Source organism: Danio rerio, chromosome 10, assembly GCF_052040795.2.
Source record: "Danio rerio strain M-AB ecotype USA chromosome 10, GRCz13ab, whole genome shotgun sequence".
Taxonomy (NCBI): Eukaryota; Metazoa; Chordata; class Actinopteri; order Cypriniformes; family Danionidae; genus Danio; species Danio rerio.
The window spans coordinates 16,020,201-16,092,289 of record NC_141030.1 but is presented as its reverse complement, the minus strand read 5'-3'; the positions used below and the strand labels follow the sequence as shown (position 1 = coordinate 16,092,289).

Here is a 72,089-nt window from a genome sequence, read left to right as displayed (position 1 = left end):
AACACACGACTCATGTAACGTGATGAAGAAACACAAAATTTATTAAAATGCAGTTAACGCCGTGATCTCATCACAAAAAGAGGGGAAAAGCCCTTACTTACTTGATTCAATGTCGATGCTCATCAGGTGAACTGGCGTTGAACCGAGTCTCGTTGATGACGTCATCGCCGTTAAAGTTGGTGCGTGGCATATGGACGCATCTGTTCTCCAAAGAAATGAATGGGAAGGACTGGCGTATCATATGCACGCAAAAACGGATTTTGGCGTATGCATTGCACGCAAAGGGAAGGTGGAAAGTCGTGTTATTTGTACGCAAAGTTATGAGATCGGGTTGAGTAACCAGAGCATTCCCCTTCGGATGGGAATTTCAATTCTATAAGTGTATTTAATCCACGTATGGGGAACTGTCTGGAAAATGCCATGATGACTGCACCTTACCTTCGTCGCCGATGAGAGGATAGCAAGGCATAGCGTGCGCACACCTGCATCATAGAGAGGTGCGGTCTTCCAACGTGATCCCTGGTCCTTACTTATCCCACTTCAAAGAAGATTTACAGATTTAGATATATTTTTCGGGAGCCGCAAGCATCTAGATAATTTCTAGGAATTTAAATACAACTGTACACTGGGAAAGCATGCAGTCTCGAAGGGGAGGATGCTGCGAAGGCCAGCTCCTACCCAAATGGGGAGATGGTAGAATAAATGGACTAGCCCTGATAAGGGGGAGTATGCATATAATAAGATGGTTAGTGGAGAGGGAAGTCACGGGTCCGCTTGTGAGGGGAGACTGCACCGTGGCTGAATACGCATATGGGATCGCCTAGTTGGGATCATGCATAGCGGACACCTATACCCAAAACGCGGGCTGACCAGAGGGCAGACCTACAGCGTAATGGGTGAGCAAGTGACTCCTCCGCTGTGTCAGTGCTGGGGGCCTCGGAGGAATCTGCAGGGCTCACCTAAGAAGGGAACTTTACTGACAGAGTGAATAAGCGTACATATTGCCGTTAGAGAGAATAGGGAAGCAAGCGTGTTTCAACACCTTAACTGAGTTCTTTCCTCATTTACCAAGGGTTACCTAATATCCTTGGGGAAACCGGCTCTACTCGCAGATTGTAAAACCTTGCAATTGTATTAGGGGTCGCCCAGCCCGCAGCTCTACAGATGTCTGTTATAGAGGCACCGCATGCACGCGCTCAAGAGGTTGCGATGTTCCGAGTGGAGTGTGCACACACTCCTGGGGGACACGGCTCGTCCTGGCGCTGGTGAGCGAGGGAGATGGCAACCACTGTCCAGTGGGCCAACCTCTGTTTTGATAACGGCACTTCCCTGCTGCCGACCACCATAACAGACGAAGAGCTGCTCAGATGATCTAAAGCAGTACGGTCCAGATAAATTTGCAAAGTGTGAACTAGACAAAGTAATAAAAGGGCTGGGACTGCCTCCTCCAGGGGCAGCGCTTGCAGGCTCACTACCTGGTCTTATAACAGTGTGGTAGCAACCTTGGGCATATATCCTGGGCGAGGTCTCAGGACAATGTGAGAGAAAGCCGGCCTGAATTCCAGGCACGAGTCCCAACAGGTGGAGGTGCCGGAGAAACTGACGGTGGCGTGGTAGAGTGGAGACATGGAAGTACATATCCTTTAGGTCTGTCACTGCAAAACCAATCCTGGGAACGAACGCACCAGAGGATGCGCTTATACGTAAGCATTCTGAACGGCAGCTTGTGCAGACAGTTGTTCAAAGCGCGCAGATTTAGGATTGGCCATGATCCACCGCTCTTTTTGGGCACGATGAAGTACGGGCTGTAAAACCCGCTCTACATCACGGCTGGAGAGACCAGCTTGATTGCATCCTTCGCCAAGAGAACAGCAATCTCCTCTTGCAAGACAGGGATGGACAGGGAGCTGACCCTGGTGAAATACACACCCGTGTACTTGGGGGGCCATTTTGTGAACTGAATCGTGTAGCCGAGTCTGATTGTGCGTATGAGCAACCGCGAAGGGCTGGCCCGTGCCAACCAGGCAGGCAGAGCTCTCGCTAATGGACTCATCGCTACCACAGTACATCGCTACAATTGCTGCAATTTCCTATTCTCCCGATGACCTGTCCCAGGGACGCATCGTGGTCCGTTTACCGGACTTAATGGCGCTCTGGGCAGGGGGGTGGATCCTTTCGAGGTGCTCGACGCACCCGATTTGCTGGAGGTGTGGGCAGCGGCGGGGCAGCTCTCGTAGGCGTGCGCCTTAGGCGAATAGCAGCAGATTTGGATGGCTTGGTGGGCGGAGCGGGCTAACAGTCCCGCGGATAGATGACATTACCCATTGCATCAGACTTTCTCACTGCCTTGAATTCCTGGGTGAATTCACTGAAGGTGTCGCCAAACAGGCCAGCCCGGGATATGGGGTAGTCAAGAAAGCGGGCTTTGTCGACTTTGCGCATATCAGCCAGTTTTAGCCAGAGATGGCGCTCCTGGACCACTAATGTGGACATCGTCCTCCCCAGCGCACATGCAGTGGACTTAGTAGTCCGAAGAGCAAAGTCAATTGCGGTGCGGGGTTCGTGTAGCAAGCTGGGTCAGCGCCTGCGCTTGGTAGCACTGGTAGGTGGCCATAGCATGCAAGGCGGAAGCAGCCTGGTCCGCAGCCTTGTAAGCTCTGGCTCTGAGTCCAGATAGTCCTGGCTCCATCTAGTCGGTCCGGCCGCGGAGCTGGGGAATAAACCATCTCCAACCCTATGGCCGAAGCCGCCTGTGAAAGCACGGCTAACATTTCCTTTTCAGGATCCGTTTTGGCAGTGTTCACCTGCCCGGAGGAGGCGAGCGGGTCTGGATCCTTGTTGGACAATGAAAGCCCACCCTCCAATGCAGCAGTCGACATCTGGTCCCCGGTGTCATCGAATGTAAGGGCTACCTTCTGGTTAGACGGACCACTTCCTCTGTTTGAAGCTTGGATGGAGCGCTTGGAGAAGCAGGAGGTCGTGAGCCCGGAGGTGACGGATAATCTCCCACTGGAACCCTCAGATCTGCCCGAGTGCTCGCTGCAGTGCAGGGACAGCTGGGGTGGTTCGCCCCTTTTGCAAGGATTAGCCGCGATCTTAACTGCGCAACAGACATGGCATTACAATGACGACATGAACTGCCCGCGAGCACTGCATTAACATGCTGGACCCCCAGACATACAACGCAGGGCTCGTGCCCATCATCTGGGGACAGGAAACCACCGCATCCAGAAACGCATGATCGGAGCGCCATGCTAAAAAGGACGTGCTGCACAACTGTGTTGCTCTTTCAGTGAAATTTGCAACTTTATATGCACTGTTCTGGAGATAAGCCAAAGAACGCCAGGCAAGGGAGAAGCCCAGCTCGATCGCCTGCCGCTGCGTATACACACTCTGGACCGGGAGACTGCTCTCGTTTGTTCAAAATTGCTGGATATCAGCAGAAGAAACCCTCGTCGACTCTCACAGAAGGCTGTAGAAGTCTCTGAAGCAAAAAAGCTGCATCTTCTTGCTTTCTCTGTACTTTTATGCTAAATTAGAAATTAGAATTAGAAATCCACTAACTAACCCCTGTTAATGGTGAAAATGCCTTACACCCCCACCCCCTGAGAAATGACTACAGTCTGAATAGGGCTTTTATGTTTAAGTTGGAAGTTTATCTTCATTTCTGCTTTGTCTGTTTTTTTTTTTTGGTTTTTTTGCCTTCATATTTGATACATTTTTCTTGACACATTTCTTAGTTGTCTTCTTTGTTGTCATCTTGATAATCTACTTAATTTATTTCAATTAATACTTTAATGATTTAGCTGTAAAAATGATACAATCAAGGCTGCTAAAGAAGTTGGTCATCACTTTGTCAAATTGATATTTTAATTATATAATTGCAGTGGTAAAATGAATACAAAAACAGAATAAAGAATACATAGCGGTTACTAGAACTTTTTAAATTTTTTTTAAGGCAAACCTTTAGCTGACAATGATGCCAAAAAAGAGAAGATATTAGATGCCAAAACATTACAATTTTATAAACCTCTTCAAAACCCCCTGTGCCCATTTTGATTCAGTGATGTTCTCGAAGAATGAAATTAACATAAAAATAGAATATAAAACTATCTCTGAGTTGTGAACTGGCGACATGTAATGGGAATCTGCAGGGACCCTGAACATATTCACTATCTGAATGGAGATTAGCTGAAATAAATTAAGTGCTATCTGGACTACTACTTCCACTATGATAATAGTGCTGGTATTTTTTTTTTACATACAATATAGGTTAGATTAAAACCAAAACAAATTAAACCAAGTAAACTTTGTATTCTGATAAACATGGCAGACATCTAACATTGATGAGAAAAAACTAAACTGATTTCACATTTACAACCCATTTATATCTGCATTTTTAATCTAAATCAAATACTGATTTAAGATTAAAAAACAATTTACAAGTTGTAATATGTTTTCTAGAGATAAAACTACCATGACTTTGTAAAAAAAAATTATGCAAATGTCAATTACTTTTTTATACACAACATATTAGAGGATTGCAGAACACAGTGCTTAACTAAAGCTAATTAAGTTTCAGATAAAAAAATATATATATTTAAAAAAAATGTTTCAAAAAATAAATAAATAAATAAATATATTTTGAATATTTGTTTTAAAATAATACTGTTATGATGACCAGCGTTCTAACATTTGCAGCTCGCTGAAGAACTACACATATGCCACAGTAATAAACTACATATCCCATCAGGCACCACACACACACACCAGTTCCGGATCACAACTGATTACTTAGACACAGCTGTAGCTTATAAAGACTGATTACATGAACTATATATGCACCTCACATTCCCACACACAGGGTTGAGTCTTGCTTTTCTGTGAACATTTCTAAGTGTTATCCTTGTCTTTCCTTCCTGTGTTTTTGGCCTGTTCTTTGTTTGTCATTCATGTTGTTTTGCATCCTGTCCTGACTATTTACTGGTTTCTGACTATGGTCTTTGGATTACGCTTAAGACAAGTTTAACTTCATGCGTCGAGTGATTGGCGTGATCCTTGGCACATGCCTTGCATGATGCCATGCATTTTTACTTCTGCACGCTGTTTGTGTTGCTCTGCAATAACATTTTTGAAATGCTATCCAGCAGTGAGGTTTTTATGTTCCTTTTAGTCGAGTTTCTTCGCTAGTGTTTTATTTTTTCTGAAGACTACCTTAATGTACAATAATTAAAACTCATCCAAACCACACTCGAAACCAAGGGGTACAAAATTTCCCAGAATACACAATATACTGTACAACAGCAGCATGACTGCAAACAGAAGTAAGGAGATGCACAAATTAGTATTTTTTTGTCACCATTATGAATTTTTACAACAAACAAGCATGTTTTAATACATTCATAAGGACGTTTGTGTTTTACCATGCTTTAGAATAAAAAAAAAAAAAAACACAAAATTTCACTATCTATAAATAAGATAAGATAAATACCAAAAAATAGCAGAACTGGAATAACTGCAGCAGTTGCGATCATTGATCTCATTTGAAGCAAGAGATCGAAATGACATATAATGACATGTGCTGGTGTAGTGCTGTCCCATTTCCTAGGGGTAAATTCTGAAGCCCGTCACACTCTTTTTCAATGGCCAAGGGGAAGAGAAAAAGGTAGGAGTACAAAAAAAGAATTGGGATTGGACCTAAAAATGAAAAGTTTTGGCAACATTTCTCTTATTTCAAAGTCTCATTAAAACTGACAGCTGCACCAGAATAAAGCATCAATGAAGGTAAGACATTTCACCTTTTAACTGCTTGAAAGTGAGCTGTGTTTCATTATTTCAATATATGCAAATGTATTCGTCATCCTGCTGTCATTCGCCAAACATTCATGCGCTCTTCAGTAAATGACCTGTGGTTCAGTCTCTTGGTCGTGTCCCATGCCGAAAATACAGCTTTAATGCTGTCAAATCACAGTCAAATCATCCAGTCTTGCGTGAGCTTATAAACCCATAGAGAAAAACCTTAGAAGTATTCATTTATTAAATGTAGGAATACAATAGATGTTCAGCTGAAACGACCTGTGTTACTCATTTTGTTTAAGTGGTAAAATATGAAAAAAGTAGACGTGCGTTGATTAAATGTGATATTTATAATGTTGGACTTCATAGTACACCGGTTTCATTTGAATTCATGATTTCCATTGCCAGCTGTGTTACAGCTATTTTCAATTAGGCTAATGGTCCTGTTTCAAAAGCTGTAAATCTGGGCAATGTTTATTTTGGTTGAAATGGTCCGTGAATGTTAGATGCTTGCATTAGATAATAATGCTGTATTTTTTTTCTGCAGGATGTACTAAAGTTTATGTGATCTTTCACTTTCAGTTTATAAGAAAAGTAATTTAACTGTATATTAAAGCTCACACATGCACAGAATATAAACAATGCTGGTCCATTCATAGTAATTAGAATGGGTATTTTATTTTTATTTTTTTTACTATGGTGATTTTTAAACAGTACAGATGGCAGCAGAAAATAATCTGACATTAGGAGGAAATTATCCAGTTTTACGATTCACTTTGAGTTAATCTCAGTGTGATTTATGCTTTAAGAAAATCAGAAAAATTCAGAAGAACTGATTGAAGGCAAGACTATATAAGGGGATTGTTAACTGCATTTTTCTAACAGCATAAAATGTTCTCTCAAGTTTACTTATTATGTTTTTTAATGCAGGTGACAAGGTGGCTCAGTGGTTAGCATGGTTGCCTCACAGCAAGAAAAGTTGCTGCTTAATGTCCTGGCTGGGTCAGTTGGCATTTTTTGTGTGGAGTTTGCATGTCCTCCCCGTGTTCGCGTGGGTTTCTTATGAGTGCTCCGGTTTCCCCACATTTTTGTGTGAGTTTAAAAGTAGTCAAAAAAGAAGTCAAATTATGCCCAAAAAAATGCGGTATAAGTAAATTGAATAAACTAAATTGGCCGTAGTGTATGTGTGTAAAAGAGTGTGTGTATTGGTGTTTCCCAGTGTTGGGTTGCAGCTGGAAGGGCATCCGCTGTGTATAACATATGCTGGATAAGTTGGCGGTTCATTCCTCTGTGGTGACCCCTGTTTAGAAAAGGGACTAAGCCAAAGGAAAATTAATAAACTTGGCTAAAACTGTCACAACTCTGGTGTGTTGTGTTTATGTAATTGTTAATGTTCCATGTGCTTCTGTTCATGTCATGTGTTTCCGTTCTGTTTTCCCGCAATTTGTTAGTTTATTAGTTCCACCTGTGTCACACCCCTGCATGTATTCAGTTCAATTATCTCCTGTATATTTATACCCTTGAGTTTGTTTAGATCTTGTCGCCATCTTCTTGTCCTGTCTTCCCGTGGTCTTGTGCTCCAGTGTCTGTCGTGTGTTTTGTAAAAAAAAATGTAAAAAAATGAAAAAATTGTGTTTTTGATAATTCGTGAAATCCGTGCGTTTGTAAGTGAGCCCACTGTGACGAAAACAATAGTGATGGTGAAATGATGCTTTCTGAACCAGTGAACAATTAAAAAGGTTCATTACCCACTACCCAACCACTTGTTCTCAGCAGGGATTGAACCGGCGATATTTGCATGGGAGGTAAATGCTATGAGAATGAGAAGGCTTTTGGGCTGCACTCGCCAGCTGGCCTCCGTTACACTCTTTGCTACAATATGCAGTGACCTTCTTTAAAAATTGTTGTTAATACTTTTTTTGTGGTTCAAAAGCTTTTTAATACAATTTACTATTTTATTTTTAGTTGAAATAGTGGTGCATGGGATCGGTGAAGTGCATTGAAAACAGTTGAAATGTATGTAATTGATGCCTAATCTCTCGTTACACTTCACTAACCCACATGGATGTTTAAATGTTTGAATTATTATTCAAAGCAGTCACATGGGTAGGGGTGAAAATAAAGCTTTGAATGTCACTGATCACCTGATTATAACTAAATGTGCAGTATACATTTCTTTTCATCAGCTTAGAAGCTCGGTGCACAACGTCACATCACTAAAAACAAAGCTACATTTGGGCTGTCAGTGAAAATCAAATAGATGTCTAAATATAGGCCAAATCTAGACTACACTCTCATATTTTGTGACTCGCAACTGTTTTTCATTTATTCACGGTTGTGAATTGCATAATGCGACCTTGATCTCTGCTCTGTCGATTTTTGAAGTTAAAAATTCAACTCTGCAGTTTACCAAAGTGACTTTTATTGCCATTTTTTAGTTTGTAAAAGTCTGTAAAAGAACAAAAAATGTACTGGGAGTTGTTTTACAAGGCTTTTGCAGCATAATATACAACAGCAACCCAGACAATACACAGTATCACTTTAAACGGTTAAAATGCTACCAAAAGTCACATTATCAAAATTTTCAAGGTTAAAATTTGGTGGAGGAAAGATTAAAGTCACATAATAGAAGTTCAATAGCATAAATAAATGGGGAAAAAATAAAGATTAAACATGAATCACAAAATACATAAAACTGCTAATATTTTTTTTTTTTTTTAAGTGTAGTCATCAAATAAACAGGAATAAATTACTACACATAGTAGTTTTCTGTCTAAATAATTTATTCAATAACTACACTATAAAAAATATATATATATATAGAATAAAGATCCATCCCGCAATTTATGACCAACATAAAGCATTTAAACAGTGAATGACTTCAGTCCAACCTAAAATTAAGATGTTATCGTAAACTAGATGTTTCATTGTCATTATCACATTAAAATGCAGTTAAATCCAATTATAATGCTCAGGAATATGACACTGTAGTTAATAATGATCATTTACGCTTGTCTCTGAAGACCTCTGCCATATGTTTTCCAGATTGATAATTGGACTTGGTCTACTGAGTAAACAGCCACAACACCTGCACTGTGGTAAAACCCGGTCTCGCTTTAATCCTTCAAATGACTGAACCATCATCATTAATACCATCACCCTTGGGTCTTTCACTGAAAATAACCAAATCTGTAGCAGTAGGTAAGCAAACTGAAGTTAAAATTTCAATTAAATGTGACATTGGCAAAGTGGAGAACTTCACCATGAGTATATCAGTGTCATAAGATGTGTGCTGTGTAACTCATATTCTAGTCTTCCAGGAAATACAGTTGGTGGTTACAGTGGTTTAAAGTAACAGATCACAAATAATATAATTACCTTAACTAAGTACTTTCAAGAATTACACTTCACTAAGTAGTTTTAAAATGTGTATTTGTTTTACTTGAGTACATTTTAGTACTGGAGAGGAGGATTTGGCTGATGGTTGAACCTAGGATCGAGGAGGAACAATGCAGTTTTTGTCAGGGCTGTTGTACGCTGGACCAGCTCTATACCCTCACCAGGGTGCTCGAGGGTTCATGGGAGTATGCCCAACCAGTCCACATGTGTTTTGTGGACTTGGAGAAGGCATTTGACTGTGTCCCTCCTGGCATTCTGTGGAGAGAGTATGAGGTCAAAGGCGCTCTTTTAAGGGTTGTCTCATCCCTGTATAAACAGAGTAGGAGTTTGGTTCGCATTGCCGGCAAGAAGTCAGGCTTGTTTCCAGTGCATGTTGGACTCCGACAGGGCTGCCCTTTGTCACCAATTTTGTTCAGAATTTATATGGAATATAAATTATAATATAATATAAATTATAAGGCGCAGCCTTGGACTGGAGGGGTCCGGTTCGGGGACCACAGGATTTCATCTCTGTTATTCGCAGACAATGTTGTTCTGTTGGCTTCATCAAACTCGGACCTTTAGTATGCACTGGGGTGGCTTGCTGCAGATTGTGATGTGGCTGGAATGAAATCAGCACCTCCAAGGCCATGGTGCATCAACGGGAAAAAGGTGGTTTGGCATCTCTAGGTTGGAGGAAAGTCCTTACCCCAGGTGGAGGAGTTTAAGTATCTTGGGGTTTTGTTTACGAGTAAGCTCTGACACCCGGGAGGAGTGTCACATCGAGGGATGTCAGCTCACATGGCTTGGGCATCTGTTTCAGATACCTCCCGGACGCCTACCTAGGGAGGTGTTCCAGGCATGTCCTGCCGGGAGGAGGACTGGGCAAAGACCCAGGACATGCTGATGGGATGGGGGCTGTTTCTCAATATGCATTTTTCAGCGGTCTTGTGTCCTCGTGTTCTTGTGTAACGTCATTATCAGCTGCCAAAGTTCAGTTCCAATACTCAAGACCGCAAGAACAGAGGACATGTGAAACTTCCCGGATGTGATCTTGATATCGAGGACGCACCGATGCAGACTTGAGCACCGAACTCGCTCTGAAAGTCCTAGAAGTCATAGCGACTGGAGGTGGGAAGCGCAGCATTTTATTTAGATTTATTATTAATGTTCAGAGATATGCCTTATTTACCTCAGGAGTTTCCCTAAATGAAACTGTGAATGTAAACATTACCATGAACATCTTAATAAAGGAATAAACACATTATTTTTTTGTTTGCATAAATTCGTATTAAAATCTGTTTTATTTATATTGTGCAATGTATATTTATAATGTTTTACGCAGAGTATATATCTTGAAAAGGGGAAAAACAATACATCGTTGTATGAATGGTGTAATGTTTAGACAATTTTCCATCTAAAATGCATGAAGGTCATATGACCTCTTGTTCTCTTGGCTGGCCTGAGAACACCTCGGGATACCCCCGGAGGAGCTGGAGGAAGTGTCTGGGGAGAGGAAAGTCTGGAGTTTTCTCCTAACCCAGGTGAAAAAAAAAATAATTAAATGCAATTAAAATACACTTAAATTACCCCCAAATAAATTTTTAGTACATTGTTATTTTTTGTGTTAAATAAAAGTTTGATGCGTTTACAATATAGATATACTAATTAAAAGTATGTTTATACTTCAGTAGGACTTTAGTACACTTGACAAAAGTATAGTAAATACCAGTAATACTTAAATTTTTAGTGTACTACAATAAAGTACGCTACAGAAAAAACATCCAAAAGAGTTTTATTAGTGTGTTTTTCAAAAGTGTGCTTTAAATGCTTTAAACATTAGTTGATTTTTAGTACACTGTTTACATACTAATCCTAAGTTTAAAATAAGATAATAGATAAAAAATCTATTAGTAATGTATTGTAGTAGAAGTACATTTTCCCAAAAGTTGTACTTAAGTACACTTAATATGAATGCATTATCACTAACACTTAAATTGATTTTGAGTGTGGTAATTTTAAGTTTACATTAAATTAACTTAATTAACAATCTATTAGTAATGTATTGTAGTAGAAGTACATGCAATATTATTACTGACACTTAAATTAATTTTCATTCATTTTCTTGTCGGCTTAATCCCTTTATTAATCCAGGGTCGCCACAGCGGAATGAAACGCCAACTTATCCAACACGTTTTTATGCAGCGGATGCCCTTCCAGCCGCAACCCATCTCTGGGAAACATCCACACACACATTTATACACTACGGACAATTTAGCCTACCCAATTCACCTGTACCACATGTCTTTGGGGGAAACCGGAGCACCTGGAGGAAACCCACGCGAAGGCAGGGAGAACATGCAAACTCCACACAGAAACGCCAACTGAGCAGAGGTTCGAACCAGCAACCTTCTTGCTGTGAGGCGACAGCACTACCTACTGCGCCACTGCCTTGCCTTTAAATTGATTTTGAGTGTGGTAATTTTAAGTTTACATTAAATTGACTTTATTAAAAATCTATTAGTAATGTATTGTAGTAGAAGTACATTTTCCCAAAATGTCTTTACATTTCATATATGCATTTATCCGCCACTGGCATACAGCAAGTGGACCAAACATGGCCCTGGTTTGGCAGAGGTGGCCCTGTCTTTAAGGTGGCACATGATATTTGGGCCAGATATAAATTGTAGTATTTAGCCCAGATGTTAATATATGATATGTAGCCCATGTAAGCTTGGCCTATCTTGACCCAAATTTAAAATACCTTGTTATTACTTTTAAATAAAAATAAATAAAATCTACCAATCAGGTCACTTAAAAACAAGCACACCCATAGTGTGCCTAAAGCCTAAAGACTGCTGGACAATCGTAGCTTGTTTGTTAGGGTACAAAGTGGATAACCTTAGAGTTAACATCACAGCTAGATTTTTGCCCCTTGGGTTTCACGCTGTGTTTCAATGCATCAGCTTGCTTTCTGACAACCCAGGTAGCAAACATTTCTGGCCCAGATTTGGCATAAAGCTGGCATAGCAGGCATTCATCCAGCACTGGCATACAGCATGTGTTTATGTCATTTGGGCGACATGGCACCATCTTAGAGGCGGCACTCAAGACTTGGGCCAGATTTTATATCAAATGTAGTATTTGGCCCAGATGTTAAAAAGTAAATGTGGGCCACATAAGTTTGGCCTATCTTGACCCACTTTTAAAATACATTTAAATTATTTTTGATTAAAGAAAAAGTTCTATCAATCTGGTCTCTTCAAGAAAAAGTACAGCCATAAAGCGAAATGCTTCATGGGTTTATAAAAAAAAAAAACATTGCAGACACATCAACACATCTGGCCCAGTTTATTACTTGAGATTTGGCCCAGAAATGATCAATGTTTGACTCTTGTATGGAAGCCAGACTTGGTCCAATCATGTATCATAATTCATTGTGGCATGTGGACCAAGCAAATGCTGATGGTGTGGGCTAGATCTGAGGCAGAGACATTTTTCTATGGGGGAACTTATTAAAGGTGCATACTGTATATCAATGTAATGTGCTCTCACATTTTAAAGTTATGATCCATAAATGATAAATCCTTTAATTTACATGTAGAAACTACATTTTTTTTTAAAATCTAGATTTTTAATTAGCATTTTTTTCATGATTTTTATCTTATACTCTTACTTTTGTAATAGAATTTTTTTACTCATACTTCTGGCAGTTTTTACAATAGATACATTTACTACAATTGCACAACATTTTTTGGGAAGCAATGGAACTTTTTATTGAGTACAATATTCAATACACTTTCCACCACTATATGGCAAGAAGTTATTAAAACGAATTAATAGATTTCGAACTGATTGTGTCTATGGTACAAGCTTTCAAGCTTTTTGCAGGACTGTGAAGTAACCAGGAGTCTGCTGGCAATTCCACAGGGAAATGCCCTTTGAAATATCCCATCCTAACCAGTTCAGGAAGATATATGTCAACACAGGAAAGAAAACCATGTTTGACATGCCATTTTTTCATTGCTCCGTCAAGCAGATTCAAGTCAAAATGTTTGCACTACAATGTTTTGCATGCACAGTGCATAATGCATAAAAAGGTAAATCTAAATTCCATCTTCTAAATGATTCATAGATGCTTCCTTCAAGAATCATCTGCTCTCCAGGCAGAAATCAGCTTTTTTTTTTCCTTAAAGCAGAACATACACTTTCTTGTCACTTTATTGGGTACACCTGGCTTGTACTGTTTTGGATGCCCCTTTGCCATCCATTGTTTTTGTGATATTGATTTAACTAGATGCTGAAAAAAACTGACATCATTCACCAATAATTGCATACATCTGCCTTATGCTGCGATCACACTAGAGTTTGTGCGTGCAAAATTCTGTTGTACGGCGCTGTGAAAAGGGGCGGGATTAAACCAGATGATATTTGCTCCATATAGATAGATGCTCCATATTTTAAATTTCTGTTCAGAGCGGTCATGTTTTGATCCTTGATTGTCCTCACACAGTCAAGTGATGCGATTTTGCAGGTCAGAGTTCACCAAGCTTGAATTTTGCAATGCAGCTATCTGTGAAACTTGTCACACGAGCTTGCGTTTCTGGTCTGATGCATTATCGTGCGTATGAATGGAAGTCTATGGGGAGAAAGTCCAGTTTGACTGCAGATAGTTCACAATGCTCGTTCTTCTGTTAGTGAATTTGGAGTGTTCTAAATGAGCACCCATGTGCACAAGGTTAGTAATTTGCATAATATAAAGCCCAAACCAGATCCATATAAGGCCATTATGGAAAGCAGCACTCGTCCAGAGGACAAACATGTACAAAAAAATCTAATGTTAAAGGGGACCTATCATAATGTAATGTAATGTAATGTGTATTTATATAACGCATTTCTTGTGTTTGGCCATACACCCAAAGCGCTTCACAATCATGAGGGGGGTCTCTCCACACCACCACTAGTGTGCAGCATCCACTTGGATGATGCCACGGCTGCCACAGGACAACGGCGCCAGTGCGCTCACCACACACTAGCTATTGGTGGAGTGGAGAGACAGTGATAGAGCCAATTCAGTGGATGGGGATGATTGGGAGGCCATGATCGTAAGGGCCAATAAAGGGACTTTGGCCAGGACACCGGGGTTACACCCCTGCTCTTTCACGAGAAGTGTCATGGGATTTTTAATGACCACAGAGAGTCAGGACCTTGGTTTAACGTCTCATCCGAAAGACGGCGCCCACTAACAGTGTACTGTCCCCTTTACTTTTACTGGGGTATCAGGACTCACACAGACCACAGGTTAAGCACCCCCTGCTGGCCTCACTAACACCGCTTCCAACAGCAACCTAGTGTTCCTTAGTGGTCTCCCATCCAGGTACTAACCAGACTCAGCCCTGCTTAGCTTCAGTGAGTAACCGGTCTTGGGCTGCAGGGTGATATGGCTGTGGCAAAAAATCATGCAAAAAAAAAACAAACAAAAAAACACTTTTATCAGGGGTTTAAACAGTTGTGTGACAACTGTCTGTATATATAACCAGCTTCTAATGATAAAAAATATAAATATATGAATTATATTTTTTATAATCATACTTCGTTAAAACCATCTGCAGTAACACATGGTTGTCATTCTATTTTTGATCAAGTCATCAGAAAGGCAAAACCCGCTCATTAGTGATGATCTCTCCCTCATTAGCTTAGGACATCTTGTTTTTGAATCTGACACTATTCTGACACACTGGCATTTGTAGGTCCTCCCTCTTATGAAAAGAGCACAATATCATTTGAATTTAAAGCAACAGTCCCCAAAATGTCAAAATTAGGATCAAAACCTGAAAGGGGCAGTTTTAAAGTGTTATAAAACAATATGTATGGGGTAGTTTGGGTTTAAAGTTCACATACACACTCTTAGGACATTACATACTTGTTTTAGTTGAAAGCCAGAAAATAAGAAATATGCATGTATAATCATGATTTAATCAATAAAATATCAGTACACACATTTCAACCAAAAATTGTATGCATTCATGTTAAGTACATGAGACTGATTCCCCATAGTTTTTGGTCTTCATTGACATGACAGCATCACAGTTAAGATTGGTTTACATATTTTAAATTCGTGTGAAAAGTATCAATAGCTCTTAACATCACATATTCTGACTTTTATTTATTGGTCTAAGAAAATGAGTGTCAAATGGTCGCTTTTGGCTGCGCTGGTTTTTACATTTTGTTGCCAGCATGGAACCACAACTGCTTGAAGCTGTCCATACTGGACATGTCCTGACAAATACTTCAAATCCCCTTTAGTTGGAATATAGAATGGCAGTGTAGAGGGAGCCATTGATTAGCCTACTGTGTGTTCTGCTTGTGTTTGACAGCACATAATGCACTGCTTGTGTCCAGTGCCGGCAACATATATTTCTAGGATTGTGCACCATGAGTGCACATTTATTACCATTGATATGAATCCCTGTTTAGATTTATTCCACTGCATTCTGTCAAATACAATAATATTAGATTCATCTTAACTACTGTTAAGCTTACCTAGATCTGAAATAAATGCTAAATATTCAACATTTTAGCAATAAATTCATAAAAATAATACATTTCTCACTCGTCATCTTCTTTTTACACTTAGAATTGTGAGTCATAATCTCAGAATTGTGAGATATAAACTTGGAATACAGTTCTGCTTGTCTTTTTGTGTTCATGTAACATGTAAACACAATACATGTCCAAGTGGATGCTGCACACTGATGGTGGTGTGGATAGACCCCCATCATGTCTGTGAAGCGCTTTGAGTGTATGGGCATAGACAATAAATGCGCTATATAAATACACCTTACTTACTTACTTATTTACTTACTTACTCAATTTTGAGAAATTAAGTCAGACTTATGAGGGGAAAATCTGAATTGTCAAATTCCATGGTAAAAATAATACAAAAAAATAACAGCTGGATTATTGTAGAAAAAATGGATGTTAAATATTCAAATAAGCAAAACAATGCAATTTGATTTGTGAATTATTTAGTAATAAATTTTAATTAGATTTTTACAGTACATTAAACAATTCTTCAATGTTCCAACTACCAATTATAAGGCAAGACACACTTTTGACTTTTCTAAAGCATAACAATACTATACTATGTTTGCAGATAAACAGTGCTGAAGTCAGATATTCTGCTTACAAAATGTATATTACAGTACATGCTGGAACGGCTGTCTTTGTTTTGGTTTCTTTAACCCGCCCAATGCTAGTTTAACCAATTGTATTTTGGCTCTCTGGATTGCCTTGCTGGAAAACCACTTATTTTGTTTGTTCGTTTGTTCTTTCAGAAAGGTTCTCAAAGCATCCAAAATCAAAATGCAACCTCAGGAGGACAGTAGCAGCCTCTGAAATGAGACGCAGATTCAAAATTTCACATGAGGTTAATAATAATAATAATAATAATAATAATAATTGGTTAATAATATAAATAGTCACCTTGGAATTATAAGGTTCTATCAGCGTTCTAAATGATTTTGAGATATTGAGCTTCAAAGTTTTTGCATTCCATTTAGCAAACAGTATGTGTTTAACATATTTTTATAAATACAATGATTAAAATGTAAACAACTTGTAAAAGAACGTCCCATAATGTAAATATGTCATAATAATGTCATTTAATTAGAATATGTCAATAGCTCAATTTGACAAAATGTCAGATAAAACCTTTATAATTCTGAAGGGTGACAAAATATTACGAATGCAAACATTAGGTGAGCAGGTTTAATTGTAAACCTACATGACACTACATGATGAGGTTTGTAGTGATAAGCAATTTGGCTGTTTGCACCAGACGCAACATGACCGAAATTTAAATACAACCATTTAGAAGCACAGAATAGTGCACTTGTTCACAAAATGGTAAGGTTTATAATCTCATTAATGCATATTAAACCACTTTAACATTATTAAATATACATGCCGAATCACTGTTGGCTTAGTCACAGTCAGGGCCGGAGTGGCACTCCTTTTTAGCTCTGAAGTTTCAAGCCTTAGACCGACCCACCTCAGTCGACGACTGACTATATTAAAATAACGTTATTTCTAATTCAGTTTCTAATGATACTAACACGTCTTTTTCAAGGACACAGCTGCTTTAGAACTTCAAACAGTTTTCATAAATATGAGAACATTAATTCTTTATAGAGATCCAGTCCTTTGTAATGGTCGTCTCACACACACATTCGAGGTTCGAATTTGGATCGGCAGCGTCGTAACGTAATGTGCTAACCACTAGACCAAGATGGCACTGTTAAGGTGATGTGTTCAGGATAAAAAATAAGAATTGCACTGTTATCTGCTGCTATTTTTCTCCCCTTTTTAGATTTCTGTTCAAGTTATGTCAGATTTATTAATGTAGTGAATCATCTGATTTTCATTGAGCAGGTGTAATATTCATTAATATCAATTAATAACTTAATAATTAATTAATAATAACTATAATTAATAACCTGCGGGCTGCATTATGCTCACGGGGCTGCGAGAAAATAAATAAAAAGACCGGGGCTGCGGCAAAATAATCAATAAAAATAGTGTGGCTATGGTCAAATATATAAATAAATTTAAAAAGTGCAACTGAGAGTGCAAGCAGCTAGGGACACCAGCCCTCATGGCCAAAAAACGGACTGCCCCATCGGGAATTCTCCCGGTGCTCCCGATTAGCCAATCCAGGCCTCGTCACAGTTGTAAAGTTCAATTTTAAATGGTTTATTTTATTTTCAAGATCTGAGGTGAACTATCTGCTGCTGCTTTCAGTAGTATGACAATAAATAATATGTAAAATGGCATTCAAACTCACATTATTAGCATTCATACTGCATAAAGCACATGTGGTGTACCTGGGCTGATCATGGTCAGTTTTCTGTAGATCAGCTGCAAAAAAAGTATTTTAGAATATGTTCTAATATATCAATTCCAGGTGTTGATTAGAACAAAAACTCCTTTTAATATGGATACTATTCCTTCTATCGTGTATCATTGCTTTTATATAGATTACGTTTTAAAACAGCCTTAAGGCTTCAATGTCAGAGTTGCTTCTGTTGGTCCTCAATCTGGCAACTTGTGCTTGCTTTTGTTTTGATCCAGGAATGCAACCACTGGATGTCAAACTTACATACTGCATCTTTAGGGGTCAAATGCCATACTAGCAAAGTCATTGTCATGGATTTTCACTCAAGTTTGAACTGCTTAACGATTAGTGAATTATGCTTAGAATTTGATTTACAGCATGTATTTTAAAACCTACAGGAAATGTAAACACACTTATGCTCTTCTATTGCAAATTTATTCATGTCGATTTTTGCAGCTGCTGGAACGGAAGTAACTTGAGTTAACCTGATAAAGATGCAGAGTTGGTATTAACCTGGGCTGATTCACTTAAGTGTAGTGTGCTGCTGTATTATGCATGGGGGAAGATCACAGTTGTGGAAAAGCGCTTGCTCGGAATTGAAATAATTAGCGCGAGCGGTGTACGGGGAGTCATATTTACTCAATTCAAATGTCTGGAGCAACACATGCCTAATTACTTTCCTCCAGACCAACCGCTGGTTTGTTGTTGTTCAGCACAGACTTCCAGCAATGCATTTACACTCATTCATCACAGTGTAAATTATACATTAGTGCAGTATATTGAACCACAAGCTCAATGTGCAGAGTGGGGTCCATTCAAGTCATGCGTTCTGACTTATTTGAAGAAAAAATTAGGTTGTAATAACTAAAAACATCCCGTTGGAATCATATAGCGCATTTCATTCAGTGTCTTACAGCATAATAAAAACTAAAGTTTCTTCAATACATTTTAAGACTCCTATTGCAGACATGCTTTGCTGTTATACAACAGGTAAATGTGATTTATTTGAACCATATCTGTATCTAATGAAACTGCCTCTAATACTGACACCGAACATAAATTAGCATTAGAAACTGCTCACTGAAGGATTCTGAATTTCGCTTAAACTAACCGGTAGAATCGTTCCTCTCGTAAATTACTTTTCTGGCCCTGCTGCACCCAAAATCCTCCCTGCTAAGCCACTCAAATATTCTCTCAATGTCTAGTTCAGCGCCCACTGTGTGTGTGATTGATCCCAGAGCTGATCGCAGCACGGTACGAGGCAGATTTGGGTTGTTCTGCATCCTACGAGAGTGTCTGCTCTTTGCCACAGAGGTAATTGTACATGGCCCAAGGGACAGGCTGACTGTAGTAAGACATGCAAGGCTGTTTGAACCAGAGCTCCCATCTTCTGAGAAAACTGCAGTGCTCTCATTTCAGCCTCTTTATATTTTTTTATAAGATTGCATTTTCTTTAAAGCAAGACTTTCTTCAAAGAATTGTGTTTAAAGAGCAATATCATTTAAAAAAAAAAAGTGGTTTGTTGTGTATTTTGGTATAATGGAGGGATAGTCAGATGTACTGCAGGCTACCTAATGTCAGCTAAAAAAATCAAGCCGACGTTAAAAAAGTAATTGCAATGAAAGCCATTTGTGAATGAACCCATTGCTCTATCTTCGTTAGTTTTTGTAAAGTGTTTCTTGTTGTCTTGTCCTTTATTTTGTAATTGTTTTGACATCTTGTTTCATACCTTGTTTCCCACTATGTATTCCTTTGTATGTGTCATGTTTTATTGGTTTATCTTTGTCATGACTAGTTTCTCATTCCTTCATGTCATGTGATTCCTTGTCTTTGATATATATCAGGGCTGCCCAAACTCGGTCCTGGAGGGCCAGCGTCCTGCATACTTTAGTTCCAACCCCATTTAAACACACCTAAACCAGCTAATCAAGCTCTTTCTAGGTATAAAGCTCCAGTCAGGTGTGTTGAAGGAAGTTGAAGCTAATCTATACACTCTCATGTTTCCTTGTTCTTGGTCTAGCTTTGTTTGTTTGTTGTAACCCGCTGTTGGTGAGTCATTTCTGCCTTTTTTTTTGCCATTCCTTGCCATGTGTTTTTGTTTCAAGCCATGTTCATGTTTTTGTTTGGAGATTATTGTTTAGTTTTGTTATGTTTGTTTTGCACTTTGAAAAATAAACTGCACTTGGATTCTCCACTTGTTTTCCTGTCACGAATGTATAATCAGAACCAGAGGTTGATGCGCTGGTTACTGATTATACAGAACTACAACCTTGAGGTTCGCCAGGAGGGAAAGACAATGTTGTGGCTGACACTCTGTCTCGACATGTGGTCCTCCAGTGGACTTTAACCATCACAGAAAGCTAGACCCTAACAAAGGTTGAGCAGGCATTGCTTGAGCAGGCATTGCTTGAGTAGGCGTAGCTTGAGCAGGCGTGGCTTGAGCAGGCGTGGCTTGTGCAGGCGTAGCTTGAGCAGGCGTGGCTTGAGCAGGCGTGGCTTGTGCAGTCGTTGCTTAAGCAGGTGTGGCTTAAGCAGGCCTTGGCATGGATTGAGCAGGCCCTGACATGAATTGAGCAAGCCTTGGCGTGGATAGACCAGGCGTAGCTTAAGCAAGCATGGCTTAAGCAGGCCCTGGCATGGATTGAGAAGGTGTTGCTTGAGAAGACCCTGGATTGGATTGAGCAGGCCCTGGCATGAATTGAGCAAGCCCTGGCGTGGATTGACCAGGCGTGGTTTGAGCAGGCATAGCTTGAGCAGACTCTGGCAAGGCTTGAGCAGGTGTGGCTTGAGCAGACCCTGGTGAGGCTTGAGCAGGTGTGGCTTGAGCAGGCCCTGGCTTGAGCAGGCCCTGGCATGGATTGAGAAGGTGTGGCTTGAGCAGACCCTGGCATGGATTGAGCAAGCTGGCGTGGATTGAGCAGGTGTAGCTTGAGCAGACCCTGACAAGGCTTGAGCAGGCATGGCTTGAGCAGACTCTGGTGAGGCTAGAGCAGGCGTGGCTTGAGCATGCCATGGGTTGAGGCTTGAGCAGGCGTGGATTGAGCAGACCCTGGTGAGGCTTCAGCAGACATGGCTTGAGCAGACCCTGGTGAGGCTAGAGCAGGCCCGCCCAGAGCAGACCCTGGCGAGGCTTGAGCAGACGTGGCTTGAGCAGACCCTGGCAAGGTTTGACCAGGTGTGGCATGAGCCTCCTTGTGAGGCAGATTTGTTATGGTCCTCCTCCATTGTGCCCACAGTAAGAGGTGATCCACTGAGCAACAGTGCATAGTCAATGTATTGTACCAGGGTTAGGTGCATTTCCCGCCCCGGTAATTTAGACTTGATAGGCTCATTTAGTCCAAAAGAAAAAATGTCCTTGAGTGCCACATCATTAAATTACACCTGTTAGCTGGCTTCACAAATGTCTGATACATACTTTCAATTTGACGTTCTCCTTGTCTAAACTCAAATTTTTGCTGCTGGGCTCATGGTAAAGTCTAGCTTTCTGTAATGCCTGCTCAAGCTTCGCCATGGTCTGCACTAGCCACACCTGCTCAAGCTTCACCAGGGTCTGCCGAAGCCACATCCCTCAATATTCCCTACAGTCTGCTCAAGCCTTGCTGTTGCATGACCATGCCAATGTTTGCTTTTCCAGAGCCCACTCAAAATAAGCAATCCATCTAAAGAAATTTGCCCACGAAGCCTGGATTTCTGGCACCACCCACAAGGCCTGCTTTGCCGGCACCACTGATACTATTTGCTCTGCCGGTGCCGCCCTCAAGTTCTGCTTTGCCGTTGCCGCCCACACTGTCTGCTCTGCCAGTGCCACACACAAGGCCTTCTCTGCTGGCACCGCCCATGTTGCCAGCATCACTCCTCGTTGGTTCTTCCATGTCATGTAATCCCTCATGTGTTTAGTATATATACGCCCTCATGTTTGGATCATTAAATAGAACCCATTTAATGCACATACCACAACTCTTAGCCACCAATTTGGTGGTGGCATGTGATGACGTGCAGTGCTTCATTAGATTAGAATAACTTGTCACTGAAGCAGAGAGACTCTTTTTTTTTTCTGGATACAAGTTGCACGATACATAAACATTCTTGCCTTTCATCTCAATAAGGGAAAAGTAGTACTTATATTTCCAATTTGCAAAAGCTACTGTACCTTTGAACTTATTGGATTTGCCATCATCATGACTCTTGGTCATTGGTGTGTGCAGCTGACTGTGGATGTGCTTATGTGTGAACACATCAAGCGATGGAAATGTACTCTTTCTAAGTCAATCGTCATGTTCATATGTCGAGTTCAGACTGCATGATTTTATTCCAGATTTTGAGTCACTGACAGGTTTTGAGAAATACCCAACAAATGCCAAAAATCACAGGAAAAATTGTTGTGTAAGCATGTTCTTAAACACCTAGGTCCCGTAACTGAAGGGATTTTAAACACTCAGTTCACGCGATTAAAGTGATTTGAAACCCTCAGTTCACATGACTAAAGTGATTCAAAGCATCAATCATTTCAGAAGCAATTTAACCTGGCAAATCTGTGTTTTACTGAACCATTACCACATACATCCTAATCGGAAAAAAAATGAATCTAGGGAATTCCTAAGGTGTTATCACCTCCTAATGTGTTGCTAAGTCCTTGTTTACATCTGTCTATACAAACAATCTCCAATTCTTCTCATGATGAGCTTCGATTGTGTAGTGTTTAGATCTAACCCCAATCAATAAAAACAGCTAATCAATGTGTTCAAGTTCAGAAATAAAAGAAGGGTTGGGACTGATTTCTGCTGGAAATTTCCTCTCCATAAACAGGACTGGCAAGCCTTGCAAAATGCATTTAAGTTTGCAGAGCCAATTCTTTTAGATAGTTAGTCCCGTTATAGGAAACAAAGGCCAGAAATTAAGGAGTGCTGGATTAACATCGAAATTCTCAAAGTTTAGTGTTAGCCTTAAGTGCTGAGAATTCATTACATTTACTCTAACATTTAAGTGTAAAAGCAACTTTTTTAAATCTCTTAGAGTCAATTCAGGATCAGCCTTAATCTCTAAATTATTTAGGACAGCTCGAGAAGTCTGTCAGGTGGTTAGAAATTTCCAGTGGGGACTTGTTTAGGTGCTGTGAAGAAGAGACCTGTGTGGCACCACACTCAACTGTAGAAAAAAAACCCCTCACTATTCAAGAAAGCAGAAAGCATAAACATTAAGGAGCTGAGTGTAACAGTTTATTATGTTGGCTTGAGAAAGCCAACATACTGTTATGCTACTCTGTCCTTGAAAACAAACATATCTCCTCCTAGGCCATTCATGCCACAAGGCCCAAATGTGGTAAAATGTGCTTTCTACATTCAAGATTGTTGCTATATCTCCTCATGCCTATAAGACTTATTGTTTTTTAAATAAAAAAATGTTAAATATTACATTTTTATAATCCGGGCATATAAAAAAAAATATACAAGCCCCAAATTTGGCCAAAAGCTGTATTTAGATGCGTTAGATTTTGTTGCTATATCTTTAAGGTTTATCAGACTTATCATAAATAATTTTTAAGCATTATTTTTCTTATAATATGGCAAGCCATTTTTGACTTAAACTGCATATTTTTTACTGATATGGCAAGCCATTTTTGCATGTATCACTTCCACACATATTAAGCATTGTATTTTCAAAAAATACGGCAAGCCATTTTAACATAATGTTCATTCCCTTAGTCTCTTTATCAATCAGGGGTCGCCACAACGGAATGAACCGCCAACTTATCCTGCATTTGTTTTACACAGCGAATGCCCTTCCAGCCACAACCCAACACTAGGAATACATAATGTTCAAGTCTAGTTTTTGACACTCATAAAGACTGTCATAGAAACATCGGGGTAAATTAAGATCACTCATATTGCCAAGAAGCTTTGATGTATCATCACTAACCTGTCAAATGTTCCCATAGCAATAAAACAGTATAACCTAGCAACCATTTAAAAATAGCAATATCTCTACATCAAAACATCGTAGGGACTTGGGCATTGGCTTGTTTGACTCATGCTAGCAAATGGGACTTCCTGTGTACTATGCATGGTAACAATGATAATGGAAGCCAAGTGCTAATAGCGATTAGCTACATGCTATGAATGATTATCTAAATGCAATAACATATGCTAGAACTGCCTACTAAGTATTAGCATTTGATCAAACATGTACACGAGCACTGCCATTTAGCAACTGCTTAGCAACCACCTAACAATGCCATAATTGTTTTAGCAACTGCCTAGCAACCACTTAGCAACCGCCACCGTGCTTCCTGCCAACTTCCATTCCTAGTCCTAGTGCAGTCACGTTGGCTTTCTCAAGCCAACATCAAAGTTTATCAATAAACTTTAGGTTCTAGTTTTATTTTGTTTTACAAAATTGGTTATATAAACTAAGTTATATGAACTACACATCCAGGCTAAACACCATTGAACTACAAACTACACCTATTACTTTTTCTGTATTTGCATGTCTTGAAACAGTTTAATATACTGTGACATTTAATGAGGCAATGCTCTCAATGCAGAAATCAATTGTTTCTGAGTGAACCCATGTTCATTGATTTATGTGGATTTATGGTTTAATAGAGATCCTTGCCCCAGTGAGGGCACCCCTTTACTGAAGTCACATGACCTTGGGAATTTGTTATAATGCGTTCACACCAGACGCGGAAAGCGCTTCAAGCGCGAGTGATTTACATGTTAAGTCAATGCAAACGCGCAAATAAACATCCTGCAAATCTCTCGAGTTCGAAAATCTGAACTTCAGCGGACATTCATGCCGCGTCAACCAATCAGAAGCTTGCTCTTGTGGGGACGTGAACCTGTTGATGGTGTCCCGGGGGAAATCCTCCAGGCGACACCGACAAAAAGTCATCAAACTGGGCTTGGCTCAGTCAGAGGCACCGCTGAAAGTCTTCGTCATCCAGGTTCAGTTTCTGGAGGAGTTTATGAGCTCACAGAGCTGGATGCACCTCTGAAAGGATGCAGTGTACTCAGACAGGACCTTAAACGTATCGACGCTGTTTTTCAGTCTCCATAAAGCACATTAACACTGTTATTTTCGTAATAAATTCCATGTTAGCCATTTAGCTATAAAGCTAGAGTCACCGGGCAGACAGAAGCCCTGCCCATCACGCGAATCCACGTCTATTTTGAAGTAAATTTGACACGTGATTGAAGCGGATTTGACGCGCGAATGAAGCGAGTAAACTCAAATGTTCTTGCGGATATTTACGTGTGAATAGTGCGATTTATCCGCACGTTCCGCGTCTGGTGTAAACACAGCATTACATGCTCTGAACTGCTGATTTAAAAGAATGATACATAATAAATCCCTCACTAGCAGTAGGGAAAAACTATTCAACAAATTGGTTAAATGCCTTCTTAATCTTTTCACATAAAGTGGTGGTGGGGTATATATGAGCTAGATGGTCAATCTTTATGCCGCCAGTGGAACCTAGTTTGCTCTTGAGTTGATTGCAGATAAGATATAAGCTAAAGTATAGTTATATTTGACCAGAAGCAACTCATATAAATGTATTTAGAGTTGACTTTTGCAGCTTGAACATGTAAGAAAACACATGCAATTAATATTAACCACCACAAACGGTAAACTAGTGACTTATATAAAGTTTATTGCCTCATTACTAACAAAATGTATTTAAACAGACAATGTAAAGTTAACTGAAGTAGAACATAGAGATCCTAAGTGCAATTTATTATCAAAAAAAAAAAAAAAGAACTCAACAAAACTACTCTCGGCATGAACATATAACAAATGTGGTAACACTTTACAATAAGGTTCATTAGTTAATGCATTTACTAACATGAACTAATCATGAACAACACATGTACAGCATTTATTAATCATATTTGAACATTTACTAATGCATTATTAACATTCAAGTCCATGCTTGTTAACATTAGTTAATGAACAACTGTATTTTCATTAACTAACGTTTATTAACGTGAATAAATACTATAGTAAATGTATTGTTCAGTGTTTGTTCATGTTAGTAAATGCATTACTTGGTAACACTTTAGAATAACTATCCGTTATAACTAGTTAATGGACCATTAATAAACTGTTAGTTAACAAGTTATAAATGACTTGTTAAATAAAAGTTAATAGTTTGTTAATTATTTATAACTGTGCCTTATAGATGGCTAATAGATAACTTACAAGCTGTTAGTTAACAAGTTGTAAATGACTTCTTTACTGTATTTTAATGATTTATAACTATACCTAATCAATTAGTAATAGATCATGAACAAGCTTATAGTAAATAACTTAATAAAGGCTTGTTAAGTATCAGTTAATAGTGTATATATGTTATTGGGACGTTATTCTAAAGTTGCAGCTATTCTTCATTTATTAACTGTTAGTAAATGAGGAATAGTTGAAACTTTAGAATAACATCCCAATAACTATTATATTTACTCACACTTTACAGATCAGTTGTTCACCATTTAATAACACCAGTGAAACTTTATCAGACCACTGGTGTAATTTTAAATTTTTATTTATTTTGTTTTCATGTTGCATATCATGGGTTTGTAATCTTGCATACTGTTGTATTGCCATGTGATGGTTCAGTATGTGTGTTTCTATATATTAAACACAACGTTTAACATTTAATCTGTGGAGTTTCTTTGGTAAAACACAGCACACAGAAAAGCCTATAAGTGGAACAAGGTTTAGAAACAAACATTTTATATTTTAAATATTACATCAAACGTCTGTAGCTTGAACTTATTCCATCCATTTGCAGTTCTACAAAGATTCTCTGGTATTAGTAGATGGTTAACAAACGATAAACAACTCTCGTCTGTAAGGTGTGAGCAAATATAATAGTTAAGTGTTAGTTATTAGCTTAAGCATGTTATTGGGATGTTATTCTAAAGTTGCAACTATTCCTCAATTACTAAAAGTTAATAAATGAAAAATAGCTGCAACTTTAGAATAACATCCCAATAACATATACGCACCATAACTGATACTTAACAAGTCTTTATTAAGTAATTTACTAACAGCTTGTTCATGATATTTTAATAATTTATGAGGCATAGTTATAAATCATTAAAATACAGTTAAGAAGTCATTTACAACTTGTCAACTAACGGCTTGTAAGTTATCCATTGCTCATCTATAAGGCACAGTTGTAAATAATTAACAAACTATTAACTTTTATTTAACAAGTCATTTAAAATTTGTTAACTAACAGTTTATTTATGGTCTATTAACTAGTTATAACGGATAGTTATTCTAAAGTGTTACCCATTACTTAACATTAACTAATGAATCTTATTGTAAAGTGTGACATAAATGTGAACATGACCCTAATTAGGGATGGCTGACGTGAAATTAACGTATGAAACAGTGTTGAGATGCCGAAGCTCAAGTGTTTCAAAACACTGCATGTTCCGAAACACCCAGGTCGCGTGACTAAAGTGATTTGAAACACCCAGTTCATGTAACTACAGCGATTCAAAACATCAGATTTTTCAGAAGCGTTTCGTCAGCTGGCGAATCTGTGTTTGATTGTGTAAAAGGCTAAATTATCATATGCATTTGTTTATATGACAAAACATGTCTTTTTGACTCAAGAAGGTCCATACTGACTCCAAAGGCAGATTCTGATAAGATCAGACCCTGGTATGTGGTCTTTGGGGTTTTTATGACGTGATCACATTGAATCACGTTGATTGGTCAGTTTGAATGTCTCAGCATTTGGGCTTTAGTCACATGGTCAAGAAAGATACAAAATAGGGGTAAAACTCTGCATTATCTCTTTTCTTGGCCTGTGTTTTCCTGGACTGCTACTCTCTTGCTCTGCTCCTCTCCTCCTCTGGAGTCTATCTTCTCTGACTCTTCTGCAATCAGGCTAACTTCTGGGCCTGCTCTCTTTGTCTCCCTCCCCCTGTGTCTTTCCTTCTACCTCTGGTAACTTTAATTTTACATTTAAGCTAGGTACAATTTATATCATATGTTTTAGCATTTCATATTTTATAATTTTCTAAATTTATTTTGTACCTGATTTAGTTGTAAACATAAAGAATTATTGTCATTAAATCATCTCATTTTGAAGTATTTGGGAATTACTTTTGATTTAACATCAACACTTTATAACTCCATATTGCAATACAATATGGTCACATAATATCAACGCTCTCCAACATTTTTAGCTATTAATATTGCTATTATTTTTATTTTTTTGGTATGAGATTGCAGAAGAATGGTTTGATTAGAATGTACATTTTTTATTATCATACTGATAACTTTTTAGTCATTCGGCAGAACTACAGTTCGAACCGTTGTGGTTAAAACCCATTCTTACAATTTGACAGGGTCGAAAAAAAGGAAAGAAAGCACAATGCTGATCTGGCAAGTTCAGGGGTCTTCTTGCCGAGAAGTGCACCATTCAGTGAATAAACTCCACTTCAGGGCATAGACGTGCCTCATAGAGGAAGCTCTAGCCTGAGTGATGGTATTAGCCTCCGCCATCTTACTTACTTACTAACCTCTGCAAGTCTTACTCGCTGCATCTAGGGACCACACGTGGAGGTTCCAAAGATCTATGTAATGGTGCCAGATGGTGAAAAGGGGCCATCGTGAGGAGGTAACGTTCTGATATCCAGGTCCGGTTGGTCCAAAGAGGCCGAGCAGGCTCACAGGTGGAAATTGATTTTTGCGCATGCAAATATGAGAAGCAAACAGGTCGACCACGGCTTCCCCGAATCGCCCCCATATGAGCTGGACAGACTCTCCAGGTGGAGTCTCCATTCTCCTGGATGTTGAGACTGACATGAGAGTGCATCAGCTGCATGGTTGAGCTCGCTCGGAATATAATTGGCGCGTAAGAGGTTGGCGGGTGTTATTGGCAAGCCCTATATATATATATATATATATATATATATATATATATATGTGTGTGTGTGTGTAAATGTAAATAATTATAAATGTATGTAATAATTGTTGTTATCTCACTAGGGTTGTTAATATGTTACCTTTTTTTCTGTGTGTTTGTTGGAAAAATGACTACTGATGCCTGGAGAAGTTCTTAAAAAGTCATTGTGTATACAGTATACTGAAAAAACTGCGTAAACCCAGCATTCTGACCAAATTTACTCTCTGTTCATGACCATTTTCTCTTAAGCTGTGTTCAGCATGTTCCTTTAAAGCAAACATTTGCTATAGTTTAAGTCCCATCTCACAAACCGTAACAGAGTTAGTCAGAAAATTATAAAAGTAACCAATTACCAAAGAAAGTAACTATTGTATCATTTTAAAAATGATCTAATTTCTCAAATGACTATAAAACAAATATGAAACATTTGTACGCTAATCTATAAGTAGTGCTTTTATTTTCAGTTTGCTTTTAAAAAGACTATAAATGATTTAGAAGTTGAAACAGGTTTGTAGATGGTAAGAATAGTTTGTCAGTGTGATTCATGTAAACAGTAAATAGTTTTTTGTTTGTTGTCTGTTGGACTCGTGACTTGTGTACTGCCTAATCTTGGCCAGGACGCTCTTGTAAAAGAGATTTTTAATCTCAATGTGTCTTTCCTGGTAAAAAAAAAGGGTTAAAATAATAATGATAATAAGTTTGCAAAAGCTACCTTTGAACTTATTGAATCTGCCATCATTCTGACTTCTGGTTGTTGGTGTGAGCGACTGACTGACCGTCACTGTCATTGTGTGTGAACACTACTAACTTATAAGAAGTGCTAATGGATTTTAAAAGTCCCCAGTGAGTGATGAACTCAGTTTAACATCTCACCTGATTGGCTTAATCAATCTTTTCTTCACCAATAAACTGGTACACTTGTGGTTGCTGCTGTATCCTCCAGATGGGCGGTACACACTTTAATCTTTTATTCCCTCTAAAAAGCACTCCCTCAACTGGAAGAAACCATGTTCTGTCATGTTTATGAAGAGGCTGTTTATTGTTGGAAATTAAAGTTGGTGTGATGACTTCAACCTCTTGAAACATTCTGTAAATAATGCCGCAGCTACTGGCAAACTTCAAAAGGACAATTTTTTCACCTTGATTATTTGGTCCTGTATTCCCCTGCTGACTTCAACTGTGTTATCTGCTAAATTACAGAGCAGCTTCTCAGATCTGACTCCTCTGATTTACACTTATACAAATCGGTCACTAAGGATGTGCAGTTTGTCTTTATTGAACAGCTGCACTGTTAATGAGAGGGTTTGGAGAACCACACATGAAGGGATTGAATTCATGTAATAAAAATTGATTTCATTCATAAAAGAGGCCTTATGGGGAGGGTAATAATGAATGCAGGTTTGGGTACACTTCCTTATTTTGCTGTGTTAAAAAAAACAAAAAAAAAAACTGTCTTTTTTAAAATCAGACCATCAGTTGAGCTTTGTCAAACTACTAAACAGGCCCAAATAAGCCACCCAAACTAGTTATTTTATTATAGATGTTGTACAAAACTACAATATGTCATGTATCTTTCTTGCAGCTCAATGGAAAACAATGCTTTGTGTGCCAGATGGTGTAGTTATGACATCCCACAGCAGGGGTTAGTGCTAACCAGCTAAACCCTGACCCCTTGCCTATTAGCTTTATAGAAAATAGCTTCACAGGGACATTACCATGATGGCTGTGAAATGACTTGCTTTTACAGCGAGCTCTGTAGTGGATAATAGAAACATACTTGTTCTTTCTTGAAGAATGACATAATATATTGTTACATATTCACTGAACTTGTGCACTAGCATCACAAAATGTGTTCCAATTCTGCAAACAATATTTTTTTTTCTCTCAAATAAATGAAATAGTAACTAAAGTGACAAAATCACATATAAATATAGATCCTGCTGTATGTCATTTAGCTACAGTAAGTAAAGCAAAGCCGATGCTAATTCAAGAGGCAAATGTTGAATAATACACATTGCGATTGAATAACCAAATTCTTTAGAAATTTAACAAACAATATCAGTTAATGGGGTATTTACATACCCTTTCAACTACAAAATGGAACTCAATGGAAAATGAAAATGGAAGCTCAAAGGCAACATTTTTGGCAAAACTATATAATATGGTGGCATTAATATTTATTAAAGGTGCAGTACAAGCTAAGCTAAGGTTGCCAGATTGAGGACACCAACAGGAGCAAGCTTGACAATCGAGCCTGAAGGCTGATTTAAGCCATGTTCTAAATAAAAGCAACGGCATGCGATAGAACAAATATTTTTATTATTAAATTGAGTTTTTGTTTTAACCAACACCTGATAATTTTACTAACACCTGAACCAACACCTTTGTATTTTAAAAACGTCTTCTATTTCTTGTGGCTGAACAACAGGATAAATTGACAATGATAACCCCAGGTACACCTATTTTGCTTTATTCAGTGTGAAATGCTAATAATGTGAGTTTGAATGCCATTTTATATGACATTTATTGCCATACTACTGAAAGCAGAAGCAGATAGTTCACCTCAGATCTTGAAAATAAAATAAACCATTTGAAACTGAACTTTAAAACTGTTACTCAATACATACTGTAGCAGTGATTTAGCATGTACATTTAATAATGTTAAAGAGGTTCATTTATTCATTCATTTTCTTCTCGGCTTAGTCCCTTTACTAATCCAGGGTCGCCACAGCAGAAGGAACAGCCAACTTATCCAGCACAACAACGCGGATGCCCTTAGAGCTGCAATGCATTTCTGGGAAACAGCCATACGCTCTCATTCACACTCATACACTATTGACAATTTAGTCTACCCAATTCACCTGTACCGCATGTCTTTGGACTGTGGGGGAAACCAGAGCACCCGGAGGAAGCCCACACAAATGTAGGGAGAACATGCAAACTCCACACAGAAGCACCAACTGACCCAGCTGAGGCTCGAACCAGCAACCTTCTTGCTGTGAAGCAACAGCACTACCTACTGCGCCACCACATCGCCTAAAGAGGTTTAATATGTATTAATTAGATGATAAACCTTACCATTTCGTTGGAGTGCAGTAAGTGCACTATTCTGTGTTTCTGAATGGCTGTATTTAAATTGATTTTGTTTTTCGTCCGGTGCAAACAGCCCAATTGCTCATCACTGCAAATCCCATCACGTAGCGTGTTGTTAGGCTCACCTAATGTTTACGTTCTTATATTTTTATATTATTTTCTAATTAATAGCCACCTCATGTGGAACTCTACATCAGCGTCTCATTTTAGAGTCTACTAAATTTCACTGGAGTCTGCACTATGGTCACGGATGCCACTTTGAGAACATTCCTCACTGAAAGAATGAAAAATGCAGTTTTTTACCAAGGCAACCAGGGATGCTAAAATATAATTAGCTAAACTGGCATTGAGCGGATTAAAGGGATCAAAACAAAGACAGAAATTCCGGCATGTAACATACATTTTCAAAGCAGAATATCTGACTTTTGCATTGTTTTTCAGATAAACAAGAATGTTCACTTTGCATGTTTCTGAAATATCTGCAAACATATTATGCTAATTTTATGCTTTAGAAGAGTCAACAACTTACATACAGCACATTTAAATAAGACTTAACCAGTTCAAGGATAACACAAGTTAATGTAGAACTTAATAAAAGCTAAACAGTTTATTAAATATAACCGCAACTGTACTTTTTCATTTATTTATACTTTTGAATTGAGAATTTGAGAACTTGATCTTTACCCCGACAATTTTTGATGTTGAAACATTTTTAAAAAATGATCTTTCTTGAGATTTTTAATAGTCTGAAGTGATATATTGTCTGGATTCGTATTTTAAATGACACAAATTTGGTTATAAAAGCTGGTAATAAACAGCCAGTATATTGCTTCTTTACAGATTGTACCTCTCTATCATATAATATATTGTTTACAATTACATAAAATGTTAAAAGAAGTCACTTTGTTAATCTTCAAAGTTGAATACATTTCATATCAACAATAATACAATGAATCATGAATATCCAATTAATGAACAGTTTTTTACAGTGCAGCATGACTGGATGTGACTGTTTTAGCCCGCTCTTGCCAATTTATGTGTGATAAAGAAGATCAGGGAACAGACTGTCAACATATGGTCATTTGAGACTATAATCTTCCCAGTCTTTCTTACTGTACAGTATATCATATCTGCTTTCTTTATTTCAGTGTATCCCCATTTACTGATGATTGATATAAGCCTTTCTTCAGCTTCAGATCATTGTTATTTTGGGCAAAACCTCAGAGTTTGAAAAAACTTCCATATTTGATCCTCTTCTCCAGTACAGTAAGCTCGCTAATACCTCTCTGTTATTCAATGGTCTGTTCAAAATACTGATCGCATTTATGTTAATTACCATTTGTATTCATTGGCTCAGAAGCTAAGATGAGCTCCATTAGTTTTCTAAATGGGATATGGAAATCAGCAATCTCACTTTTTGATTAAAAACAGCTGGACTATATCACCCATACCATCAGTACTATCTTCAAACAAAGGCATAACAATGATTTTGGAAGATGTACACTCACCTTGGGATTACATCACTGCCGCGCGTCGGTCCGAGTCATGTGCTGTATTAGACTATAAGAGATTTCTCATTACTTTGAAATGAACATGAGATTATAAATATCCCCGTGATGAGACCTTGCACAGCAGAATGTCGGAAGCGTGTGGATCCGATGGCTTTTCTGGAAGTCTAATGAGGGTGCAGGAGTCTGAATAGGCAGCCGTTAATGGCCGTTTAGGGTGTCCAGGTGAGGGGATGAATGGAGTCCTTTGGAGAGAGCAGGGTCATTTATTCTGTGGGCTGGTGCTCTTGTGCTTTGTAGTACAGGCCTGAAAAAAAATAGAAATTGTTTGATGGGGTTTTTGGTAGACCTGGCATTGGAAATATAAAAATAAGTTCACAGAGAAGAGGAAAGTGATTTTAAACATTAGAGTGACAAAATGACCATTAAATTTTCAACAGTAGTCAACATTGCTGGGATCAGTATTACAGGTCATTTTTTTCAAAGATATTTTACTTGTGAATTTATAGGACTACATGAAATAATGTAAGTTTTTTACTCCATCATAAAGAACTGTAATTAATTTTCTGTGAATTTATAACTCACAATTTGTCAAAAAAAATTTATATATATTTTTATATATATATATTATATATATTATTATATTTTATAGAACTTTTTAAAGGACCGCATGACATTGACAGTAAAAGAATTAACCCTTATATACTGTTAAAATGTTTTTATCCGGGGTGATTTTTGAGTCATTACTTTTTCTTGGTTTCAGCTAGCAGAATGATTTTTGCTGACAAATATTATTTTGACACATATTTTGAAAAAAAAAAATGCTTTGAATTAAAACAAAAAACTCAACATACATTTAGGGTGAATTTACTCTTTTATTATGTTCAGGATGAAAACATTCACCAAATGAAATGCTTTGATGCAGTTGTCAACTGAAACTCCATCTTTTCAAAACAGTAAACACACAGGCCTAAACAGCAGCACTCTTGGTCAAAATGACACATTTTGCTTGCAAAAGGCACATATTGTGTCAAAACATTTAAAATATGAAACAAAAGCTAGTTTTATCTTCAAACAACACAACTTGGAAACAGGTATATGAGCTCTTTCAATTAATCATTACACAATGGACAACAAAATACAAAATATAGAAGTCAGTGCATCACCATTGCTTGTCATTGTAGCCTATTGCCAGTGCCATTTGTTGTCTTTCTATTTGGGCTGTCAAATTTGCCTTTTTGCAAAGAATTGGATCCAGAATTAGAAATGCTTTGATTAAATTTATATTGAATTCATGACAATTTTCAAACTGTGGCTTAAAACTGAAATTCTGTAAAAACAGACAAAAGTAATAAAATACTGTAAATATTAAAGAAAACACATTTAAACCAATGTACAGTCAAATATATTGGGAGTATAGGACATAGCAACTATTGACCTCCTCTATCCATGCTGGCACAGAACAACACAGACCTTCTATCGTTTTTATAGGGTTTGCAGACTGATTGCTAATTGAAGATTTGTGTGAAGGAGTGTCAAACCGCTGCTTCAGTAAATTCAAACTGATCTTGGTAGTGTCTAATGGTTAGGAATAGATGGTTTATGTTTGGTTACCAAAGCTAAAACAATGGAGTTTGGACTGCTTGAATGACATCTGTGTTAACTGTTTTGAAAAATGGTGAGGAAAATGTGTCAACCTAATGAGAAAGGGTTTACACATTTGCAGGACCGGTCTTCTGCTCTGCTGGGATAGTGAAAATGAAAATGAAGTGGAACCTAGTTTCTTTAACCAGGTAAAAGCAAACAAGAAAAACTGTAAATAAATCTGTTAATCAACCTCAGTCCTGATCAAAACTACTAAATTGCTTTAAAAAATACAGAATTTTAACTCTTTAATTGGCAAATTCATAAAGGATGATTGGCTGAAAAAAAACCATACATACACACAAATGTTTTCAACATAAAAAGTAATACATATGGAAGATATGTACAGATTTGGGTGACCTGTCCTGAACATGCTCAAGACAGCACTATATACTATTTGCACAGCAATTTGAAAACTACAGTAAAGTTAGACATCACTGCATTTAGTGTGTTACTTGAGTACAAGACACTGAATATGTATGTTTCACATTTTTACTGCAAATGCTCTTTACAATTCTAATTTATTCACAGCATTGTACAAAAGAATAAACACACCCTTATTTACAACAAACAAACTTCCTTTGGGTAGAGTTGTGCACAAATGTAAACAATATTGCAGTACATATTGAAACTGCATCTACAACATACATAGGTCTGTAAATCATTTATGAAATTGTTCAATTCAGAAGACATTTTCAAGAAAAAAAAAATGTATTTATTTTATAAAAGTTGTTTGACTGATTTTGATAACTAGTTCAACATTTTTGTATGTAATGACTCAAGTGACGAAATGAGGACTACTAGTTTTATATGCAATGACTATTCAGCATTCACAAGTTGTTCATTTTGACTGAGATGATATATACAAATAATAATGTTATAAACAGCAGAGAGTTGTATGAAAGCAATTGATGCATGTCCAAAAGCCTTTGCAGTTTGTTGGAAGGAATGAGAAACTGCTACTGTGATGTGCACAAATGACTAATTGTTTTAAGAAATGCATTAACTGTTGTGCAAATGTAAATAGTGTTGTGAGAAATGCACCAAAGCCACTGAGAAAAACTAATTTAGTGAATGTTTTCACCCAGAACATCACAAAGGGGTAATAAATTTGAACATTGCATGAGGGTTAATTTTTTTACCCCATAAAAATGAACTGTAATTCATATACTTTCAATGTGTAATCCATGATTTCTCAAAAATTATCAAATAAACACACATATTACCTTAGTAATGTTTCATGCAAAACAAGTTTTACTTGCATTAACTGTCATTTTCAGATGAAAAGAAAATGATGCACTATATATCAAGATAAAAAAGATTATATATATATATATATATATATATATATATATATATATATATATATATATATATATATATTAAAAAATTAACTAATTAATCGCACCTTTTTAAAAAAAAATATCGCGATTAATCGCATTTAAAATACTGAAACTTGTAATTTTGGCTATTTAAATGTAAAATTAATGTAAACGCAAGACAAAAAAATATTTAAATTCAAAATATAATTGTTTAATAGAATTTTTGTTTAACTTGTAACAGATTTCTTCATGTAAACAACATACCCACAATAAATCATCAAGATCCTGGCTTGACAGCCATATTTATTACAGAAATTAAAACACAGGCATGTTAATGACATTTAAATTTCAAAACAATCAATGCCAATAAAGAAAACATTGATTTCCATGTTGGATTCTAAGTGGACTGCAAAACAATTCCAAAATACAGGAATTGCAGATGTGGAAAATGAAAAATTATAATAATAAACTATAGAATACAAACTGTTGCACTCATTGTAAAGTTTTATTGCTGCGAGTTGAGAACATTAGTTATAGAGTAGAAACAATTTTGCTTAATCCTCCTTTACATTCATCTAGTTGCTAAGACTAGGAGTATCTCGCAAGTGTTACCTTACTGCCTGTTTTTTCACCTTCTTATTTTTTTTTAAAGAATGGAAAGCATTTAAAAATCATTCTTATTAAATTTACAACATTTGCTAATTCATTTCAAATTCACATTTATCTTTTAACAAAAACTAAGACAATATAAACAGTGAACACTTTTTTATCACTAACTAATGTTGACAAAGATTGCTCAAGATGCTCTAAAACACATATTGGGCCTTATTGCAGCTAATGCAATAAGTGACGTTTATTTATAAACTAATTTCAAGAAGATCACATGCTTATGATTGCTAGCGGCTGATCTGCATTATCCAGTTCTCAATGCACCAATCAGACAATTCCTAAACTACAACAAATACCCTTGGTTTAATTCCACTGCTATCTTCATTTTGAAGAATCCCCCCCACCCTTACTCGTCCTTCTTCCTAGATGGGTGACACGGTGGCCCAGTGCTTAGCACTGTTGCCTCACAGCAAGAACGTCTCTGGTTCCAGGCTTTACCAAACCAGCAGATGTTTCTGTGTGGAGTTTGCACTTTCTCCCCATGCTTACTCCTCCCACCATCCAAAAACATGCAACTTAAGTTGATTGACTAATCCAAATCAGCACCATATACATGCTCCTAGTATGTAGTTATGTCTTAAGAGCAATAACTGTCTGTTTATTAGTTACTATAACAGGGGAGTTCTCAAGATCTACCTGAGCCCAAAATTCCCTTCTGCCTTGCAACGGGAGGGAGCCCCGGGCTCGAGGATCTTATGAGCTCAGGGCTCTCTCCTGGGACAGCATGCCAAACAAGCTTATAATCAATCATCAGCTAAGTGTGAACTCTTGAAACAATGTTAACAAGTAAGACCTTAATGTTAACCATTACTATCGTATATAACATAATACATATTACTTTAACTATATAAATGTAGCATAATACATACATGCTGAAATATATCAAACAATATATAAATAGAGAGTTGACTGCTTTATTTCTTTTTTTACATTTCAATGTAAATTAAATTAATTTACAAAATGAATGAATGAATGAATGAATGAATGAATGAATAAATAAATAAATAAAGCTTTGGAATGTGACAAAGGAGAAAATGAATTTTGAATTTTGAATGAATTGTAATTATTGTAATTATTTTAACTGCTCCTCTACTATCTATTTTAATCAAACAGTAATTCAAGGCATACACCATTTTAATAAAAGGTAAAAACAGAGCCCTCTGTAAAGGAACTTATCTATTAAAGACAAATGATTTGGTTAGTTCCTTCATTTGGCACATTGTGCAAACAAAATATTGCAATCAGCTTCCAATCAAGTAATCAAGTTGGGAATTTACAGATAGATATTTTCAGATCCCGCATTTCTGAAGACAGCTGACAAATACGAGGCTCAATAGAAAGCATCTGGCTGGCATGCCATTAAACTGTTTTGAATGGTCCTCAGTTTAATCATATGTCAGTGTTAATCTTATAGTGGTGCAAATCTCACATCTTTCTTATCATTTCCACCAGAAATAAACACACCACCTTTTTGCCAAATTATTATCTAAGGCTCTTTTAAAGCAACCAATCTGTTATGTTGAAGATGCAGTGCAGCTTCCTTAATATGATAGTTCCCAAGGGCGTACAGGTATACCAGGAGGATTATGGTTATTTGTTCTAGCTGACCGTGTGTCTCCAGCTGTCACATGTGCTAAAGCCCTCCACAAGGTCAAAAGGCAACATGGTCTTGTTAATGATGTCAAAGGCCAGAACTTATAAAACCAGAGCTGACCTCCAAAAGTATGGAGAGGAAATGCAAGCTGGCCTGTAAAGTAGCTTTGCTACTTTTGCATTGTTGCTCACGGTTTGTATATATGAAATGGTTTGAAATTGTAAACTTTTCAATACTAGTAATGATACTTTACATGATTAATTAACTGTGCTTAATGACTCTCTTTATGTTTTTTAAATAATTGTTATTAAATGGCTCATTATGCAGGTCCTTTACAAATAATAACAGTAATAGAAAAAAAAATACACTGAAAAATGTAATAGTTTTTATAACAAATTTTCAATAATATTTTTTAATCTTTGACATGGGGCGACGCACTTGCTCAGTAAGTAGTGCTGTCGCCTCACAGCAAGAAGGTCCAGGTTTGAGCCTCAGCTGAGTCAGTTGGTGTTTCTGTGTGAAGTTTGTTATTTTTTTTCCCAATATCTGTTTAACGGTGAGAAGATCAAAACAATGAGTGCAAACTGCAAAACCTAGTTGATAACCTGCAAACGCTTGTCACTTGCTCAAAATGGATAGCTCATTCTTCAAAAGCAAGTATTCATGACATTGAAAGTGTCAGTATCATCAAGATGAAAAGTCTTGATGAAAAGTCAAATGGATTTGTCATGTTTTCAGTATAGTTTACTCTGTACTGTACATTTTATCCAATGCAAAAAAGTCTATTTGCACAGCCATTTGAAAACTACTAAGTTAGACATCTCTGCATTTAGTGAGGTATACGAGTACAAGACACTGAATATGTATGTTTCACATGTTTACTGCATATGCTTCTTGGAATTTTAATTTATTCACAGCATTGTACAAAATCATAAATACACACTTATTTACAACAAACATAAAATCACTTTACAGTTGTGCACAACAGTAAACAATTTATTGCAGCACATATTGGAACTGAACCTACAACATACACAGGTCTGTAAATCATTCATTAAATTGTTTAATTTAGAAGACATTTTCAAGGAAAAAAAAGATTTCAAGAGTTCACACTTAGCTTATGATTGATTATAAACCTTGTTTGGATTGCTGTCCCAGGAGAGAGCCCTGAGCACATAAGATCCTCGAGCCTGGGGCTCCCTTTCATTTGCAAGGCGAGGTTAAGCTCAGGTAGATCTCAAGAACTCCCCTGCTGTAGTAGCTAATAAACAGTTCCCCTTCGGTTGGGGAACGGAAGTGCCATAGAGTGGATTGATTGAAATCCACGAAATGGGAGGATTCGGTTCAGAAGCCGCTTGTCTGAAAGAGTATTGAACGGGCCAATGAATGCAATGAATTGGCAGCGTAAGCTTGCACAGGTGTACTTCATTGCCAATTATCCCAGCATATAAGCACAACTGGAGCGAGCAGACGCCATCCTTTTCGCTTCAGAGACTTTCTGATCGAGTCGATGAGGGTTCCTCCTGCTGTGACCAGCGATTCTGAGCGAACGAGAGCATTCTCCCGGTCCAGAGTGTGTACACGCAGCGGCAGACGGTCGAGCTGGGTTTCTCCCTTGCCTGGCGTTCTTTGGGTCCGGTCCTCCAGAGCGATGCGTATAAAGTTGCAAACTTCACAGAAAGAGCAACACAGTCGTGCAGCACGTCTTTTTCAGGACGGCACTCCGACTGTGCGTTTCTGGATGCGGTGGTTTCCTGTCCACGGATGATGGGCACGAGCACTGCGTTGCATGTCTGGGGGGTCCAGCATGTTAATGCGCTGCTCGCGGGCAGTTCATGTCGTCATTGCGATGCCATGACAGTTGCGCAGTAAAGATCGCGGCTAGCCTTTGCAAAAGGGCGAACCACCCCAGTTGTCCCCTGCTCTGCAGCGGGCACTCGGGCAGATCTGAGGGTTTTAGCGAGAGATAATCCGTCGCCCACGGGCCCGCGGACCTCCCGCTCCTCTAAGCGCTCCATCCAAGCTTCGGGCGGGGGAAGCGATCCGTCTAACAGATGGTAGCCCTTATGCCCGATGACACCGGAGACAAGACGTCCACCGCGGCATCGGAGGGTGGGCTTTCATTGTCCGATGATGATCCAGACCCGCTCGCCCCCTTCGGGCTGGTGAGCGCTGTCACTATGGATCCTGAAACGGACATGTTAGCCGTGCTTTCCCGGGCTGCTTCGGCTGTGGGTTGGAGATGGTTTATCCCCCAGCTCCGTGGCCGGACCGACTAGAGGGGCGTTTCCTTCTTCCCGGAGGTGCACAGTAGGCTCACGCGGTCTTGAAAAGCACTTTTTTCTGCTCGTGCTGCGTGTCCCTCCACCCTAACCACTCTTGACGGTGGAACAGCCAGGGGGTATGTGGCGATTCCTCAGGTTGAGTGCGCGATGGTGGTAAATCCGTGCGGCGCTTCTTCTTGGCGGGGTCCACCTCGCCTCCCATCCAAAGCCTGTAAGTTATCTACCTCCCTCGGAGCTAGAGCTTACATAGCTGCGGGCCAGGCTGCTTCCGCCTTGCATGCGATAGCCACCTACCAGCGCTACCTAGCGCAGGTGCTGGCCGACCTGCACGAGGGTGGGTCCAACCCAGGCTTACGAGCTTCGCACCGCCGCCGACTTCGGTCTTCGGTCTACTGAGTCCGCTGCGTGTGCGTTGGGGAGGACGATGTCCACATGAGTGATCCAGGAGCGCCACCCCTGGCTGATATGCGCGAAGTCGACAAAGTCCGCTTTCTTGACTTTCCCCATATCCCAAGCCATGTTCGGCGACACCGTCTGTGAATTCACCCAGTAATTCAAGGCAGTGAGAGAGCAGTTGATGGGTGATGTCTTATCGGCGGTCCGTAGCCCGCTCCGCCCGCCGTGCCATTCATACCTGCTCCTCGCCGAAGGCGCCCGCCTACGAGAGCTGCTCCGCCCCCGCACACGCCTCTGGCGAAGCAAGCGCGTCGGGCACCTCGGAAGCAGGCAGCCCCCCTGCCCAGAACGCCGCTAAGTCTGGCAACGGACCGCGAAGCGTCCCTGGGACAGGCCATCTGGAGAAGAGGGAACTTGCTCTTTCCCCGCTGGAGGGCGGGGCCCCATTTCCAACGGCACTTTTTACTGCCATGAAATTATTATGAAAGGGCACTTTTCACTTCCCCGGATGTGACAGCCCGAAATCTGCCAGTCTAGGAAGCTATGCTTTCCAGCTTGCAGATTCGGTGCGTTTCGCCAGTGGCTCACGAGCGTTGGGAGGACGGTCTCCTTTCTCCCACCCCTCGAGCCTCCCCTCCGGAGCTCGGGTGTGGAGTGAGAGCAAATATCTCACCTCCAGCTTTTCCGTGGGACCCGCGTGCTTCCCGGATCAGCACACCCACTCCGCGCTGCCCCACTGCTGGTACGTCAGCGATTGTAGCGATGAGTCCATTAGCGGGAGCTCTGCCTGCCTGGTTAGCGCGGGCCAGCTCTTCGCGGTGGCTCATACGCACAATCAGACTCGGCTATGCGATTCAGTTCGCGAAACGGCCCCCCAAGTCGCGGGTGTGTATTCACCAGGGTCAGCCCCTGTCCGCCCTTGTCTTGCGAGAGGAGATTGCTGTCCTCCTGGCGAAGGATGCAATCGAGCTGCTCCCTCCAGCCGAGATGGAGAGCGGGTTTTACAGCCCACACTTCATCGTGCCCAAAAAGAGCGGTGGGTCATGGCCAATCCTAGATCTGCGCGTTTTGAACCACTGCCTGCACAAGCTGCCGTTCAGAATGCTCACGCAGAAGCGCATCCTCCGGTGCGTTCGTCCTCTGGGTTGGTCTGCAGCATTAGACCTGATGGACGCGTATTTCCATGTCTCCACTCTTCCTCGCCACCGTCAGTTTCTGCGGTTTGCGTTTGAAGGTCGAGCTTGGCAATACAAAGCCCTCCCCTTCGGGCTCTCTCTGTCTCCGCGGGTCCTCACCAAGCCCGCGGAGGGTGCCTCAGCGCCCCTTCGGCTCGCGGGCATCTGCATACTCGATTTCTTTACGACTGGCTGATTTTTGCCCTCTCTCGGAGCAATTGATTATGCACAGAGACAAAGTGCTCTGGCACTTCCACCTGTGGGGGTTTCAGGTCAACCGAGAAAAGAGCAAACTCGCCCCCGTGCAGAGGATCTCTTCTCTCGGGCTGGAGCTGGACTCGGTCACCATGGCAGCGCGCCTCTCAGGAGAGCGCGCTCAGCTGATGCTGTACTGTCTGAGAGAGCTCGACAGTAAAATAGTGGTCCCACTGAAACTATTTCAGAGGCTCCTGGGGCATATGGCATCCGCAGCCGCTTCATGCCGCTCGGATTATTCTATATGAGACCACTTCAGCACTGGCTTCACGATCGAGTCCCCAGACGCGCATGGCACGCGCGCACACCGAGTCTCTGTTACTGCGCTGTGTCGCCGCGCTCTCAGCCCTTGGAGCGACCCCTCATTCCTACAGGCCTGGGTGTCTCTAGAACAGGCGTCCAGTCTTGTTGTCGTTTCAGCAGACGCTTCCAACACGGGCTGGGGGGCTGTGCGTTGCGGGCATGCGGCTGCGGACCTGTGGAAAGGTACCCAGTTGCATTGGCATATCGCCTGGAGCTGTTGGCAGTGTTCCTCGCTCTCCACCGTTTTTTTCCGGTGCTGGAGCGGTAACACGTGCTGGTCAGGACGGACAGTACGGCGGCGGTGGCGTATATCAGCCGTATGGGGGGTATGCGCTCTCGCCGCATGTCTCAGCTCGCCCGCCGTCTGCTCCTCTGGAGTCATCCGCGGCTGAAATCGCCATTCATATTCAGGCAAGCTCAACCGTGCAGCCGATGCGCTCTCACGGCAGCCTTACGTCCTGGAGAATGGAAACTCCACCCCGAGTCTGTTCAGCTGATATGGGCGCGATTCTGGGAAGCCCAGATCGATCTGTTGCTTCCCCCGAGATCGCTCATTGCCAGTTGTTCTTTCCCTGACCGAGTGCTCTCGGCACGGATGCACTGGTTTACAACTCGCCTCGGGGTATGCGCAAATACGCGTTTCCCCCAGTGAGCCTGCTCGCGCAGTTACTGTGCAAGGTCAGGGAGGACGAGGAACAGGTTGCTGGTTGCGCCCCTCTGGCTCAACCGGACCTGGATGTCAGAGCTCTCCCTCGCGATAGCCCTCCCCTGGCCGTCCCTTCGAGAGAGCACCTACTCTCTCAGGGACAGGGCACCATCTGGCACCCTCGCCGATCTTTGGAGGTCATTAGACGCGAGGAAGACTTAGGTAACCTCCGATTGCGGTGGCTAATATCGTCACTCGGGCTAGAGCCCCCTCCCCGAGCGCGCCTATGCCCTGAAGTGGAGTCTATTCACTGAATGGTGTGTCTCTCGCAGAGAAGACCCCCGTAATTTGCCAGATCAGCGTCGTGCTTTCTTTACGCCGAGAGAAGCTGGAGAGCAGGCTGTCGCCCTCCACACTCAAGGTTACGTGGCTGCCATCTCCGCTCTCATAACGCGGTGGCTGGCAGCACCATGGGAACGCATAACCACATCATCCGGTTCCTCAGGGGCGCTAAGCGAATTAATCCACCCCGCCCCCTCTCATGCCCTCTTAGGATCTCGCCCTCGCTACACAAGCCACGTCAGATCCCTTCGATCCTTGACTCAGTATCTTTCTGTCCCTGAAGACAGCTCTGCTGGTCGCGTTGATATCGATTAGAGGGTCGGGGACCCGGAGGCATTTTTCGGTCAGTGACTCGTGCCTGTAATTGGGCTGGCTTTCTCTCACGTCCTGAGAACCCGCCTGCGATATGTGCCCAAGGTTCCTACCACTCCGTTTTAATACGAGGTAGTGAGCCTGCAAGCGCTGCCCTCGGAGGAGGCAGACCCAGCCCTTCTTTATTGTCCAGCTCGCGTTTTGCATATTATCCGGACCGCACTCAGAGTTTAGATCATCTGAGCAGCTCTTCGTCTGTTATAGCGGTCGGCAGCAGGGAAGTGCCGTACCGAAATAAGTTCCCACTAGATTGTGGATGCCTTTCTTTCACTATCAGAGCCAAGATGAGCCGCGTCCCCCGAGAGCGCGTGCGCACTTCACTCGGAGCTTCGCATCCTCTTGAGCGCGCGCACGCGGCGCCCCTCTAACAGACATCTGTAGAGCTGCGGGCTGGGTGACACCCAACACATTTGCAAGGTTTTACAATCTGCGAGTGGAGCCGGTTTCCTCAAGGGTATTAGGTAACCCTTGGTGATTGAGGAAACAATTTGGTAGGGTGTTGAAACACGCTTGCTGCGCCATTCTCCCTAACACGGAGGTACGTGCACCTTTTTATCTGTCAGTAAAGTTCCCCGTCAGGTGAGCCCTGCAGATTCCTCCGTGGCCCCCAGCACTGACTCAGCGGAGGAGTCACTTGCTGGCCCACTACGTTGTAGGTCTGCCCGCTGGTCAGCCCGCGTTTTGGGTATAGGTGCCTGCTATGCGTGATCCCCACTAGGCGATCCCATATGCTTATTTCGCCACGGTTAAGTCCCCCCCTGGGCGGACCCGTGTCTTCCCTCTCCGCTAACCACTCTTTTGCTATGCGTACTCCCCCTTTTTAGGGCTAGTCCATATGTAAATTCTGCCATCTATCCCCCCTTGGGTAACGGATGGCCTCCGCAGCGTCCTCCCTATCGGGATTGCACGCTTCCCAACGTACTGTCGTATTCCTAGAATTATCTAGATGCTCACGACTTCCCAAAAAATATATCTAAATCCGTAAAACTTCTGTTGAAGTAGGATAAATTAGGGCCAGGGAAACGTTGGAGGACCGCGCCTCCCATGATGTGGGTGCGTCACGCTTGCTTGACTATCCCCTCATTGGGGGCGTTGGTAAGGTGCAGTCATTATGGCGCTTTCCATACTTCTCCCATTTCGTGGATTTCAATCAATCCACTCTATGGCACTGAAGTTCCACAACCGAAGGGGAACGTTCGAGGTTACAGAAGTAACCCTTCGTTCCCCGAGGAGGGGAACGGAAGTGCAAAACTCCGTCGCCATAATGACTGTCCCTTAGCTGTTTGAAACTCTCTTCAGCTTAAAAGGATGGCGTCTGCTCGCTCCAGGTGTGCTTATATGCTGGGATAATTGGCAATGAAGTACACCTGTGCAAGCTTACGCTGCCAATTCATTGCATTCATTGGCCCGTTCAATACTCTTTCAGACAAGCGGCTTCTGAACCGTATCCTCCCATTTTGTGGATTTCAATCAATCCACTCTATGGCACTTCCGTTCCCCTCCTCGGGGAACGAAGGGTTACTTCTGTAACCTTGAACGATAGTGATTGCTTTTAAGAGATAACTATTTACTACCATGTCTATGGTGCTGATTTGGATTAGTCAATAAACTTAAGTTGCATGTTTTTGGACGCTGGGAGGAAACCAGGAAACCTGAGTGAAACCCATGTGAGCACGGGGAGAACGTGGAAACTCCCCACAGAAACATCAGCTGGCTTGGGAAGGACTAAAACCAGTTACATCTTGCTGTGAGGTAACAGTGTTAACCGCTAGGCCACCATGCCACCCATCTAGGAAAGGAGGAGTAGGGGTGGAAAGGGGGATTCTTCAAAAGGAAGATGGCTGTCATTTGGAATGTGGGGTATTTATAATGGCTTAGTAATCTACTGATTGGTGAATCATAAATTGAACAATACGGGTCCAGCTGTAAGCAATCATAAGCATGTGATCCTCTCGAAATTAGTTTATGAATAAACTTCACTTAAAAAATTAGCTTGACAGATTTTAACAACTAGTTCAACATTTTTGTATGTAATGACTTAAAGGTAATGAAATGAGGACTGTTAGTTTTATATGGAATCACTATTCAGCCTTCCTAAGTTTAGTTAATTTTGACTGAGATGACATAAGCAAATGATAATGTTTTAAAAAGCAGAGAGTTGTATGAAAGCAATTGATGCATGTCCAAAAGCAACTGATTATCTAATACATTTTTAAAACCATTAAGATTATAAATCTACAAAAGTCTTTTTTTTTTACAATAAAGTGTTCTTTACAACTTTTAAACAAGTTTCATGTGTTGTACTGTGTAAAAAATAAAAAATATATTTTGATATTTACAAGTCAACCTAAACCACAATTTAATGGTTTCAAAGCTGCAACATAATTATGATGGCAAAGATATAGAAACCAGTAAAGAACATGTATGTTACAGAGGACATTTAATCTAAGATTTTTAGCTAAAAATGTAAAGCTTTTTTAATTCATTAATTTTCTTGTCGGCTTAGTCCCTTTATTAATACTGGGTTGCCACAGCGGAATGAACCGCCAACTCATCCAGCAAGTTTTTACACAGCAGATGCCCTTCCAGCTGCAACCCATCTCTGGGAAACATCCACAGACACATTCACACACACACACACACACACTATGGACAATTTAGCTTACCCAATTCACCTGTACCACATGTCTTTGGACTGTGGGGGAAACCGGAGCACCCGGAGGAAACCCACGCGAAGGCAGGGAGAACATGCAAACTCCACACAGAAACGCCTACTGAGCAGAGGATCGAACCAGCAACCCAGCGACCTTCTTGCTCTGAGGCGACAGCACTACCTACTGCGCCACTGCCTCGCCTACAGTTTAGACCCTTTAAACATTTCAAAACTCAAGACTTGTACTCAAGAGGAAGAAAAAAAAAAACTAAGAAAAAACCTTTAGATCATTACCATGTAAACTCAAAGATAAATGTTAAAACAATAAAAAGTACAAATGAATCATTACATGCTTTAAATTATTGAATGACTTCGAAGAGACACATATTTCATTAAAATGACCTATTATGCATTTTTCTTGTCTTGTTTTGCTTAATTTGTCTTATACAAAAAAGTGGACACTATACAAAGAAATAATTTTACATTATTTTCTAACTTTTGACCTGCTCCTTAAACAGAAGCATATGGTGGTGGGAGGCATATGCCTTTGCAGGTTCTTGTCATTTGGAGCCAGGCCAGGTAGACATCATCTGAAAGTCAATGTTATTTTTAGCAGCAACCATAGAGGCAACATTTCAAATGTTGGAAAGCGTAATCATTCACAGCTTCCTTCCTGAACTCACTGGAATGTGTTCTGATATATACAGAATTAGAGGATTTTACAACATTTTGATGCAATGCGCCAAAACCTCACATTATGCAGTTTGAGGGCTGGATGAAATAAACGACCTTGCAGCTGATGTGATGCAACAAGAGTCTCTAAGACACACAAATTGAATTTATTTTCAACCACACTGTTTAAATCAGTTGTTTGTCAAGCCATCCGTGCACTAATGCTTAGGAAACAAACACTTATTTCTCTTCTGTAGAGTCCATGAAGACATCATGTCTTACTCTGCACACTTTTATATCATAGCATTTATTCAATTATTATTTTGTAGGGGTGAAGGTGCGTTCACATCATGTCCAATTAGCAAAGTCATCAGATGACAACCAATATAGAGCTGTTTGGAATAATGGGTTCCTGTGGAAATACCATTAATGAAATTTGAATTTGAGTCATTTGAGTAAGCAATGGACACATATACAGTGCAACAAGACATTTCACACATATTTAATTGCTTCATCTAGCAGGGAATTAACTAATTTGTTGTGTGCAGCCTACATTAAACTGTATACAGCATTGCAGTAATAAATACATATTGTGGATAGGTAGATAGATAGATAGACAGAAAGAGAGACAGACAGACAGACAGATATATATATATATATATATATATATATATATATATATATATATATATATATATATATATAGATAGATAGATAGATAGATAGATAGATAGATAGATAGATAGATAGATAGATAGATAGATAGATAGATAGATAGATAGATAGATTTATCAGGATAAAATTAGCTTTGAGAAAGCAGTTGCTGATTGGAAGTAAAAAGTTGGTCTGGATCATTAAACATTATAACTTTAGAGTTCATTTAACTTTGACATCATGATGTTCATTGCCCAATCATACCGTCCAAGTTAAATGAACGTTTAATTCCCCAGACCAACTTTTTCTACTCCCAGTCAGCAACTACACCTTTTTCCAGACAAAATAAAAGACATCCCAAATATGTAATATAGGGCCTGTTTACACCTGGTCACTTATAATGTATTTATTTATTTATTTATTTTTTTTCCTGTTAGCTATCTAATTTGTGAAAATTTGTTATGTTTGGCCACATAAATGTGTCTCCGCTAACAGATGTAAATCCTATCTTCAAACCCTGTGCTACAGTACTTTCAATGCATATTTAATTTGGTTTCTGATTCGATACAATGCATTTTATTTAATTGTTATTATTTGTTACAAAAACATGAGCTATATATTTTTTGTTAGCAAACAAATAATTTCATATAGACTATATAGGGGGCTTTGTACTTCACTCGTGTTCCAATTAAAAAATCAAAACAAGTGTACAAGGCTCCGTGATCACTGTCTATGGTTAATGAAACACTGCTTTTTGTCATACAGATATCATCAAAAAATCATCCAAGACATCTTACAAAACTGTAAAATACATTAATCTGTGTAACGCCTTCACTCCAAAATACAAAACATTCTGCCCTTGTACAGTAAATGAAAGCCCTGTTGATCTATTTTCCCTCTCCTTTTACAGATCAAGGCACATGTGGGAGTTGTTAACGCTGGCATTTTATATAATTAAAAATATCTGATTTTATCATTTAACCATTATTGTCTAGTATATACAGTTGAAGTCAGAATTATTAGCCCCCCTGAATTATTAGACAGCTTGTTTATTTTTTCACCAATTTCTGTTTAATGGAGAAAATACTTTTTTTAAACACATTTCTAAGCATAATAGTTTTAATAACTCATTTCTAGTATCTGATTTCTTTTATCTTTAAATGATGACTGTAAATAAGACTTTACTAGATATTTTTCAAGACACTTCTATACAGCTTAAAGGGACATTTAAAGGCTTAACTAGGTTAATTAAGTTAACTAAAGGGGATAAATAATTTGTCCCTAAAATAGTGTTTAAAAAATTAAAAACTTATTTATTAGAATAAACTATAATTTATTCTAGCCGAAAAAAAACAAATAAAGACTTTTTTCCGAAGAAAATTTTTTTTATCAGACATACTGTGAAAATTCCCTTGCTCTGTTAAACATCATTTGGAAAATATTTAAAAAAGAAGACAAAAATCGAAGGGGGCTAATAATTCTGACTTCAACTGTGTATGGCGATGCAGTGGCACAGTAGGTAGTGCTGTCGCTTCACAGCAAAAAGGTCGCTGGTTCAAGCCTCAGCTGCATCCGTTGGCATTTCTGTGTGGAGTTTGCATGTTCTCCCTGCGTTCACATGGGCTTGTGTGTATATATATATATATATATATATATATATATATATATATATATATATATATATATATATATATATATATATATATATATATATATATAAAGTTGAAGTTAGAATTATTAGCCCCCCTGAATTAATCACCCCTTGTTTGTTTTTTCCTCCAATTTTTGTTTAATGGAGAGAAGATTTTTTTTTTCAATACATTTCTAAACATAATAGTTTTAATAGCTCATTTTTAATAACTGATTTATTCCATCTTTACCATGATGGCAGTAAATAATATTTTTGATATTTTTAAGACACTTCTATACAGCTTAAAGTGACATTTAAAGGCTTAACGGGGATAATTAGGTTAACTAGGCAGGTTAGGGAAAGTAGGTTATTGTATAAATGATGGTTTGTTCTGTAGACTATCGAAAAAAGAAAAAAAAGCCTACAGAGGCTAATAATTTTAACCTTAAAATGGCTTTTAAAAAATAAAAACTACTTTCATTCTAGCTAAAATAAAACAAATAATATATTCCCCAGAAGAAAAAAATATTATCAGACATACTGTGAAAATTTCCTTGCTCTTTTATCATTTGGGAAATATTTAAAAAAGGGGAAAAAAAATAAAGGGGGGCTAAAAATTCTGCCAGTTTGCATTTGCTGTTATTTGTGAAGACATTTGATTTTTGACAATCTCTGCTGTTAACACATTTTTGACTTTGCATGTTGCCGGTGCATATTCTGCACTTATACATTCCTCCAGAAGGAGTGGCAGATGCTAATATCAGTGAAATCAGTGAGTCATAACATTGATAGGTTGCATCCAGAATCACATACATCCAATTACTTCTTCCAACTACTGAGTAGGTGAAATACAGTATGTGCCAAAAAAGAGAGTATCTGTACAAAAAAAAAAAAAAAGGATCAGAGGAGTTAAAAGGATCAGAGATTAGCTACTTCAGATATGATTTTTAAGTGTGTATTGGTATTTTTCAGTACCATTCGAGCACTTTAAAGGAATGTCAATTTTAACTAATGCTCACATTTAAAAATCTTGTTGGGGTGAGCAAGTATATTTAGAACTTACATGAAAGGGTTAATTATGTGCACAATTATAAAAAGTAAAGTCAACTTAACAGTTCCAAGTTACAATAGCTTTACTCATATTTTAAAGTAATATTATGTAGTTGATTTTAAGGCATTTGGTTTGCTTTTTTAACTAAAGTAACCAATCTTTTTTTTCCCAGAAACTTTTTTTTTGTATAAAACCAATATCTTACATCTGTGATTGGATCAAAATGATTGGTAGACCTAAATATATCTAGACTCAACTGTAGCTTTTATAGGCCATGGACCACCCAAGAGGACCTCTGACCAATAACACCAACCAATTGCATGTTTTGTTTGTAAACGTTCTCCCTACAATAACAGAACAGTGTGTTCCCACTGCTCCTAGTGTGTATGTGTACTAAATGCAGAGGACAAACTCTAAATATGGGTTACAATGTGGCCCTCAAAACACTCAATTTCATTAAATGGTGCCGACAAGAGGATTGTTATGTCTGTGATGGGAAATGTTGAAATGGAGACCCAAACGCAGTCCATTGGGTTAATTGTGACATGCAGAAATTCTGAATTTATAACATAGTCAAAAAACGTGAGCTAACAAGCTAAAAAATAACAAAACCAAACCACAGACATCGGGGGGTGGTGGTAACTAAGAAAACTACTGACAATGAAGTGCTAACAGAACCGGGTATAAATACACAAAGAAACAATTAACTAAAGCTAACGAATGGGTGAACACAAATAATAACCAAGACAACCAATGAAGAACAAGAGAACTAATGTGAAGGATGTGACATGGATAAACCAAACTAAAACAAAACACAGACAGGGTTACAAAGATACAGGATGCTATGAATAAAGTGTGAAAGCAAAAAAAAAATAAAAAATACTCCCCGTCGGTTTTACTAATTATACACAAGCATATTGTTTTGTTGTAACTATAAATATATATGAATAAAATAAACCTTTTCTTTTGTAATGAATATGGCCGATAAGACACATAATTATTTTACTTTTATTCAACAAATAATACACCGCCGCCCAGACTAGAACCCAGAATCCAGAAGAGAACTGACACAGACCCCAGGAGAGAGAGAGCTGTTCCATTCCAGCTCAGGATAGCTTCTCTTCGGGTCCAGTGAAGAGACTTGAACCCTGTCAAGAATGGGTTAAAGGCACAGTTCAGACATTCTCATCTCTGATAATTTTCTTTCTTTCTTTTCTGTCGAGAGTCTGCTTAAGCTTAGCATACCGAAAAATCAGAAGTCAAGTAGTCCTTTATTCCGCCTCATAAACTTGAAACCCCGTGGGAACATTAGCTCAACAGAGGAAGTCCTACTCTCCACACAAAGAACCAGCTGAACTGGTGTAAATTCTATGTAACCCTAAAAAAATAGAAGGGTTAAGTTGATTCTTTTGGTTCGCTTGGTACTCTTTTTTACAACCTGTGGCATCGTTTGTTTGTATAAAGGCTGATTCCTACTTCCGCGTCAAACGCACGCGTATGCTACGGCATTGACGCATAGCCCTACGCCGTGGCCGTCGGCGTTGCTGATTTGTACCTCTTAAAAAATTTAACTACACGTCGCAACGACGCGTACCGCAAGCTCTGTGATTGGTTGGCTTCGTAGTCTGGGCGGGACTGAGAGTCGCGCGAATAGCGCGAACCTGATGGAGCGATTGTTTACAAGTGTGGAGTCCCGAGAAGGAGCTCCGGATGGAAAGTTTTGTTTTGTGTTTACCTCATAGTTAAAGTTGTTGCACGTCCTCCGGTTCCTGCCTCAAAATGAGCGAGTATGAGCCACTTGTACATTCAGGAAGTGTTCTGGAAAAGCGAAATACCAGCGAAGAAACTCGACACAGAGGAACATTTACACCTAACTGCCATCTAGCGTTTCGAAAGTGTTAATGCAGACCAACAGAGACAGTGCGCAGAAGTATAAATGCACAGCTACGCGCGTTGCATGCGCCGTTGATTATGCCGGTCACTTGACGCAGAAGTATAAACCAGGTTTAAGGTGTTGACACTTTCTGTTAGATTAGTCATAAAGATTAATTTTGTATAAAAAAAGGTGCCTGTTCATGTTTATGAATCTAATGTGTCAAACTTTTGTTACCCAGCTTAAACATAAATGGCTATTATTTTTAACAGCAATTGCCACAATTGAAGTCAACTGTCCGTTCAAATGCTGCGATATTAGTTTGTTTGGATTTAAAGAGTCGATTCTGTTGACACTTTGTTGAGATGAATCTTTAATTAGCAGTGAGCTAATTCGCTACTCTTTTTTTTAAATCTGTATTTATCTTATCAATATAATAAAAAAATAAATTTTAATTGTAATTTTAGTATTATAAGCTCTTTTTATGTAAATGTGCTAAAATGGTTAAAGTGTTTGCTAACTCCAGGGTGTTAAGATATTATATGAACCTTTATGTGGTAAATACAATGGTACAATTATATTATTTTAAGACTATTGCCCCAGTGACATGCTGTAGTACCTATAAAGGTCATTATTATTGTTTTCTTTTAGTTTCTTTTTCAATCAGAGAGTATAAAGTGCAACATGAAATAACGCTGCACACTACATCATTTCAGCATCAATATCGCAATGTGATTTTGCAATAGTCACATCGCAACACACTATTGAGTCTGGATTAAGTGTTTTAGAAGCCTGTGACTGTATGATGTTTTTAAAAGCATTCAGGCATAAGTCATTTTACTGTTTGTAACTCTGACAAATTAATAACAATCAATTTTATTGAATTGTTTATAAAATGGAGACTATGCAGTCATTAATGCGTTCATTTTCTTTTTGGAATGAATCACCCATGTGTCTAGCATATGTTTTATTCAGTGGATGCCCTTCCAGCCAGAACCCAGTACTGGGAAACACCCATACACTTTTGCATTCTAACTCATACGCTACGGCCAATTTAGCTCATTTAATTTTTACCTGTCCAGCATGTCTTTGGACTGTGGGGGAAACCCGAGCACTGGGAGGAAACCCATATCAACATGGAGAGAATGAGACTCTTCAGTATTATTTTACATTTGATTATTCATACCTGAATACAGCTTTGGATTTTTTTAATACAGCTTTTTACTCCTCTAAAAAAAAGAAAACATAGTTAACTTAATTTGTATCTTTCTTTATTGAATTTCTTGTAACAGAAATTAGCTCATTTTATGAATATTAATAATCAACAATAACAGTTTATTCTTAATTAATAATATTCCGGCTTAAGCTTCAGTCAATTTGGTCAAACAAACATATGATTGTATATGATTCTGCCCGTTTGACCGAGCGGACTCTCAGATTATAAATATTAATTATTAACAATAACAAATTATTATTAATCATTCATATTCTGGATCAATTTATTGTTAATTTGACCAAACAAACATAAGCAGAGCCGCCGCTCTTCCGAGCGGACACGGTAATGATCTATTCATTTAGAAAAAAGGAATTTAATTGCTACTTCTTGTGAAGTAGATTAATCATTCATAAGTTTTAATCAACTTATAACAGCTAGGCAGGGGAATCTTTATTTCAGTGACATTTTCTCGTGAGGCAAACAATACAATTCATTTGATTATAATGGAATTTATTGACTAGTCAGACAGATAACAAACAAACGCACGGACATACATTAAACATAGAACAAAGGTAAACCACGTGGAGTGGTCGGGTCTATACAGGTCTAGAGAACATGTAACAACAAAGAAAATAATAAAGCGAAGAAATAGAGATTGTCGATAAAGAGTGACAAAACTTTCAGTTACACACACACCATTAAGGATCACCAAGATTATACAAAACACCTTTTTGACAAAAGGGGCACAGCTTATTCGCATAACTAAAAATACCTGGACTTTCCTGTCTGGAGGTCTCTCTCTTCATGCGAGTCTCTTCCTGATGAAACTCCTTTGATGTCCTTCTTGATGCGTTGAGTTTGTAATACAGTTCAGACGAACACGATCGCATACTTTAAACTGAGTTTACTTTGCTGGAAAATAAGAAAACGTGGCTGGGAAAGTCCATGCGGCGTAGAAGAGCCACGTGGCCCTTTAAGGGGCCACCTTTGATTGGTTCTTCGTTCGGACTTCTCTCTTCAGATGTTGGGGATCAGTCTGGTTATACCTGCGGGTCACGTGACAACCCGTTCAGCATTCTTGAACAATGATTTCAGGGCAAAGTTTGAGCGGGAAACTTCCTTTGTCTCGTGGCTGCTCATATGCAAATTTGAGTGTCCGCCCAAAGCATGCGGAGAGGCATTAATTCAGAGCATTAAATAATGCATGCCGTACGAATTATCATCCTGCTCTACGCATCATGTTTTGTAAAATGTCAGCAGAAACCCATCGGTACCAAACATGGGGGGTTTAAAAGTACATCAACATAATTTTTCACATCCTTACATTATTTAAACTAAAAAGGGCCTAAAAGTACGAATTTGTATAAACTATGAGGAATGGTACACATTACAAAAGTTAAGTGTAATTAAACAAGAGAATTGGGTTCTAAATGTCTTTGTTTAATTTTTGAGGAATGTCTTTTGTCTGTGAGTAGAACGCTGACTAAAGATGTCTTTTTTTTTCTTATCTTATCTGCCATGTTCTTTTGAAGTTGGCAGAGAGTGGTTTAGGACGGTTCTTTGAAGTCTCCCAGACTTGTTTACATGTCACCAGGGATTTCTAAGCCAGACTTTTCGTCACCAAGTGATTTGAATTGTCCTGGAGATTAAACCCAGACCGTTTTCATTGAGTGTTAAATGGAATGTTTACCTCCAGTATATATGTTACAATATATATGTTACCAGTTATGTTACATTCTCTATGCTTCTAGAGATTCTATGCTTCTATGCTTCTTATAAATTATTTCCAAAAATAGATTTCTGGTGAAATTGTATTCATATGGAAATACATAATGCAGAATAAAAAGAATATAATGCAGAATATAATACAACATTAGATTTTTCCAATATCGTGCAGCCCTAACAATAAATATACAGAAGAAAATGTACTAAAGTATGATTTAAAATTAAAACGTGTGTAAACAGCAACAACAAAATTGCTGTAACACTTGTTTAACCCTTCCTTCCCTCACATTTGACGACTAGACCTTAACATTTTCCATATCAAGTCAAAATGCAACAGAAAAGAATGCTGCAGTCAATGGCAACATGTATGACGTAAACATTAGTTTTCTCTGTGTTCTTGTCTTGTAACAGTTTGAAATTCTGTGCCACTGTATGGTATGCATTTGGCATTGAACTGAGCTGGGGGTGGGCTTGTGACATGAATCCCTGCCTCTTTAATTGTAAGCAGTATTCTTGGGACCACCCTTGAATGCAATTTCAGCTGAGAGAGCCCACATCACCCAACCCCACGCCACCACGTGAAGTTTCATAAACTAATTTCGAGAGGAGCACGTGATATGATTGTGCACCGCTGGCCACTCATCCGTAATCAGTAATAATCCAATCAGAATGATCCTAGCTTAGTATAAATGGATCACTTTCTCCCCAGTGCACTATCTTCATTTTGGAAGAATGCTTCCCGCTACAAACGCTCCAGCATTTAAACTACGCTTCAGCATCATTCAACCTTCTGGCATGGAAGAACAAACAATCAACAACAACAACGTCTCCAACCAGAACCCCGCTCTCCCCAAAACTCCAGCAGCTGCCTCGCCAGCAATCGAGCCAGAATCCCCGCAAGAAGCCGGCATATCAACTCTTCCATCTTCTACTTCATCTGCCCCTCACTACACAAGCCACAACTTCGTCTAAACTTTTGACGCCGGCGATTTCAAGCCACCGGAGAGAAGCCGAACTCACAGATCACCTAACGTTAACGGTCCACTTTCGGTAACGTGCATGCTTTAAAGGGAAGTCTGGCGAGATCAGCGTGAATAGAACGCTTTAAATGAAGAACTCACCTCTCAGCCTCCCGCTGGTCAGCAGATCCATAACATTTCGACAGCTGAAATAGTTCGAAGGCAAATGACAAGGCAATCTAATCCATAAACATATGTCCACAACACATACATCCATGAAAAGGTGCACTGATATCCAAACCAGCTGCTGGTGAGAGTGGAGCCATACTTTCACGCATAAACATTGTAGCGATCTGATCTACAAAATGGCCGCCGGAACTCTTGACCGTGACTCCAAGGAGCCAATAGCTTAAAGGGGAAGTATCACCATTCAATGAGCTTCCCAAAACTGGAGACGGTCCCGCCTTCTCTCCCGACAAATTCATGAATGGACTGCGTGCAGAGACTTTGATTCCGGCCAAATAATCATGTTGAGATTACAGACATGTTACTTATCATGGATGGAGTAAAGCCATGATAAACATTACATTCACACAGTTCCTATTAAGTGGCAACATCGTTTTTTTTAAGTTTGATGTAGGCAGTTGATATATTTACATTTTATTAATAATTATATATACATATATTAAAAAAAATAAATAAATAAATAAAAAAAATTCTGAAATGAGTATTACCCAGCAAGTGATAGACAACCTACACATCAAGCAGTAACCCTTTTGTATCACGCCAATTGTGACTCTAATATCAATACACCTGAATGTCAGTCAGTTTATAATGACAGTAAGAAAACAATTTCCTGCTCGACTGCAACAAACAAGAGGAGGACATTTCTGGCCATGGAGTAGCTTTTTATACTTATACTTTGTGTTAAATACATTCGAGTTTTAAAAACTTCTATATCAGTAAGGGGTTTAAACTCCACTCCATCATCATCTCACCAGCTCTCCAAGAGGTTTCCTGGACTTCCAGCATAGAAACGCCCCATACGCTCAGTTCTCCTTTTAATTACCACCCTGCAGGAGGACAAATGCCCACTTCTACAACCCTGGCACATTGTGACATTAAGTATTGGAACATGCATTAACAAAGGCGCTTCCATTCACAATCATCCATACGCTTATAAAAGACTCCTCCCACGAATATCAGCCAATACAATTAATCATGTCTGCTGTACATGTGCCATGTTGCTAAGATTTCATTTCTAATTCTCTCTTGTTTTCCATTTTAGAGTTCAAGACTGCCAGCTCCTGAAACTGCCCTCATTCAACCCATCACACTCTTCATCCATTCCTAATGCATTTACACTCTTCGCAAAGATACTTTCTGCCTATACAGCCCACACCCTTGATACCATATTCACATATCCCCCCCCCCATTTACTCTTCATATGACTATTGACAATATTTAGCACTCATAACGCTCCAATGCTGACTATCATTTGTACTTCCGCTATAGCAGAGTCGCTCCGCCGAGCCTCATTCTCCTTCTGCACCCCCCCCCCTTCTTCCCATTTATAGATGACACAACCGCCCTGTCACACGATTCTGATTTAAGAGATGCTTATAGCAGTTCTTTGCTCCACAGGTATCCCCCAGATCAACTCTCAGTCACTCTTACACAGGGTGTCTCCGGAGTATCAGAAGGTGTTGGGGGCTGATAAGTCAATATAGAGGAGTTTGAGGGCTTAAAGTATTAGAAAGTCTTAGATTCCTTTACAAGGTAATACATTTATTGTTGAACAAGGTATCATCGTATGCTAAAGTTTGACTGTATTCAAGCCGTGAATATCAGGATACTAGGTAGTTACGTAATCAGTAAAATTCTACTAAGGTTTGACAGCCTGCCGCTTGTTTACTGCAACACTATCAGTCAGGTCTTTAAATGTGTGGGAAAAGTATTAAAGGTGTTGAATTACTTCTCTTATTCCTGTATACTATGTTTCAGAAAATGAGCAGCCATCACAGAAGTACAAAGGGCAGCAACAAATCCAGATCCTAGAAAGGTGGTCACCTGATGCCTTCAAGACATGCGTCCTAGCCACTGGCCCCCCAAAGAAGCCCAGATGGCTCTTGTCAGCCATAATCCCACATCCACTCAAGGGCGAGGGTGTGACCCAGCCACCTTCTTCTTTTTCTTCCTTCTAGCCTGAGTAACACTCAGTTTCCTCCCCCAGCCACATAGGTAATTGGAGTTTCATCCAAGCCCCCCGTCACCCCGCCACCCTGGCCGTTTCCGCTGGAGTCTTCACAGCCCCCTCCCATTTCCCGACTCCTGCCGGACCCCGCCCCCCCTAAAGCTCTGACTTCTGCAGAAGTGTTACCCCGAGCTACGACCCCCACAGGGGTCGTCTCACCGTCCCTTCCAGGCCTTAGCAATCTTTATTTATATATATATATATATATATATATATATATATATCTATATACACCTGTACATAGATATATATTTATAATAGCGCTGTCACTCCCCCGCTCCATCTCCTAACGGAGTGTTCCTCGAGCACTTACCCCGTCACCCTTATCCCGTCACCCTCTAACAGGAGTCTTCACTGTCCAAATCCCCTTTCCCAGACTCCTGCTAGAGTAGGCCACCTTGCCCTGTTCCCCGGGCGCCGACCCCCGCAGGGGTCAGTCACTGCCCCCCCCAGGCCACTGAAACTCATTATATATGTATATCTATGGACTTCCGTTTATAGATATATATTTATATAGAGCGCTGTCACTCCCCGCTCCATCTCCAGTCGGAGTGTTCCATGAGCATCGACTCCAGCAAGAGTCTGGCCAAACTTGCCACTCACCCTCTAGCAGAAATCTCCACTGCCCAAATCACACTTCACAATTTCTGCTAGAGATGGCAAAATAAAAAAATTGCTGCACCCAACTCCCGCAGCGCCCATTCTGACTCAGAAGTCTCCTGATCACCCCCTCCAGGCCTTAGATTATCCCATTATATATATATATATATATATATATATATATATTTATATACTCTCTCATATATACATATATATTTATATATAGCGCTGCCACTTCCCTGCTCTATCTCCGTTTGGAGTGTGCCTCGAGCATTTTTGACTCTTAATGAGCCAACCCCGCCCACCCCTTATGGCCCCCCTTCACTAGTCTCCACCCAACCCCCTCCCCCGCTCTGGCTTCCACAGGAGTCAGTTTCAAACTTTGCTCCAACTGGAGCCCCCTACTCTTTCTTCATTCCTTAATTACTATATCCAGCAGCCGGATATAGTAAAAACTTTCTAGCTTTTTGGGGGAAATTCTTTGAAATACTCGGCTGCTGTCCCGAGCTAGAGGCATTTTTTGGGGAGCGATCGAGACCTACCTGATCTCGGTTCTCCTGATATGCTTCTAGACCGGGCGGGAGCCCTGGGCTCAAATATCTCCGAGCTCAGGGTTCTCTCCCGGGACAGCATGCCAAACCTGCTATAAGTGCCAAGCATATCTAAGTGGGAACTCTTGAAGTGAAGTTTCATAAACTAATTTCGAGAGGAGCACGTGATATGATTGTGCACCGCTGGCCACTCATCCGTAATCAGTAATAATCCAATCAGAATGATCCTAGCTTAGTATAAATGGATCACTTTCTCCCCTGTGCACTATCTTCATTTTGGAAGAATCCCCCCTTCCACCCCATCTCCTCCTTTTTCTCCCCTTCTAAAGGGGGAGCGATCGAGACCTACCTGATCTCGGTTCTCCTGATATGCTTCTAGACCGGGCGGGAGCCCTGGGCTCAAATATCTCCGAGCTCAGGGTTCTCTCCCTGGACAGCATGCCAAACCTGCTATAAGTGCCAAGCATATCTAAGTGGAAACTCTTGAATTAAATTTGGTGGAGGTTCCTTATGAATAGACATACTTCTGCCTATAGTATTAGAAACTATGGCAATTGTCTTTCCATCGCAAAAGCCTTTACATCTTTTAAAGTCCTTACAGTTGAGCTGCACGATTAATCAAAAAAAGATTGTCTTCTCTATTCGACCCTACACACAATCTTAATTCTGCTTTTCTACAATTCAGCCAATTATATTTTTAAGGTCAGGAGGGCACAAGTCTTTACATTGTTTTATACATGTTGCTCAGCAACATGGACACCATCAAATAGTGTTAAGTGTCGCATAGTGCATTTATAAGGTATAATATATCACAAAATGTCATTTCTGTCTTAATGTAATGACATTTTCGCGGCCACAAAATCACACATAAGCTGACACACTGTTTGTTTACTACTGAGAGCACATGATGTCTATTTTAGTGAACAGAACTTGCATGGGCTGTGAATAACAGGCAATAAAGTTGTAAAAAACGTTTAGTTTGCAACACAGAGTGATCATTTGGGAGCCGCACTGGAGTTATGATTTTTATGTTTGTTGATTGTTTTCCTCACAGTGAAGGCAGCCATTACATAAACAGAATCGGCAGTGAAAGTTAAAAAACGAAATATCATTTAAACGCACATATCATTTAAACCAGGGGCCTCAAACTCCTCCTCCTCTCTCCATCCCACAACTGCTGACAAAATATAACAAAATTCGGCCCACCAAAACATTTTTTTGAATTACTATAATTGTTGTGCTGTCGCACTTAGCTATCTGTGGTTTTGACCCAATCTACTGGACATTTAAAGGATTGTACAATATATCCGGGCTACTTTCAGTTTCTCTCAGCGTTCAGTTGGGAGTAACGCACACACAGATTATTTCTGGGGCTGATTTAAACGTTGTCCCTTAAGTGCTCTATTTTAACTAAAGCTCTATTTTTGTAAATAATCAAGGGTCGTTTGATTAGTATTGTATTGTATTGTATTGTATTGTATTGTATTAGTTACCACATGTATTTTGTTGTACAAACACTTCTTCATTACTTACACATTATGATGGGATGTAAATATCATAATTTTGCAAATATTAGATTCAAATTGTCTCATTAATAGATTTTCTTCATATGCATATTAAGATTTGTATAAAAGTGTGCATTAGTAAAGTTTTACAGCTAGCTAAATTGAAAATGTTAAAAAGAATATGTATAATATAAATATGCCTTTTCCCTTTTTGTTGTAGTTTTATAAAATAAAAAGTGATATTGAGCATAATTGCTCAATTTACTCAAGTTACCCAATCTGCTTTCTGCTGTCTTTTACGCAATCTATTAAACTTTTGGTTAAGCGACAATTGATTGGGACATAATAATATTAATTATTATGGCTAATATTAAATTGTAGTATTTTCATAGCAGTTTAAACTATACCACTTCAATGTGTACAATAAGAAACAAAAAGAAGGAGCTTTGACTGTATATACTCTGGGGAGGAATGTCTGAGTGCATCAATTACATACGGTTTCCACTTTTTTTCTGCTTGAATGTCAAAGCAGCCATCTAGAGAATTGTCAGTTACTGATATCGTCCCTTGCCAAAATGAATTTGAGACCTCTGATTTAAATGTTCACATTGCATTTTAAAGTTATGATTACGAAAAGCATTTGATGTTTTTTTTCTTTCATTATGTTGAATAAATGAAAATAAATGTTTGCTGGGTCAGTACAACTACTCTAGCCTATATAATGTTGCAAAAAAATGATTGTGTTAACTATAATCATGCAGCCCTTTCTTACAGTACTGTTACATTAAGATACTTTACATTACAAATCCCTTTGTGATGTGAACCGCACATACTTTTGGCTTTCTTCTGCTATAAAATGGTTTGGCATTTTGACTGTTTAGTGCTTCTTTCAGGTGTACAATAAAACATGTGACATACTGTACATCAAGCAGAAACCCTGTAGAATTGAACGAGCCAAATGATGACTCCAAAACTCCTGAAGTGTTTCCCATTACGTGTGTGTGGTGAGATTGAGACTATGGTGTTGATGGCTTGAGCTCCACACATCAGACCAAGGTGTTGAATGAAATGGCTTCCAATGAAAATTCACCTGCCCGTGAAGGTGGACCAGTGCCAACGCCTGTCGCTACCCAGGCAGTTCCAGACCTTTCATGTGCCTTTTTTTTTTGGTGTTGTTACAGGTGGCTGTCATCTCTTTGTCTCAGTTCTCGTTCTGACTGACACTCGTAGCTTTACCGGAACAGCACAGCTGGTATCCAACAGTCCTGATTTAAAAGCTTCACAAGAGCTCCTACAGATGTCCTGAGAAATGCTTCTGGCAGGGGCCCCTATACTGGCGGCTCCTGTAGCGTAGACACTCCTGGCCTGCTGTCGCTAATGTGGGAGCAAGCACTAATAACTAATCATGGCCGTTAATATATACAGCCTGTCACCTCAAGCTGCTAAGCCAAGCTTTTTTTTCCCTCCACTTTGCAGGAGTACAAAGCTAATCAGACACAAGTGGGAGTGCAATAAGTCAAAAGGAGAGGCTCGAATGAATTACTGACGAACAGTTCGCATAACGACTCAATTGCTGGAATTCGTAAGCATTATTACTATTTGCGCAATTATTTTGAAATGCTGCTTCGGAAATTGCATCCTTTACTTGAATTTAATGTAGTATCGGTTGGCGTGCTGTGCCAACTAAAGACATAAGACAAATACATTGCGCCGCGTAGCAGCATTAGCCTTTTTATATGCACTTTTTAAGGACGTAACCAGGAACACATTGCTCATAAAACCCTCCTTTCACTTTGGCCCCTGGCCCTAGTCGTAGCCTGGCAGCTTCTTGTAAAAAAATCGTCTTATATACATAATGGTGGGAAACATGTGAACTTTAACCTTCACCCAGGTCAGATCTGGGACAGAGTCGATCCCTTCTTTTGATGAAGACAAGTGAATTCACAATTCCATGGTAAGGGCAAGTAGACACATACCAGCATACAGTAGCTACACATAGCATGCGTGAGGATCAAACGGGTAATTAGTTAAGTCGTTAAAGAAAGGGTTGCTGCATTTAAACACAACATGTGGTAAAACCTTTTATTTATTTATTTTTATTTTTTTATGTTTGTATACACAAAAGCCTCCATTATAACTTATTATACACTTGGCAACACTTATTTTGCTGATTTCCTCCAGACATTCTATGAACTGTGTTGTATGTAACTTTGCAACAGCTTACTAACTGAACAGTCTAATAATTTAATGACAGATCATACCTGTCATACTCTCCTATTTTTTTTTCTGGATTCTCCTGTATTTTACTATTCTATCCCGCTATCATCCGATTTAAGTATTTTACCATAATTATCCCATGTTTTTAATCTTTCTATGAAAAGTGAAAGTGACATCCAAATGTAGCAGATCTAAAATGTGATATAATTGCAAGATCAGTTTAAGAGATTTAAGCTTTTACTTTATTTTTTGGCTTAAAAGCACTTTGAAATAAATATAAAATCCTGTACACCATACGGTATGCCATATTTGCAACACAGGCTCATTGTGAAAACGTTCCCCCATATACATTTCTGTAGAGCACAAATTATGTAGCCAAAGTTGCGTATGGCTGCATTTCATCTATTAATGTTTGAATGCTTTGAGATCGCCATCATTCACCAACTTCTGTTTGTTTTTGGGCTACCTGACAACTTACCTCCATGTGGACAGCTTTTCTGTTGTTACCAGTTTGCCCAGTAACTCACCATGTATGTCAGTAGACTTGAGACACAGAGTAGTCTGAGTCTGGCAAAGAACGGTTCCAGAAAACAGGTCAAACAAAATGCAATAAAAAAAAATAAAAAAATCCACAAGTAAATAACAGGGTGAGGACATAGTGAGATCTGAAAATGTTGAAAAAAAAAACCAGGTGGCTGCGAGGGCTTTTCTTTTCTGCATTGCTTTTGAAAACACTGTCGGTTGGAATTTGGAAAGGGGGTCATCAGGGGCCTGTTTCAGTAAGGAGGTTCAAACAACTCGGAGTTTAAACTTGAACTCTGAGTTGATTTACAGAGAGATTAAAAACTCTGAGTTTTCGGTTTCAGAACAGCTGATCTGAGTTGGGTCAATCAACTTTGAGTAGACCAACTCAGAGTTAAGCGCGTGCACCGTGACTATAAAAAGGCATTATCAATGGAGCGCAGACATAACGAGTGACAATAGCAACATCTTAAAAAAAGAGATCAGCATTTCTTTCTCCAGCTGAACTTGATGTGCTCATGCAAAGTTATAGCAAATATGAGTGTATATATTTAAAATGAAGCAACCATCAGTGAAACAGAGACAGCGTGGGAAAACAGCTGACCAAGTTAATGCGTAATTTTTAATTTTAAGTATTTAAACATTTTAAGTATAATAAAATAAGTAATGCAATGTGTGACGTTTATACTTTTTTTCTAAAATTTTTACACTTTTATCAGTTTTAATAGATTTAACAGTGCACTTGTTATGTGTCTGCCTTTTTATTGATCAAGTGATAGAGGTTGATATAACATTAAGAAGGTAAGCAGTAATACAATAATTCAGACAGGATTAATAATCCCATTAATCTAGTAACAGTGCATGTCGAGGTTAAGCTAATTATTTATGAAAAAAAGGACAAGCCTCGTACGTGACTTTGTTCTGTGTGTGACAAAAATGTAGGCAATAGCTGTGTTTCCATCAAAATATAGGCTATTACATAAATTTGTGCAAAACTGGAATAACGCCTAAAAATAAAGCAGCGTTTTTATCCAAAGAGTCGAAGAGAACACAATCGTCAATTCCTGATTAACCTGCGCCAAATATCAACAGTAAAAACAGAATTACTGCGGTAGAAGAAGCTGCATCAATGATTTTTTATTTAATTAATGTACCTGAGCCTCAGAAGACAATTGACACGCAATAAACACGTGGGGGTGTTTGAAGCCAGACGCGGAGATCTTGACACGCTCCAGACGCTCGGATGTAATTAATAATATACACTAATACTGAAACAGTAAAGGCATTTTAGAATGACTAAAACAACATTTAAGATGTTCTGCAGTGTGCTCAGTCTGCTGGTTTGTCCTTTCACACACATTTTCATCATCATCTCTAACAAACAATTTTTTAATGTACATACTGTAATTTGTTAAGTGCACTTAGTAGTTTATGTGCATCTTATCAAATAAAAGTTTAACCTACTCAGTTATGCACATGTTATATTATGCGTATTTTCAAAAGTTATGTGAATCATGACGTTTCCATCAATCTTTATTATGCACATGTCCAAAATGAGCTCTAAAATAGGTGTGTGGAAACGTAAGACTAATGCGAGAAATACCCCTTCATCTTTAAAAAGGGGAGGAGACCAACAGAAACTCAGAGTTTAGAGAATAAAACCTGCTCCGGACCAGGTTAGATTCACAGAGTAAGTTACCACGGTAACTGACTCTGAGTTAAAGTTAACTCTCTTTTAGAAACAGGCTTAACTTACCCTGCTTTCTCGAGTTTAACAAACCTGCCATTTTGAAACGGAAAACCCAGAGTTTCTCTCATTTCAGGGTTAAAATACTCTGAGTTTTCACTTAACCTCCTTTCTGAAACAGGCCCCAGGTCAATCTGTGCTTATGAAAACATTATTGGTTGGGAAGAGGTTGAGTGGGGGGATCAGTTAGTCAGTCAGCTGACTGCGGCCTCTGGTGGATTTACACAAGAACAGCAGGCAAGAATGGCAATTTGAGAAAAAATACCTCCTGGGATGTATTTCGCGATTTCTAGAAATGTATATAGGGCTAGGTATCAATAATGAGCCTGAGTTGCATATTTTTACATTCCAGTGTTGACAAGTATGTCATAATAGGTGAAACTTCCTGTTTTACTACACTGTATTCTGTTACTGTTGGGTTTGTCTTGATATCTGCTTTTAATAAACTTTTGATGAAGAATGCAATCCTATTATTTATTTTACGTATACATGGGTTTACTTAATTTTCTTAGGGTGCTTTCACACCTGTGGATGGATTCTCCTGTTCCGAAACAGGGATTAAAATTGTTGCAGTGTTGCACTTTGTTCTTGGTGCAGTTCGCTTTCCACGGCAAAGTTTCTAAATGGACCAAAATAACTAAATCAAGTGACATGCAAGTAAACTCTTCTCACATTAGTCAGAGTTCCATGTTTTTTTTTTTTTTTTCAGAGTCTCACTCTGCTGTCATGCATCCTTATTTTAATTTATGATGATGAGCATTAAGACAATTTAAGCAAAAAGCTGTGCTTTAGTTTTGAATGGTGACACCCACAAACATCGTCACCAGATATATATTAGAGGTAAGCCTTTCTCATACATAGCCGTTGATCAGAATTATGCATTATAGGCTTTACACTACAGAGAAAAATGAAAGATTAACTAAGACTGCAGTCAATTTCCTTAACAAATTAACTTCGTGTTAATATTTCAGCATGCTTTCACTTTCATTTTCGACATGAAATGCAGATCATAGGAATGATGACATCCCACCCTACTCATAATTCTCTCTTCATGTAGCCGTATTTATGCGTATGTATTACATATCCATAATACACTATGATATAGCCTGGTTCATATTGTATTGCTTACTCACTACAATCGATCCGGTCCAGAGTTAATTTTTTAATCGAGAACACCTGATTCAGGCGATCTCGGACCGTTGTGTTTGGCGCAGTTCCAAGAGCAATTGCTGAGTTCACATATGCCAAATGAATCGCGCAAACTGGGGAAATGCGCCAGGTTTCAAAACAAAAGTCTGCATGTGAAAGCACCCTTAAATTACTCTTAGATTAATTGAAACTTAATTAATATGTTGTATAGTTATCTTAATTAAACATTATATGGGCATGTTTGACAACATACAGTAAAAGCACATGGTTAATAATACCATAATACCATTCCACGATATTGTATTATTTTCTTTTACTTGTGTGTCCTGTATACTGTAAATAAAAGCATTACCCGCAGTCCTGTATGGGTCAGCATAACCCAAGCACTATAAAACATTATCAAAACACAGAGAGAATTGTACCCTCAGGTACTTACGCTATCATAATATCCCAGCCTGAAAACACTACCTTATTTTTTTTCCCAGTGAAAATGGAGTCCGAGGCCACAAAGCCAGATGGTCAACATGATCCCATGATTAATGCAAGTTCCTGGATATTTTGTTATCTGACTTTTATAATGATGACCTCATCCTTTGTTTCTTTCACTTTGACATCTCAAATGTTGGTCTATTCTGAATAAAATCAGATAGAATGATCATGTTTCTAAATGTGCTGGGAAGAATTCTCAAGCAAGACTGTACTGTTTATCCTTCGAGTCATAATTTTTAAATATTCCAGCTGACCAACCTGCATGAATTACTTAATGTGACTCGTTTACAATCCATCACTTTAAAGTTTACATGGCGACACATCACATTTCTCTCTCTTTATAAGCAAATATTGACAAATATTTTGCTCTTTATATTGTGAAATATGTAAAAGAACTTCTATTTCATAATTTAAACAGCTTGATGAACAGGTGATAGATGCTGCCATGTTAGTCTGCTCTACAGTTTAAAGATTAGAGCTGCTGGATGTACATGTTAATTCATCAACTTCTGAAATGCATGATAGTGGCTATTTAACAGGCAGAAGAATAGAGTAAACATTGTAGCAACCTAAACAGTATGTATTTATAAAGCACATCATCCAATTATATCTAAAATATTATTATTATTGCCCTCTACATAGATATTAACACATTTCATAAACCATGCATGTTATGTTTTGTTTTTACGTATGGACTTTTAAATGGATAAACATTATTTGTTGGGAACACAGATGCAAGCACACTGAAAGCTTCTATTTTTGGCTCAATGCAAACCGTAATAGGAAAGCAGATTTGATTTTAGCACCCGATTAAGTGACGTACTGAACATTTTAATCACACCATAATTGTTTTCTCCAGGGACCAGACTGCAGTGATTAAAGAGTTAAACATGAGCTGATCATATACAATGATTCTGCCAATTTTGAGACATTACCATGGTACATGACCATATTGTTTGATATCACTTGTTATCACTCTTCAAATGGCTTCATGTCATAAAACTCTTTCTCTGTCCTGACCTTCTTGAACTGATGAGCTTGCGTGTTTACAGACCCCAAAAGGACAATCTGGAATACAATTAATGACATGAGTAAGATGAAGGAGCAGCTAACTCAGGAGATGTTACTCCAACGGGATGATTCCACCTTTATCAGAAACCTTGCATCTGCACTAAGAAATGAACTGAATCACAACACTGCAATACCTAGTCTGTTGGGCTTCCCAAGGGAGTAGTCCTTTTAAAAATGTGTGAGATACTAGTGTGCACTGTCAGCAGTATACTCTAAGATGACATGCTACAAGAGTCCCACACAATCTTCTGATGATGTCCTATGATGTTCTTGGAAAGAATACCTGTACATGTTTAGATGTTGGATGACACCTTTAGAACCCATGAGATTCGAAGTTACTCCATTTTGGGTTAAAGTTTGCAAACCATTGGAAACAAATTCCTTCAGATAAATGTCAAGAAAGTGTCAAAATGGCAGGACTTTTTTTTTTTCATTGTGATGAATCCGCCTTTTGCAGACACCTCGAGTCCAGCATCTGCACTATGAAAGTAACTGAATCAAAGCACTGTCGGATATCAAGTCTATGGGTTCCCTAAAGGAGCAGAAGATTTGTGAGGGACTAGTGCATACTGTCAGAACTATACAAAGACATCTTAACAGAGTCCCAAAAAATCTCCCGAGAAGGTAATGTAATGTTCTTGGAAAGTACATTTAGGTGTTCAGAAGGGAATGGATCGGACCCTTAGAGCTCTTGAGATGCAAATTTCCTCCATTCTTGGCTAAAATATGGAAACAAATTCCTTTAGTTACTGGTTACTAGTTTGGTTTAGTTAGTAAACCAGTCGTAAACCAGAGTAAGTCAGAGAGACAAGAAACAAAGATACTGTTATTCAGTAAGGATGGATGCATCTTTAGCAGAGACCTTGAGATTCCAGCATCTGCAATATGAAGGGAACTAAATAACAACACTGCAATACCTAGTCTGTTGGGCTTCCCAAAGGAGTAGTCCTTTTGAAAACGTGTGAGAGTCTAGTGGGCACTGTCAGCAGTAAACAGTAAGATGACATGCTAAAAGAGTGCTACAAAATCTTCTGGGGATGTCCTGTGATGTTCTTGGAAACAATACCTATACTTATTTAGATGTTGGATGACACCTTTAGAGCCCATGAGATTCAAAGTTTCTCCATTTTGGGATAAAGTATGCAAACCCCTGAAAACAAATTAATTTAGATAAATGTCAAGAGTAAGTCAAAAGGGCAGGGTTTTCCTTTTTTTTTCATTGTGATGAATCCACCATTTGTACTATCAACGCAACTGAACCAAAGCACTGCCAGATATCAAGACTGTGGGATTTGTGAAGGACTAGTGCATACTGTCAGAACTATACAAAGACATCTTACCAGAGTCCCTAAAAATCTCCAGAGAAGGCAATTTGATGTTCTTGGAAAGTACATAAAGGTGTTCAGAAGGGAATGGATCGGACCCTTAGAGCTCTTGAGATGCAAATTTGCTCCATTCTTGGCTAAAATATGGAAACAAACTCCTTCAGTTAAATAGCAGGAGTAAGTCAGAGGGACAGGAAACAAAGATAATGTTATTCAGTTGGGATGAATGCACCTTTAGCAGAGACCTTGAGACTCCAGCATCTGCAATATGAAAGGAGCTAAATCACAAACCCACCAAGTATCTAGTTTGTTGGTCGTCCCAAATGAGCAGTGCTTCTGAAAATTTGTGAGGGAGTAGTGGTGTCAGCAGTGTAAAAAGACATCCTAACTAAGTCATCTGGGAATATCCTGTGATGTTCGTGGAAAGTACATATATACACTCTCGAAAGGGACAGAGTTGGATGACACCTTTAGAGCCCATGAGATTTAAAATTTCTCCAATCTGTGCTGAAGTTTGAAAACAAATCTTGCTAGATGAATGAAAAGAGTAAGTCGAAAGTACAGGAAGCAGCAATTTTGATATTTCAAAGGGATGAATCCACCTTTAGCAGAGACCTTGACCTTGCACACTGAAAGGAACTAAATATAAACACTGCCAGATATGCATTGCTATTATGTAGAGCTGCTCAACTGCCCATTCATGCAAATATACAATCAACTTGATTGGCATCAACACTATAGGTATTTAGACATGGTCAAGATTATCTTCTGAATTTCAAAGTGAGCATCAGAATGGGGAAAAAAAAGCAATTGTAGTATTTATAAAGACTTGCATAAGGTCTGTTATAGGTAATGGTGCCAGATGGACTTGTCTGGTTATTTCAGAAATTAATGTTCAAATGGGATTTTCATGCACAACCATTTCTAGAGTTCAAAGAGAATGACCTGAAAAATAAAAATTAAGAAAGTGCGATAGGATTGGTGGAGTGACTCATGGTTTCACTCACCTATCAGCAGGTGGTGCCCTTTTGGTTTTGCTCTTACGGCACGTCAGGTCTGGCTTGTACATCACCTCCGTTATGTTGCTCTCTGGTTGGCAGTGTCTGCAGATAAGTGCGTTTTAGCTTTTGGCTGCTGAAAACCTAAGTTTTAACATAATACTAATTGCTGTGTTAAACCTAGGACAGTTATGTAGTCTGCATGAGTGAAGCTGTATGGGAAGTGTTCTATAAGCTGCGCACAGGTATGTTTACAATTTATGCAGTGGCTTAATTGGACTTGAGAAATGCTGCCTCGGTGATTCTATGTAATTATTAGTTCTCTATTGCTTCAGTGTTTTTTGTCCCCTGCGATTGTATTGGTCTTGTGTTGACTGAGAGACAAACTTTTCTGACCATTATATGGACAGAGAGGGCTTTTGCTTTTCAACTAATGTTTTTTTTTTTTTTACAACTTTTAGCAACTAATGCTATTTGTGTTTTAAATGCCTATCCTCCTCCTTTGTTTGTGGCTTCAATTACCTGAACATTACCTAATTGACAACTTTCCGCTCCAAGTTATTTTGATGCTTCCTGCCCCTGGCATCTGTTAGTGAAGTAACGAGCATCGCAGCCATTTCCAGCAGTGAT

The 72,089-nt window shown here is 39.2% G+C and overlaps 1 protein-coding gene across 2 annotated transcripts in view; it reads right to left on the bottom strand.

Annotated features, from left to right (window-relative positions):
• The window catches only part of LOC147842004 (uncharacterized), a 10,657-nt gene extending 10,491 nt beyond the window's left edge, over window positions 1-166 (bottom strand). For both annotated transcript variants that reach the window (XR_015500871.1, XM_087270255.1), the window contains exon 1: window positions 102-166. The gene's annotated coding sequence lies outside the window, so the exon portion shown is untranslated. The remainder of the gene's footprint in view (window positions 1-101) is intronic.
• Window positions 167-72,089: the final 71,923 nt, after the last annotated feature.